The following is a 72089-nucleotide window of genomic DNA, read 5'->3' on the forward strand; positions in this document are numbered from 1 at the left end:
TATATCAAAATATTCAGAAAAATAAAACTTATTCATTTCAAAATTAGAAAAATACAAATAATATATCAAAATATTCAGAAAAATAAAACTTATTCATTTCAAAATCAGAAAAATACAAATAATTTATCAAAATATTCAGAAAAATAAAAATAATTAATTTCCCGCCTCTGTCTTCACCGCCTCCTGCCTTCCCGCCATTCCGCCAATTCTTCCCACCATTGCTTCGCGCCTCTGTTCCCCCCGTCTCTTGTCTTCCCTCCTTGTCTCTCCCTGCTTCCCGCCATTTCTTACCGCCTCTGTCTTCCCGCCTCCTGTCTTCCTGCCCCCTCGCTTTCCGTCATTTCTTCCCGCCTCTATCTTCCCGCCTCCTGTCTTCCCGCCCCCATTTTTTCCGCCATTTCTCACTATATATATGTAGCCCGGCTTGGCCAGCATTATCATATCTCTACAATCTCTCATCATTCTATCATTGCTTCCACTATACCCACTCTAACTTACCAGCTGGTGGAGGAGCTTTGCGCCTCGAACTACCTACCGCGTCCCCGCCGGCTGGAGCCGAAGTACCGGAGGCGTGCCGGTCCCTCCCGTCCCTCAGGGTACTGCGCGCTGGGCGGCCATCACGAACCACTACTACCTCGACCTCACATCGGAGCAGCGGATGAATCCCCGCTGGCATCCCGACAACCAGCTGACTTGGGACGCCTTCTTCATTAATCGGCTAGGTATGAGGAGGATGGTCTGCCTCCTGGGAACTTCCACGAGGCCGACCATCGGCTATAGTGGGGCGGCCGGACTCTACAGAGCGTCATGAACTACATCACGGCCGGAGCGCCGCTCGACGACAGTGACAACGACAGCGACAACGACGGCGGCTACTTAGAAGGCGACGACTACTAGTACAACGGCGGCGACTACGAAGACTACGAGTATGCATATTATAGGCCTAGGCAGGAGTATGACTAAATCACTCCAACATTCCAAGATGTACTCCTAGGCCTAGGCATGTCCTTCACATCATTGGTTGTAGTTCAAATTTCATATATCATCAGTGGTATCTCGAACCAATAGAATCATTCGAAAATGGACACCAAACACATCACAGATAATATAATTCATACAAAGTTTGGAACAAATTTTCCTCAAAAAAATTTGGTACAATAAATTATTATAGATCATTTCTTCCCTTGTGTCCCTTGCTTAAGATTGTGCCATAACCATGAAGCATCCTCATCATTTAACCTAATGCTTGGGTCAGTGTTCACTTTCAAGGGCGGAATTTCACCAAACATATTATAATCTTCTGACATGTTTGTCTTTTCCTCCACTCCCACGATGTTTCTTTTCCCTGAAAGAACTATGTGGCGCTTTGGATCATCGCATGATGTACTCATTTTCTTATCTTTCGTTTTCCTCGGTTTGCTACTCATGTCCTTCACATAGAAAACCTGAGCGACATCTTTGGCTAGGACGAATGGTTCGTCAAGGTAACCAAGATTTTTGAAATCCACCATTGTCATTCCGTATTGCTTGTCCACATTTACCCCACCTCCTGTTAGCTTGAACCATTTGCACCGGAACAAAGGGACCTTGAAGGAGGGTCCATAGTCATGTTCCCATATCTCCTCTATGTAACCATAATATGTGACCTTTTGCCCATTCTCGGTTGCTGCATCAAAGCGGACACCACTGTTTTGGTTGGTGCTCTTTTTATCTTGGGCGATCGTGTAAAATGTATTCCCATTTATCTCGTACCCTTGAAAAGTTGATATAGTCGACGATGGTGACTTGGCCAACATGTACAGCTGATCTCCAACATCATTGTCATTCATTAAATGTTTTCGCAACCAACCGCCGAAAGTCTCCTTGTGGGCCTTTGTAATCCAGGATTCAGGCTTCCCCGGGTTGTTCGAGCGTAAAATATGCTTGTGTTCCTCAAAGTACGGTGCCACCAAGCTGGAATTTTGTAGAACCGTGTGGTGTGCTTCAGCCATAGAATGGCCGTCCATACATATCGTTGATTTCCTTCCGACCGTGCCTTTCCACTTAATCTCCCCTCGTGCCGCAATTGAGGAAGACCAATCGGCTTAAGGTCAGGAACATAGTCAACACAAAACTCAATTACCTCCTCATTTCCATAGCCCTTGGCGATGCTTCCTTCTGGCCTAGCACGGTTACGAACATATTTCTTTAATACTCCCATGAAACTCTCAAAGGGTAACATATTGTGTAGAAATACAGGACCGAGAATGGAAATCTCTTCGACTAGGTGTAATAGGAGGTGCGTCATAATATTGAAGAAGGATGGTGCGAAGACCAACTCGAAATTGATAAGACATTGGACCACATCGTTCTGTAACCGTGGTAGATCTTCTGGATTGATTACCTTCTGAGAGATTGCATTGAGGAATGCACATAGCTTCATAATGGCTACTCGAACATTTTCCGGTAGGAGCCCCCTCAAAGCAATCGGAAGCAATTGCATCATAATCACGTGGCAGTCGTGAGACTTTAGGTTTTGGAACTTTTTCTCCACCATATTTATTATTCCCTTTATATTTGACGAGAAGCCAGACAGGACCTTCATACTGCTAAGGCATTCAAATAAGATGACCTTCTCTTCTTTGGTAAGAGCGTAGCTGGCACGACCTTGAAACCGTTTCGAATGCCGGTCTTCTAGGTCTTTCAAACGTTGCTGGTCCTACCGTGCTTCCTTTGTATCATTTGTCTTCCCATACACGCCCAAGAAGCTTAGCAGGTTCACGCAAATATTCTTCGTAACATGCATCACGTTGATTGTAGAGCGAACATGTAGGACTTTCCAATATTCTAGCTCCCAAAATATAGATTTCTTCTTCCACATGGGTGCGTGCCCGTCAACTCCGTGCGGAACTGATTGTTCGCCAGGACACTTTCCAAAGATGACTTTCAAATCCTTGACCATATCAAATACATCAGCACCAGTACGTTCCGCGGGCTTCAGCCGGTGATCTGCCTTGCCGTTGAAATGCTTGCCTTTCTTTCTTAAGTTATGATGTCGGGGAAGAAATCGATGATGGTACACATTCTTCTTAAAATTACCCAAATATATACTTTCAGTCTCATGTAAGCAGTGTGTGCATGCATTTTATCCCTTATTTGTCTATCCCGAAAGGTTACTAAGAGTGGACCAATCATTGATGGTTACGAAAAGCAACACTCGTAGGTCAAATTCCTCTTCTTTGTGATCATCCCACACACATACTGTAACAGACCAACTTTGTTAATCAAATAATGTTGCTAAGTTGCCATGTGCATGCATGCATTTGCATTTAAATTTCAGAACTTTTTCACAAAATGTCATGAAACAATGTTGCAAATAGTTGTAGTTTTGCTCTAATAAAATTTGTGCAAAAATCCCCTCAAAATTTGGGTCAAAATACCCCAAAAAAATCATCAAAATCCTCCTATTTTAAAAGTTCCTGAGAAAACCCTGAAGACCAGGGGGTTTTCTGCAAAACCCCCATGTCTTCTTCCACGCAGGCAGGCAGGTGCCTGGCGCGCCCCTCGCCGTCGATGGCGCCGGCGGCCTGGATGGCCCCGCCGCCCCCTGGCCGCATATAAAGGTCGCCGCCGCCGTGGAGAACCCCCATTTCGCCTCCTTCTTCCCCCTCTCCTCTTCTCTGCGTCGAGCGGGCCGAAACCCTAGCTCCGGCCTCCACCGCTCGCCGCCGTTCGGTGCCTCCCCACGCTGGGCCGCCACCGCCAGGAGCTCCGCCTCGACCCCCTCTTCCTCCTCAGCTAAGCGGCAGCCTCCGGGGAGCTCTCTAGGGCGCCAATCGGACGACGCCCGAGCCGCCGGCCACCGCCTATCGTCGCCGATTCCGGCCTCCCCTCGCCTCGCCGTCGACGCTGGAAGCTTCGCGGTGAGCTGCTGATGCTCCTGGTGCTCCTCCCCTCCCCGATTGCGTCCTGTAGCATCCCGGCGACGTGAGCCTGCCCTGGCCTCCGCGCGAGTTCGCCGCCGGCCGTCTCCGGCGACCTTTGGCGGGCGGCGCCGCTCCCAGGAGGTTCGCCAGCCTCGCGCGCATCCAACGCGCGCAGCAGCGCGTCCTCCCGGCCGCTCAATCGCCCAGGCCGTGCCCGACCTGGCCGTCCAGGCCATGGCTGACGCCATGCTGGCGTCATAATGACGTCAGCGGCCCCTTTTCTTTTTCTGTAATTTCCTTTTTCTATTTTATTTTAGTTATATGACATGTGGGGTCTGCCTGTCACGATTTTAATCATTTCTAAAATATTAAAATGCTAACAGTGGGTCCAACTTGTGATACTTTTATTATTTTTCCAGAATTTCAGAAAATGGTTAAATCTTGTTTAATTCATAACTAATTCATGTTAATTCAGAAAAAGACGTATAATATACCGAAATGTTCAGAAAAACATTCTCTACAAGTTTAGGAGTAATTCATACATCATTACAACCTTTGAACTTGCAAATGTAGTGAAACCATTAACCCCTCTCATATGGCGGTGTCCGATGCCGGAACCCCTTTATTTCGACGATGTACCTAGGGTTACTCAATTCCATTCACATGACATGTCATTCATATTGTATGCGCATTGCATTATGCCATGTCGTGATTGTTTATTTCCCTTTCCGGTGTTTGGTTCTTCGTGATAGGATCTGAGCCGGAGTCCGACGTCAACGCCACTGAAGAACAGTACTCATCCGTTGAGGGACAAGGCAAGCCCTAACCTGGTTCATCTATGATTTCGAAATGCTTTTATCTGTGGTTCCTACATATCGCATACGATTCAACTGTCTTTTATCGATAGATAGAGTTACCCTATCTGTTGCATGTCCGACCTTTGTAGCCTCGATACCCTGATCCACTTCTCCTAGCATAACTAGGTTTGGCATGTGTGCGTCGCGAGAGCCTTTATCTCTTATGCTTAGCCATGCTTAGTTTGTTACGCTACTACTCCGGTCTTCGGACTGGAGCCTTACAATGAAATGAATCTAGCATGACAGGTTGACGTGGTAAGTATAGAGATGATGATGATAAACATGATTAAAGGCTCAGACGAGAGGCCACATTGGGATGTGGTGGGTTGTTTCGTTTCTGCCGACCCTAGGAACCGAGTTCTCGCCTCTTGAACCAAGACCGAGCGTACAACCACACGAGGCCCTATTATGGTACCCTCTCGACTCACTAACTTGCCTAGTAGATTCCATGAGTCACATAGTTTGTGCGTTACCTGGTCATATGCATTGCATTTTGCTTGGGGGTAAAGGTACATAACAGGTAGGTAAGCGTGGCCGTGGTGGCCGGGGGTTGCGGCCTCTGGGGAAACCCACCTCGCCTCACATCGTTAAGGACCAACTTCGGGACTTGACCCGTTACGGCGGAACAATCCTTAGCGCGTGACTCATGGTCTCGGCGACAGCAAGGTAAAAGTCGTGGTCGACCACCCTCTGCCGGCTCTCCAAGGAAGAGAGCTAATATATATTGGCAATAAGAGTCGGTTGGCGCGTGTGGGTAAAGTTGTGCACCCCTGCAGGGTTATGAATCTTTTCGAAAAGCCGTGTCCACGGTTATGGACGACTTGGGAACGGACGTGGAGATCATAGAGAACATGAACCTAATCGTAAAACTTGGCAACCAATGTGTGCTTACGGACACCTTCTTCGGGTGTTGAGGGGGTGATCCGAGGATAGTGGTTAGAGATGATGAAGATTGGTGGATACAATATGATGATCAATAGAGATAGAGATGTCGCTCTCTTATCCCCTTTCAAAGGTTCTGAGTAGTCGAGCTTCTCTTCTCTCTTATCTTACAAAGGAAAACTGGCTTTACGCAAAAGAAGATCTACCAGAAAGCCCGCATACCCGCTTTGCTAAAAGGTTGTACTAAGTCTTGCTGAGTCCCTGTACTCAGCTTTGCATGCTTTTGTTTCAGATGAAGTCGCTACCGCCGAAGGTGGTTTCTACGTTAACATCGATGGTTAGTTTGGAGTTCCCAGGCAGCAGCCTGCGACTTATGGGCTGGGACGTCGCTTTATGTTATGGCTTCTTAAGCCCTTTGCTATCTTGTTATTTAGAATAACATAATTTGCTTCCGTTGCTTGTTGAATGTTGGGTCAGTGACCTCTGCGTGTAATAATTTGGATCTTACTCTTTTAAGAGTTGTAATATATTCTTTTGAGTCGTAGAGTCACTGTTGTGCTACCGATTCTCTCACTGTAGTCTCTCGAGCTCAAGGTTAGGCTTATGTCGGACGAAGATCTGGTATTTGTCTAACCCTGATCCCGGGGGTGCCACAGGTTTTGGTATCAGAGCAGGACTGCCTGTAGGAAACCCTTGTTCACTGGTCGATGTTGAGTCTAGTTGTTGCGAAAACTATTTGGAAGCTAAAGTTTATTTGCAAAACTCTGAATAGGATTCTTTTTACTCCTTACCTGGTGTCACTCTATGCTGAGTCATCTTATCTGGTTTTTATTGGAAAAAGGTTTCTCTTCTTTCCTATCAATTCAATATCTAGGATACACGGGTTTGGGTTATTTTTCTCCAGTACTCCGTATCTGGTTGCTTGTCTCAGAGTTTCCAGAATGCCTCAGTTAATCTGAAGCATTGTTGCTTTATTCTTGCTTCGGGTGCTTAGCATCCAATTGTTTGCCTTTATGTGACATGGTGATGGTATGTCATCTTTGCATTCCATCTTCATGGTTTGTGAGTCGGTTAGTAGTGTGTACATTTTGTATGCTTGTTTAACTACTATGATCGATACGATGATATATCTTCATATCACATGTTTTGACTTCTCAGCATGCTCATTGCATTTGGTATATGCTATCCTTCTGCTGAATCCTTCCGGTGAATCCGTGTCTTATGGTTTTTGTCTTCTCCTCAGGATGTCAGGCGGTACTAGAAGTGGTGCTGGCCGTGGTCGTGGTCGTGGTCATGGCCGTGGCAATGGCCGTGGAGATGGCCACAAGGAGAATGCTGACCTTCCTCCTCCTCCTTCTATGGTCCAACTTATGGCCATGTATGAAGCCAATCGCGCAGACAACATTAGGCTCCTTGAAAGGGTTGAGCGTAACACAGCTCAGCGTCATGAGGAACAAGTGGGGATCCGAAGCTTCATCCGCCTCACCCCACCAGTGTTCAGTTATTCAACCGAGCCACTTGATGCTGACTACTGGCTCCGCACCATCGAGCGCAAGCTTGAGGTTGCCCACGCTGCTCAAGCATATTGGGTGAACTTCGCCACCTACCATCTTGAAGGAGCTGCTGGTTCATGGTGGGAAAACTTCCTGTTGATGCAGCCTGCTGGTCATGTCGTAACTTGGCCAGAATTCAAAGCTGCTTTTCGTGCATATCATATCCCAGAGGGTCTGATGGACGAGAAAAGAGAAGAGTTTCTGAAGCTGACGCAGGGCAGTGGTTCTATCTGTGATTACCAAGGTAATTTCTATCGTCTTGCCTGCTATGCTCCTGAAGAAACTTCCACTGATGCCAAGAAGCAAGCCTTGTTCCGCAAGGGACTGGATCCTGATCTTCGTCGAGATCTTCATCTCCTGGACTTCCCAACCTGCGAAGATCTTGTCAACAAGGCTATGAAGGCAGAAAGAGGAAAGGTGGAGTATGAGGAAACTCGCAAGCGTCCTCGAGATACTTCTCAGTCTTCTGGATCAGGCAATCAGCGCCGTCGTGTTTTCATTCCATACAGTGCTGTGCCTCGTGCTCCTAATGCACCGAAGTCTTCTGGTTATGCTCCTCGCCCACAAGCTCCAAACAATGCCGGTGGAACAAACTATCGTCCCGCTATGGGTACTCCAGGCAGTGGTGCGTGCTTCACTTGTGGTCAACCTGGTCACTACATGAAAGAGTGCCCCCACGATATTTCTGTTCGTGGTGCTCCACCACCAAAGAAGTTTACTAAGCCTCCAGTTGCTGGTCATGGTCGTCTGACCCATGTTACTGCTGAAGAAGCTGAAGCAGATCCAAGCGTCATAATGGGTACGCTTCGAATCAACTCCGTTATAGCTACAGTTCTGTTTGATTCTGGAGCATCGCATTCATTCATATCCCAAGAGTTTGCTCAGTTGCATGGGATAACCTTTGTGAAGTTGCCTACTACTCTAATGGTTCAGTCTCCGGGTTCCACTTGGCGAACCAATATGGTTAGTCATGGGAATAAAATCGAGATTGGATATCTTCTTTTTCCAATTCCCCTCATTGCCCTCAAGTCAACCGACATTGATATCATTTTGGGCATGGATTGGCTAGCTAAATATCAGGCTGTCATTGATTGTGCAGCCAGGTCTCTTACTCTGACCGATCTTTCCGGAAGCTCCATTCTGTATTGGTCTCCGTCCGCAACACCTCCATCAGCAGTACATATTCCTGATGCTGAGTTGTATGCCCTTGATGTCTTACCTCCGCTTGAAATTTCTGATGTTCCGGTGGTTTGTGACTTCCCTGATGTCTTTCCGGAAGAATTACCTGGCATGCCACCTGATCGAAGTGTGGAGTTTGTCATCGAGCTGGTTCCTGGAACTGCTCCTGTTTCTCGACGTCCTTATCGTATGCCTCGAGAAGAGTTGGTTGAACTGAAGAAGCAGTTAGAAGAGTTGGAAGGGAAAAGATACATCCAACCTAGTACTTCATCTTGGGGATGTCCCGCACTCTTTGTCAAGAAGAGGGATACCAACGTTCCGCGTCTGGTTGTTGATTACCGGCCGCTCAACGCAGTAACCATCAAGAACAAGTATCCTCTACCTCGAATCAATGATCTTTTTGATCAATTGAGTGGTGCCACAGTCTTTTCCAAGATGGATTTGAGATCAGGCTACCATCAAATCAAAATCCGCACGGAGGACATTCCAAAAACGGCGTTCATGACTCGTTATGGTCTTTACGAGTACACCGTCATGTCCTTTGGCCTCACAAATGCTCCAGCCACTTTTATGCGGCTCATGAACTCAGTGTTTATGGAGTATCTTGACAAATTTGTCATTATCTACATTGATGATATTCTGGTCTACTCCAAAACCGAAGAAGAACACACTGAACACTTGCGTTTGGTGCTGACAAAGCTTCGTGAACATCGCCTCTATGCCAAGTTCTCTAAATGTGAGTTCTGGTTACAAGAGCTCATCTTTCTTGGCCATGTCGTCTCTGCAAAAGGTGTTGCAGTTATTCCAGATAAAGTTCAATCCGTTCTTGACTGGAAGACTCCTAAGTCAGCCAAAGAAATTCGGAGTTTTCTTGGATTAGCGGGTTATTACCGTCGATACATCGAGAATTTCTCCAAGATTGCCAAACCAATGACTGATCTTCTGAAGAAAGATAAGAAGTTTGAGTGGTCAGAAAAGGCTGAAGAAAGTTTCCAGACACTGAAAATAAAGCTGACTACCGCCCCGGTACTTGTCCTTCCAGACACAAGCAAAGATTTTGTCATCTTCTGTGATGCCTCTCTTCAAGGGCTTGGATGTGTGTTGATGCAAGATGGCCATGTAGTGGCTTATGCCTCTCGACAGTTGAAGCCACATGAGCTCAATTATCCAACCCATGATTTAGAGCTTGCAGCTGTTGTCCATGCTCTTAAGCAATGGCGACCTTACCTTTACGGTAATCGTTGCGAGTTATACTCGGATCATCAAAGCCTGAAGTATCTCTTTACCCAACCAGATCTGAATCTCAGGCAGACAAGATGGTTGGAACTCATCAAGGACTATGATTTGGGTCTTAACTATCAGCCCGGCAAGGCCAACGTCGTTGCTGACGCCCTAAGTCAGAAGTCATATTGCAACAATCTGATGCTCAAGCAATGTCAACCTGCCCTCCATGAGGAATTTGCAAGACTCAATCTTGAAGTTGTTCCTCGGGGATTCCTTGCTAACTTAGAGGTAAAACCCTCTCTTGAAGACCAGATCAAATCCGCTCAGAAGCGTGATTTGGGTATCACTAAGATCAAAGAGAACATTGCTAGCGGAGATGCTAAATGTTTCTCCGTCAACGATCAAGGTGTTGTCTACTTTGGTAACCGCTTGGTGGTGCCGAAGAAAAAGAACCTGAGAGAGCTTATCCTTCGAGAAGCTCATGAGTCTCCTCTATCTATTCATCCTGGAAGTACAAAGATGTATCAGGATCTTCGCCAAAGGTTCTGGTGGACCCGGATGAAAAGAGAAATCGCTCGCTTCGTAGCTGAATGCGACGTTTGCCATCGTGTAAAAGCTGAGCATCAAAGACCAGCTGGTACTCTTCAACCTCTATCTACTCCTGCATGGAAATGGGATGAAATTGGCATGGATTTCATTACCGGACTTCCCAAAACTCCAAAGGGAAATGATTCCATATGGGTCGTGCTGGATCGTCTATCCAAGGTTGCTCACTTTCTTCCTGTTCGGGAAAGTATCCGAGCTAGTCAACTAGCGGATCTCTATATATCCCGGATAGTCTCTCTTCATGGTGTTCCGAAGAAGATCATCTCCGATCGTGGAAGCTTGTTTACCTCAAAATTCTGGGAAAGTCTTCAAAACTCCATGGGGACAAATCTTTCCTTCAGCACGGCCTATCATCCTCAAACCGGTGGTCAAACCGAAAGGGTGAATCAAATCCTTGAAGACATGCTCAGAGCCTGTGTTATATCCTTCGGCAAGAAATGGGAAAAGTGCCTTCCATTTGCTGAATTCTCCTATAACAACAGTTTCCAGTCTAGTCTGGGCATGGCACCTTTTGAAGCTCTTTATGGAAGGAAATGTCGAACCCCTCTGAATTGGTCAGAAACTAGTGAAAGACAGTTCTTTGGACCAGACATGATCAAGGAAGCAGAAGATCAAGTTGGCATTATCCGAGAGCGTTTGAAAGCTGCTCAGTCTCGTCAAAAGAGCAATTATGATCGTCATCATCAAGAAGTTCGCTATGAAGTTGGCGAGCAAGCTTATCTTCGAGTCACTCCTTTAAGAGGTGTCCATCGTTTCGGTATAAAAGGAAAACTAGCTCCTCGCTATGTTGGTCCTTTCCGCATCCTTGCTAAACGAGGTGCACTTGCTTACAAGTTGGAACTCCCTCCAACTTTTCCTGAAGTTCATGATGTCTTCCATGTCTCCCAACTCAAACGTTGCTTCAAAGATCCCATTCGTGGTGTTGACCACGAAACACTTGATCTCCAAGAGGATCTGACCTATCGAGAGTATCCTGTTCGTATCCTTGATGAAGCTGAGCGTAAAACTCGGCGTCAAACCATCAAATTCCTGAAAGTTCAGCGGTCTCATCACTCTGAGTTAGAAGCAACCTGGGAACGAGAAGATCATCTTCGATCTGAGTACCCTACCTTCTTTTCTAAAACTTAGGAATCTCGGGGACGAGATTCTCGTAAGGGGGGTAGAGTTGTAACAGACCAACTTTGTTAATCAAATAATGTTGCTAAGTTGCCATGTGCATGCATGCATTTGCATTTAAATTTGAGAACTTTTTCACAAAATGTCATGAAACAATGTTGCAAATAGTTGTAGTTTTGCTCTAATAAAATTTGTGCAAAAATCCCCTCAAAATTTGGGTCAAAATACCCCAAAAAAATCATCAAAATCCTCCTATTTTAAAAGTTCCTGAGAAAACCCTGAAGACCAGGGGGTTTTCTGCAAAACCCCCATGTCTTCTTCCACGCAGGCAGGCAGGTGCCTGGCGCGCCCCTCGCCGTCGATGGCGCCGGCGGCCTGGATGGCCCCGCCGCCCCCTGGCCGCATATAAAGGTCGCCACCGCCGTGGAGAACCCCCATTTCGCCTCCTTCTTCCCCCTCTCCTCTTCTCTACGTCGAGCGGGCCGAAGCCCTAGCTCCGGCCTCCACCGCTCGCCGCCGTTCCGCGCCTCCCCACGCTGGGCCGCCACCGCCAGGAGCTCCGCCTCGACCCCCTCTTCCTCCTCAGCTAAGCGGCAGCCTCCGGGGAGCTCTCTAGGGCGCCAATCGGACGACGCCCGAGCCGCCGGCCACCGCCTATCGTCGCCGATTCCGGCCTCCCCTCGCCTCGCCGTCGACGCTGGAAGCTTCGCGGTAAGCTGCTGATGCTCCTGGTGCTCCTCCCCTCCCCGATTGCATCCTGTAGCATCCCGGCGACGTGAGCCTGCCCCGGCCTCCGCGCGAGTTCGCCGCCGGCCGTCTCCGGCGACCTTTGGCGGGCGGCGCCGCTCCCAGGAGGTTCGCCAGCCTCGCGCGCATCCAACGCGCGCAGCAGCGCGTCCTCCCGGCCGCTCAATCGCCCAGGCCGTGCCCGACCTGGCCGGCCAGGCCATGGCTGACGCCATGCTGGCGTCATAATGACGTCAGCGGCCCCTTTTCTTTTTCTGTAATTTCCTTTTTCTATTTTATTTTAGTTATATGACATGTGGGGTCTGCCTGTCAGGATTTTAATCTATATCTATACCTAATAATAAAGGGAGAAGCGTTTCCGCGGTTTGGTCCGTTTGGTTTTGTTCGTCCGTTGGTTTGTTTCGTCCGTCCTAAGCGTTTAGTTTCCATCGCTAATTTCCGCGTATGTTTGTCGTACGAAACGAGTCCATCACAAAATCTGTTCGTGCTCGGAAGGAAACCGATCAGGCCCGGTCTCCCACGTACCAGGCAGGTATTCAGGTCTGGTCTCCAACCTCCGGCCTCGTTCCGGAAAAGAGTCCAGGTTCGACATACGGCTTTGTAAACGCTCATATATATACCAATGTTCGACCAAGCCTCCACAAATCGATCGATCTTGACGACGGGCGGCGGCGCGTCTCGCATGAACAAGGAGGAGTCGACGCCGAGTACTAAAGCGCTGGAGCATGAATAGCCAGCGACGATGTACCAGTTCATCTCGTTCTCGAAGGTGGAGATCATGAACCGCTTGGCCCAGCGAGAAGCCGCTCCGGACGTGCTGGACGTCTATCCGCGCGCCGGGTTGCTGGTCTTCTTCCAGGCTTTCTTGATGGCTGCGCCGTTGTTGGAATCCTACTCCTCCCTTATATGTCCACCATCGTGTCCGCGTGCTTGAAGAAGCTGCCCAGGAGCGCCGGATATGATCTCCCACGATCAGTGCAACGGCCTTCTCGGGCTCAATGGCACGACGCTGCCTCCGACTGGGACGACGACAATGATAACCAAAGCTTGCCGATCTGTACGACAGACTTAATCGGCACGGCGGCGCACACGTCCAAGATCTTCTCGGGGTAGAGTTCAATCAGGCGAGGGAGGCCAGGCCCGGCCCACGAAGTCGTTTAGGCGAGGCTGGAGGTTGCACATGCTGCTCGCACGTGGGTTGGTTCATTCCACGAGGCATAGAACTGCTAGGCTAAATAAGGCCAAGAAATAGCTTCTATAACTATGAAGAAGATTTGGATCCAGATGAGATAGTCAGGTCTTTCTTCTACCCATGATAATTCATTTAGTGTTTCTTACGTCCCCTCGCGTCGCCCTCCTCTGGCGGCCGAGGGGCGAACCCTAGCCGCCGCCGCCTCGCCCCCCACCTCCTCCCTTGCCTCGCCGCCGCCCGAGGGGGGCCGGCAAAGCCGCGCGCTCCCCGAGGAAGGTGGCGGCGGGGCGTTTCTTCCCCTCCCGCGTCCCTGGCGAGGAGGAGCTCGCTCGGGCGCGGCCGGGCGGCCGGCGCGATAGCGTGCGGTGGTGCGCGGCGGATCGCTGCGGGCGAGGCTGCTAGGCGGGCGCGGTGGCTCTTCTTGCCGCCGGCGGCGCGTGGAGCTCCGTCGGTCGTGGGCGGCCGGGCCGATCTGGGTTGGGCTGGCGCTTGCGGCGCGGCTGGCCGGCGCAGGGCCCCCTGGTCGTGGAGGTGCGCGGCTTGCTGCAGCAGCTGGGTGGTGGAGTGCCGGGGCGGTGCCCTCTGGCAGCGGCGGCGGCCATGGCGAGGGCCCTGGCCCGGGAGGGCTGCGTGGTGGCGGCTTCGGGTTGGCCACGAGGTTGCTGCGAGAGGTCTGCGGTGGTTGCGTGCTGGGGCCGTGCGGCGCGGTGGTGGCGTGCCGTCGCCGGCATGTGGAGGCCAGGGCGGGCGCGGCATGTCCCTGGGAGGAGGAGCTCGGTGAGGGGCGCGATGGGACGGCGGCCTCGGTTTCCTCGGCGGTGAGGCAGCTGCGGTGGCCGCGTGGGTGGCGTGGCGGTCGGATCTGGGAGATCTTGTCTGCGGGCTTCGGTGTTCGTCTTCGGGCCTCGTATTGGTGTTGGTCGGCGTCCCCTCTATGTGGCGTTCCGGCGGCGCCCACGGTGTTCTTCGGCGATGCTCCGTTGGCTACAGGCACGTTGCTCCGGGGTTCGCGATCTGGTGGATGCAGGTGGTGGTCTGTGCCGGTCCTCTTTTGGGCGGGCGCGAGTTTCTTGGGACTCTTCGCTGGGCGAATGCTTTGTCTTGGCGGCCGGCCAGGACCGACGACGGTGACGCCCGTGGGTGCCGCTTCCTTCTTGAAGGCGTCGTCGAAGCGGGTGTCTCTTGATCTCCGCCCGGGCTCTCCGGGGGAAACCCTAGATCCCTCACGGGATCGGGCGAGGGCGGCGCTCTTGTGTCGCTTTGCCTCTTGGGGCCTCGCTTTGGACGTCCACTGATCAGAGGGGTTTGTGGAGCGTTTTGGCGGTTCGGTGGAGGCGGGTTCGTCTTCGGCCAGGTGGGACGCGGCCTTGGGGTCGGTGTGGTAGTTGGAGCGGTGGCTCCGGTCTTTTCGCCTCCGCCTGTTGCGTTGAGGTGTGGTGTCGACCTGGTCGACCCGTTTGGAGCGCAGCCTCGGGGCTGGCGTGTGGTGTTGTGTTGTAATGGTTTTTCGGCCAGTTTTCCTCATAAACGGGCCAACTCTTTTCTCCTATATCAATGAAAGGCAAAGCTTTTGCCTCGTTTCAAAAAAAATAATTCATTTAGTGCTAACAATGCATACGGAGAGGAAAGCGGAGTAGTTAGGCAGGAAAAATCGAGAAGGACCAAAGCAGCAATGGAACAGAGAGCCACACTGCATGCTATATATGCGATCGATTCCAATCCCTAAAATCCTCGCGCCATTGGTTGTGGTCTCACGTTCACCAACATGGACTCGGTGGAAGCACTGCAGCTGGCTAATCGATTCCACCAAATCGATCGATCGTTCTGGCATCGGTGATCGCATTGGTTACATCTTCAAGGGGAGCGGCCCGCCTCAAATCAGTACACTTCGTCTGTCCACGCCGGCATCCGGCGATGGCTACTGGGATGTGGATGGAGTTCGTTTCGTCCGTTGTGCCCCTTCATCCCGATTGATTTTTTCATCCGTCGCCCAACCAAGCTGTACGTGCGGCAGTGGCGGTGCTCAACCCGTTGCTGACAAAGCAGCTCTAGATTCTATTGTCGTGGCACACTCAGGCTTGTGTTCTCTTGCTGGGCATCAGCGGCAGTCCAATCTTGATGAAGTCTCCCGTTTGGATTTGGCCTAATTGGATCTACCATGCTGCTGGTATTACTCGTGTCGGCTGAAAAAACGTTCATGTCAAGATGCAGATGACCACGAACGAAGCAAGCTCAACCAAAGAGATACCAAGCACACACGTAAGCACAATCTATGTGCAGATATGCACTAAGTTTGTAATTGGTGCAATGGTGCTTCTCTTCGGTGGCAGTTTTAATTGAAGTTGTAGTCACATGCGTTCCTATAGGGCTAGATAGCATTACATTGCTGCATCTATGTGTGAGGATAGCTATCTGATAACCGATTAATCACATAATGTGTGAAAAAAATCAGCTGATCATTGGCTCCGAGTACTTGGTCTAATGTTTTCTATTGTTCCAACTCTATCTCTCTCGCACTTAAACAACATGTACTTAAAATCATTGTTCTCTTAATTAAATTGAATGGTACGAATGGTTAGTGAAATTTGATTGTATCTACACAACCTTATTAATTAGCTACCGCAAGATTTATGTTTAGTAAAAAAATATAAACTTGAGTTCCCTGGATAGGTTACAGTAGTACAAGATTAGACCAATTGGAACTATTCAAAAATGATTTATAGAATTTAAATTATCGTCAAATTACTGATTTGTACAGATTTTACTAAAGCAAGTTTGTGCACGAATCAAAGTTGTACAACTCCTATACTAAGTTGAAGCACATGATCTGAGGATTCCAGAAAGTACAAAAACATAAGATTTGGCCCAGTAGATTATTTGATATGATTTTAATAGTGAAAAAGGATTAATTAAATCATTTGAATTATGATTCGAAAACTAATACATAACAGATACAGTATTCTTGCATATTTGGATTCTACATGTTATAAGCTTTCCAACGATATAAAGTTTGTAAATTTTGGACCTCTGGATGATTTTATAATGAATTTCTAAGTTAGACACATAATCTGATATTTAAAATTTACATTAAAATGAGTTTGACCGAGTTTGACTGAGACGCTGACTGTACTGTATAGTTGACTGCTGACTGTACTGCTGACTGTACTGCTGACCGTACCGCTGACCGTACCGCTGACTGCAGTTTGACTTTGACCTGACTGAGTTGACTATGCTGATGTCATGATGATGTCATAAAGTTGACAGAAAAATTTGCTCAGATGGAAAAACTTTCTACATCAAAGTTGTATAGAGTTAATAGATCTATCTAACGCACAAATTACTTTTCACAACGGATTAATGTGTTTGACAAGATCTGGGTTATACCTTATAAGATCTGAATCTTGTAACACGATTTTCTCCTTGCTCGGTGAACGAAACAAGGTGAAACTTGTGGCAATGGAAAGATCTTGACGAGAGGAACAACTTCGTGTTGAAGTCGTGACGATTCGAGATCGTTTTGAAACTCGATTTGGCTCCGGTTGACTCGAAATAGATCTGTAGATGAGTGACAAATTGGTACTTCAAATCGAAAAACTTTCAACATGAAAGTTGTAGAGGATGATCAGATCTACATACTCACCAAAGGAATTTAGATTTCGTGGAACGAGCACGAACTAATTGAAGATTCCCTTTGTCAGGTCTGACACCTTGCGATGCGAAATTATCCGTGTATGGTGGATGAAAAGAGATGAGATTGGCCTGAATTGAAAGATCTCGACGAGATCTACAACTTTCGTGTAGATCCCGAAACGATTTGAAGTGGTTTAGGGGGTCAAAGCAATGAGTTAAGATTCGTTGATCTAGGATTTCGAGAGGAGGAAAGGGAAAACGAAACTGCGACGTGGTGGTGGCTTTATATAGGCCATAGGTCGGTGGAAAAGGTGGGGCTCGAAGTTAGGAACGCGTAGAAACAAACGGATCTAAAATCGGAGTTGTGTAGCTCAAGAAAAGTTGATTTAAGTGCAGATAAGTTTTGTTAAAACGAAAATAGTTTCGTGCCAGGCATGAACGTGAGCTCGTTTGATCGCTCTGACCTGGCCGGTCGGTCCGGCTGGGCTTGCCTGCCTGCTGGGCCGGTCGGTCCGGCTGGCTGGCCCGTTTGTTTTTTTTTCTCTATTATTTCTTTTATAAAATGAGTTTCGTAACTCCGATTTGAGTGAAATGAAATTCTACGAGTTTGTAAAACTATTTTGCTCAGCATAGGACAATAAAAGGATTCAGATTTTATAAATTTTTATTTTATATTATTTTATTACTATTATGCCATTATGACTATGTGTGAATAGTTTTAACATACGCATACCAAATAAGTTTATAAAAATTTGTAAAAATCAAAATAGTGTTTTAGGACAACCAAGAACCTATTTAAAATCCATTTGTGAAAATAAATAATAATTACATGCACTTGGCCTAATTGCTACTTTGGCAATATTTTCCAAATATAGTTTTCAATAGTTTGATTTTCTTAAATAGAAACCCATTAAGGATCTGAAAACTTTGAAAGCAAGGATATGTTTGATTTTGAAAATACTTTAAAATCAAAAGTCTTTAAAAATACTATTTTAGAATTAATTTGTAAATAACATATGAAAAGTTTTAATTCTTTGTGAATTTTCAATCAATTTCAAACAATCAAGCATCAAATTTATTTTTATTTCACATTCCAAAATTTAGAAAATTTCGGGATGTGACAGACTACCACCCTTAAAAGAAATCTCGTCCTCGAGATTTGTGAAAGGCTAGAAAGTTTTGGGGTTTCAGATGGGCATGGGTGCTACCACCCTTAAAAGAAACTTTTGTAGGTAGTATTAAGTCTTGGGTTGAGGCTAAGATCATTCGGTATAAGTTGGCTCATCCGAGGATAAGACTTGACAATAGGTCATATTTGGAAAACATCTATGGCTTAGGCTTCTGAGTTAATATCCAATAGGCGAATATCTATTCACATATAGTGAACCACATATCTCTCCAAGGTGATTCGAATAGGTTTCCTTCATAGTAACGCTTCTAATCCAAATGGTTGGTTGTTGAACTACTTCTGACACTGATGGTCACTCTTTGGGTCAATCAAGAGACCAAGATGTGTAAACTTCATGTCATCTTTCATCTTTTCCTTCTTGGTGTCTTCGACATCCTTCCACCACTCTTCATCTAGTGGCTAGTTCTTCAAACTAAACGTAGTCCTACGCTTGGCAGCACTTTCCTACTATAATGGTATAATATTTATCCACCTTAAGGTTTTGGCTTATGCGCCGACATCTCTTTTTTTTTAGGTATGTCCCTCTAGATTTACCATTCCTCATACAAGAGTAAACAATAGGAGTAGTCGTCATGGGGGCCAATCCATGTCGCACCCAATCATTTTCTTGTTTTCAGTTTGGTGTATCTCGTATTCTAACTCTTGGTCAACCTCACAATTTTGACAAAAACTTCCATGGAGAATCGAATCAATGTTTCAATCCCCATTATTGAATTTTTGAAAACATTTCTATCGATTCCTAGCTAGGGTTTTGCGTATCTCACATCCAATACTTCTTCATCTGATAGGAAACATCTAGGGTTGATTTCACTACTATTGTCTTTAGGGCAAGTTGCCGAGAAAACATTCTCTGGGTTGGGTATTGATGAGAATAGATAGAAAGATTCTAAAGAAGATTTCCTACCCAAACACATCAGATCAAGGCAAATCATTTTACAAACAACATCTAACAAGCATCAAGCAATATGGTTAAACACAAACAAACTAGCATGGTCATACCTCAATTTGGTATGATCAATACTTTGTTACTTTATCGTTAGTTCGCCAAAAAAGAAGTAATGGTGGTGTAGTCTATTTATATCTCGCGTGCTTCAAGTTTCACTTCTACTCCTTAGTTGTATCTTTGGGTCTTGTGCAAATTGTTTCGGAGTCTTTCTTCAAATCTTCGTTGGTCTTCTGTGAAACACTTCTTGCGGAGTCGAAGAATGTCACATGAAGCAGCAGTCCTTCACTCGAGGCACAAGGTCATCATCGGTCCTTGTTGATAGTTTTGATAAGGTGGTGATCTAAAGTGAGAGGAAAACAATTTTGAAGATGAAGTAGATGAGAATATAAGAGGTTCTAAATCCAAACATCCTTTTAATTGAAATAGGATTAGATAAAAAAAATTTATCCTAGGGTCTTTCTATTTCCAATCCAAACCTAGGGTCTCGATCCTACAGGCAACACTATGCTCTGATACCATTCTGTAGCACCTTACCTTTTAATAAAGGCAAGATACCTGTGTATAGTGCTATTCCCGGGATCACTGATAGCACACACATTACAAAATATAGTAATCATTGCAATAGTATCAAATTACTACATCTTTGATCCAAAGGGTAAAGTAAAACCTTACAATTTGCATAGTCACATAGACTAGCTCAACAATATTCAGACCATACACAGCGGAAAGTAAGTCATCAATGAGCCTTCATCTTCTTCATGTGCCACAGGCAGTCATTTTGGAATGTAGACTCGAGATCCTACCACGTACTTCTCTTCAGAAAATCCTGCACGTTTGAATATGCAGCCCCACGAATGGAGGTCAGTACAATGATGTACTGGCAAATGACACTTATATGGTGGCAGTTTTGGGCATGACTATCTACATGATATTTGGCAGGTGGAGTTTAGGCAATTTGCATGAAGCCAACTTTATCCTATATTTTATTTTAAAACAAAACATTTCGAAAGTCTTTGAATGTCATTATGAAATCACACCATGGTTAAACCCTCCATGGGTTTTAGAATAATCACATGGTTACATCTCCCATGAGTTTTCCAAGGTTAATCAAATTTTTAAATACATTCAGAAAAGGTGATGAGATTCTTCCGTACATTCCTTGCCTAGAAGCTCAAATTGTCCGTAAGCGGGGACACGGCTAAGATCTTAGGTTTAACTCTCGAGAGGTTGTGCACTTTCACCTTACGACCCACGCTTCCCAAGAGAAGAAATGATACAAGATCTTTCAGAAGAAGGTTTCAACCATACTGGCTAGACCCGTTCCCTTGGCCGTCGCCTCCACCCGCTGTCTAGCCGACAAGTTGGACCTCACAACTTACTTAATCCCGGCAGAGCCCATAATACCATAAGGCTGCACTGGAAGCTAACTAAAACATGGACGACATAGTAATCTCTTTAATCCTGGGTGGTCATCCACAAGTGAAACTCACAGGCTTAGAACCATTACAAATAATAAACCCCCGCACGATCCCCTGGTGAAACCAGAGGTGCAGTCTAGAGCAACCACTATTCAACTGCGCACTCTCAGGCACCTACCTGCCACTGGTTACTCCAGGGTCGGAGCCCTGAGCAGCTGCCCACCACTCAAACAATCCACCCAGGTGATTCATTAAGGTTGTTAATTTTCACTTTTCAAACCATCACAATCGAAACAATGAAATAACATTTGGCATTTGATGTTGCAGAGCAAAAATAAAGTATCCTATCAACAGGTTCAGGAGTAGCTACACACTACTAGGGTTTGCTAAGCATAGCATAATACTTTACTTTGAAAACAAAATCCTACCATGCATGCTAGTTTCAAAACACTAATGCATAATTAAAATAATTAGGATTTGAGTGTCACTTGCCTTTTTGGTAGTCGAAGCGCGTTCACTTCTCTTAATCAAAATACGTGCCTCTCCGTACGAACTATAATATAAAATATAGCACAACATAAACACACCATTCAACAACAATAAAACCAAACCAAGCAAACAATCATGTAGTTAATCAATGTGTTTTAATCATCGGTTAAAGAAGATATGGCATGAGGTTTGGCTTGCAAGATATGAATTGGAGATATTGATTGGATGGATCAAATACTTGAAAAAGGAAATGATTATCTAAGTCAAGTGCTTAGAAGAAAAATGGTTGATAAGAACCTATGGTCAATTGTTGTTTGCTACTCAAGGATGGGAAAATGATATGATCCATGTGATAAAATCACATGAGTCTCAAATGACGCAACTCAAAATATTATTTAGTAAAGTGTGACAACACTTACTAAGTTAGTATGAGTTACACATAGGCTTGGGTATAAACAAATGATACATGGCATTACTCAAATTACTCATTTGTAAGTTGAATAGTTTTAAACTAGTCAAAGGAGTGAATGAAAATGCATTTGGATAGACACGATATTAGTTCAAGGTAAAGTGTCTAGTGGTATTGGCGTGTTCTCTGATATGTGCAACAATAATAAAGTTTCCTGGATATTTAATTTGGTTTAGAAAACATTAATTGAGTATCTACTTAACATACACAACCTTATTAATTAGCTACCGCAAGATTTATGTTTAGTAAAAAAATATAAACTTGAGTTCCCTGGATAGGTTACAGTAGTACAAGATTAGACCAATTGGAACTATTCAAAAATGATTTATAGAATTTAAATTATCGTCAAATTACTGATTTGTACAGATTTTACTAAAGCAAGTTTGTGCACGTATCAAAGTTGTACAACTCCTATACTAAGTTGAAGCACATGATCTGAGGATTCCAGAAAGTACAAAAACATAAGATTTGGCCCAGTAGATTATTTGATATGGTTTTTATAGTGAAAAAGGATTAATTAAATCATTTGAATTATGATTTGAAAACTAATACATAACAGATACAGTATTCTTGCATATTTGGATTCTACATGTTATAAGCTTTCCAACGATATAAAGTTTGTAAATTTTGGACCTCTGGATGATTTTATAATGAATTTCTAAGTTAGACACATAATCTGATATTTAAAATTTACATTAAAATGAGTTTGACCGAGTTTGACTGAGACGCTGACTGTACTGTATAGTTGACTGCTGACTGTACAGTTGACTGCTGACTGTACTGCTGACTGTACTGCTGACCGTACCGCTGACCGTACCGCTGACTGCAGTTTGACTTTGACCTGACTGAGTTGACTATGCTGATGTCATGATGATGTCATAAAGTTGACAGAAAAATTTGCTCAGATGGAAAAACTTTTTACATCAAACTTGTATAGAATTAATAGATCTATCTAACGCACAAATTACTTTTCACAACGGATTAATGTGTTTGACAAGATCCGGGTTATACCTTATAAGATCTGAATCTTGTAACACAATTTTCTCCTTGCTCGGTGAACGAAACAAGGTGAAACTTGTGGCAATGGAAAGATCTTGACGAGAGGAACAACTTCGTGTTGAAGTCGTGACGATTCGAGATCGTTTAGAAACTCGATTTGGCTCCGGTTGACTCGAAATAGATCTGTAGATGAGTGACAAATTGGTACTTCAAATCGAAAAACTTTCAACATGAAAGTTGTAGAGGATGATCAGATCTACATACTCACCAAAGGAATTTGGATTTCGTGGAACGAGCACGAACTAATTGAAGATTCCCTTTGTCAGGTCTGACACCTTGCGATGCGAAATTATCCGTGTATCGTGGATGAAAAGAGATGAGATTGGTCGGGATTGAAAGATCTCAACGAGAACTACAACTTTCGTGTAGAGCCCGAAACGATTTGAAGTGGTTTAGGGGGTCAAAGCAATAAGTTAAGATTCGTTGATCTAGGATTTCGAGAGGAGGGAAGGGAAAACGAAACTGCGACGTGGTGGTGGCTTTATATAGGCCATTTATATAGGCCATAGGTCGGTGGAAAAGGTGGGGCTCGAAGTTAGAAACGCGTAGAAACAAACGGATCTAAAATCGGAGTTGTGTAGCTTGATTTAAGTGCAGATAAGTTTTGTCAAAACGAAAATAGTTTCGTGCCAGGGATGAACGTGAGCTCGATTGATCGCTCTGACCTGGCCGGTCGGTCCGGCTGGGCTTGCCTGCCTGCTGGGCCGGTCGGTCCGGCTGGCCGGCCCGTTTGTTTTTTTTCTCTATTATTTCTTTTATAAAATGAGTTTCGTAACTCCGATTTGAGTGAAACGAAATTCTACGAGTTTGTAAAACTATTTTGCTCAGCATAGGACAATAAAAGGATTCAGATTTTATAAATTTTTATTTTATATTATTTTATTACTATTATGCCATTATGACTATGTGTGAATAGTTTTAACATACGCATACCAAATAAGTTTATAAAAATTTGTAAAAATCAAAATAGTGTTTTAGGACAACCAAGAACCTATTTAAAATCCATTTGTGAAAATAAATAATAATTACATGCACTTGGCCTAATTGCTACTTTGGCAATATTTTCCAAATATAGTTTTCAATAGTTTGATTTTCTTAAATAGAAACCCATTAAGGATCTGAAAACTTTGAAAGCAAGGATATGTTTGATTTTGAAAATACTTTAAAATCAAAAGTCTTTAAAAATACTATTTTTGAATTAATTTGTAAATAACCTATGAAAAGTTTTAATTCTTTGTGAATTTTCAATCAATTTCAAACAATCAAGCATCAAATTTATTTTTATTTCACATTCCAAAATTTAGAAAATTTCGGGATGTGACAGAGATGTGTCATAATATTGAAGAAGGATGGTGGGAACACCAGCTCAAAACTAACGAGACATTGGACCACATCATTCTGCAACCTCGGTAGAATTTCTGGATTTATTACCTTCTGAGAAATTGCATTGAGGAATGCACATAGCTTCACAATGGGCAGTCGAACATTTTCCGGTAGAAGCCCTCTCAATGCAATCGGAAGCAACTGTGTCATTATCACGTGATGCTCATGAGACTTCGTGTTCGAATGTTTTCTTCTCCATATTTATTATTCCCTTTATATTGGAGGAGAAGCCAGACGGGACCTTGATACTGCTCAGACATTCAAAAAATATTTCCTTCTCTGCTTTTGTAAGAGCGTAGCTGGAGTAATGACGTCCTTTAACTCTCTCATACAGTTTTTTGGGGTCTTTCCTACGTTGCTGGTCCTCCTGTGCTTCTGGTGTATCTTTTGTCTTCCCGTACACGCCCAGAAAGCCTAGTAGGTTCACGCAAAGAATCTTCGTCACGTGCATCACATCGATTGAAGAGCGGACCTCTAAGACTTCCCAATTGGGTAGATCCCAAAATATAGATTTCTTCTTCCACATGGGCGCGTGTCCGGCATCGTCATTCGAATGCATCCGTGCCAGGACCCTTTCCAAATATTACATCTAGATCCTTGACCATACCAAATATATCAACACCATCACAATGGAGAGGCTTCCTCCGGTGATCAGCCTCACCGTTGTAATGCTTGCCTTTCTTTCTTACGGGATGGGTAAGCCTAAGAAATCGACGATGCCCTGTGCACACGACCTTTTACATTTTTCCAAATAATCGCCTTCGAGCTCATGTAAACAAGTGCGTGCATGCATTGTATCCCTTGTTTGACTCGTTTCCGAAATGTTACCAAGAGCAGGCCAGTCATTGATGGTTACGAAAAGCAGCGCTCTTAGGTCAAATTCCTCCTGCTTGTGCTCGTCCCACACACGTACACCTGCTAGAGACCACAGCTGTAGAAGTTCTTCAACTAATGGCTTCAGGTACACATCAATGTCGTTCTCGGGTTGCTTCGGGCCTTGTATGAGCACTGGCATCATAATGAACTTCCGCTTCATGCACAACCAAGGAGGAAGGTTATATATACAAAAAGTCACAGGCCAGGTGCTATGGTTGCAGCTCTGCTCTCCAAAAGGATTCATGTCATCTGTACTTAGACCAAACCGTAAGTTCCTTGCATCCTGTGCAAAGTTTGGGAACTCTCTATCGATTTTTCTCCATTGGGAGCCATCAGCAGGGTGCCTCAACATCACGTCTTTCTTACGGTCTTCTTTGTGCCATCGCAACAACCTAGCATGCTCTTTATTTCTGAACAAGCGTTTCAGCCGTGGTATTATAGGAGCATACCACATAACCTTGGCAGAACCCTCTTCCCGGGCGCTCGCCCTCAACATCACCAGGGTCATCTCGTCTGATCTTATACCGCAATGCAGTGCACACCGGACATGCATCCAAATTCTCGTACTCATCGCGGTAGAGGATGCAGTCATTAATGCATGCATGTATCTTTTGCATATCTAATCCTAGAGGGCATACAATCTTCTTCGCTTCAGACGCATCAAGTGGCAATTCGTTACCCCTTGGAAGCTTCCTCTTAATTATTGTCAAGAACTTTCCAAATCCTGAGTCGGTGACACCGTTCTTCCGCCTTCCATTGCAACAATTCCAAGCAGTGTCTAGCTTTTTATGGCCATCTTCGCAAGTTGGGTATAACAATTTGTTGTGATCTTCTATCATCTTGTCGAAGGCCAACCTTTCCTTTTCAGTTTCACATTCTCTCCTTGCATCGGCAATGGCCCGGCCAAGATCATCATCGTTGTGCTCATCTGGTGCCTCTTGATCTTCTACTTCATTGTCTTCATTGCCTTCTGCAGTATCATCGTATTCAGGGAAATTGGGATAATCGTCATCATCCTCTTCCTCTTCGTCATTGTCTTCCATCATAACCCCTCTTTCTCCGTGCTTGGTCCAACAATAGTAACTGGGCATGAAACCGGATCGCAGAAGGTGGCTGTGAATGAGACTCGAGTGAGCGTAATTTACGGTATTCTTGCAGTCCACACATGGACAATACATGAAGCCACCATGTTTGTTTGCCTTCGCCACGGCCATAAAATTATCCAGGCCCGCAGTGAACTCGTCAAACCGTCGGTCAATGTACATCCATTGCCGATTCATCTGCATGATATAATTAAGCTGATCAAAACCATTACAGAACATCACGATGTATATATACACATGCATTTTATCAATTGCAGATGAAAAGGATAAAGTTGTTAACCTCGATGAAGAAGAAAAAAACAAGTTAAGTGTGGCTTGATTTGTGTAAACTCAAGTGGCAAATCCTCTTAAGCATTTCATCGAACACCTCTTGTGCATGTGAAGAAGAGAGGAGAGCAATACACCCCTCTTGTGAAGAAAGTGAAAAAATGGCCAAGTGTGGCTCACACTTGGGCAGGGGCAAGGTTATATAGCCAGAGGCGGGGCCTTTGGACCCGGTTTGTATTACCAACCGGGACTAAAGGGTTCCCCACGACTGACACGGCCTGCCGTGCCCTGCGGTGGACCCTTTAGTCCCGGTTTGTAATACAAACCGGGTCCAAAGGCCACTACCGGACAGGCTCCAGCGGGTGGGGTCGTCCTGGGCCAAACGAACCGGGACCAATGCCCCCCATTGGTCCCGATTTGGTTCAGCACTGGGACTAAAGCTTGGGACCAAAGGCCTCTTCTCCACTAGTGAATGGGTGGGTCCCTTTTCTACTAGTGTGACGCACCTGGCGCAGGATCGAGAAGGATCCGAGGAGGATAGCGGGCTTCCTCGGCAACAGGAACTTCCCTTTGGACCATCCACCGCCGCCTCGTCATCGAAATGCGTCGCCCCGCTGGGAGATACCCTAAATCTAGATGTTACATGCCCCATACCCCACGTTACTTAGTGCACCAGCGAACAAGGACAGAACAACCGGTCTTTCTGTATTCATCAACCCATACGGACAAAATCAGACACCACAGCCGCGTTGGAGTTTCCCTTACGTCACACACACACACCAGGGACGTGAGTTCTGTGGTTTGTTATCGGTAGCTGTAATCCAGTTCCCTCTCTGAATCAATACATATCGGAGTAGCACACATTTTTTTGTTGAAATATATTAGTGCTGGGCTACGTGCTACGATCGATCGATATAGCTGGGTAGACTTCTCGAAGGTTATACTCGGGCAGCAGAAATCACACATGCATGCCGTGCGTGTAGCATTGATGTATCTAGACTGCGTGACTGGTTGTTCCTAAAGATCCAAGAGGATCCATAATTAAGGTCGACATAGGGCGGGAGCGCATCCAAGCAGCTGGGCAGGCCCAAGGCCAAGCGAGCCAACTAACTCCCATTCGGCCGGATTGGTTGGTAGACGTGTCGCACGCGCCACCCATCCCCTCCCTCCGCAGGCGTGGCCTTCCATCCTCCCGTCCAACTGACCTAACCCCTCACCCCGCGGCCGGCTCTCCTTCAACCACCCTTCCCGCCTATATATCTCGTCCGCGCACACATGGCACCACACCACAGCAGTACTACAACAAGGAGCAACTGTCACTCATTCATCTGTCGTCTCCTGCTTCCCTCAAGCTTAGATCGATTGCAGCCGGCCGGGGACTGTTGAGCTACCACTGCCGGTCGCTGGTACGAGCGGACGTAAGGAGAGATCCAGATGGCCGCGACGATGACCGTGGAGGAGGTGAGGAAGGCACAGCGGGCGGAGGGGCCGGCGACGGTGCTGGCCATCGGCACGGCGACGCCCGCTAACTGTGTCTACCAGGCTGACTACCCGGACTACTACTTCAAGATCACCAAGAGCGACCACCTCGCCGATCTCAAGGAGAAGTTCAAGAGGATGTGTAAGTAAATATACCTACCAGCAGTAGCTCCGATATCTCTGTCGCTTTGCTTGATCAGCAGCGCACACTCCATTCACGGGCTACAACACCAATGGATATATCCATATATGCAGATGGGCATCTGAACATTTTTCTAGCTTCTTGTAAAATACTTTGTCGATAATACAAAATACGCAATAGCTAGGGGAAAACCGGTAACTAGAAATCAACCAAGACATTTGACTAAGGATCGAAGTGGCCAATATATGTGAAGCACACACAAGAAGCATGGCCGTGAAAAAGTGCCAACGGCTTCACACGCCTAACTTATTTCCCTTCTTTTAACTGCTCCATCTTTGGTTTTGACTGCAAGTTAGGTAATTGTGAAACTATCCCTAAAAAAAGTTAAATGTGAAACTAGCTACTACTCCTCCACTCGAGCTGCATGTTTAGAGGTCACTGGTGGACATATTCCCATCCTTTAGCATTTCAATGTTATCATTAAAATATAGTACTCCCTCCGTACAGAAATATGTGTCTTACTTTTTGTCTAGATACGGGTTTATCTAGATATATTTTAGCTAGAAATACATCCATATCCAGATAAACTTGCGACATCTAATTTTATACGAATGGAGTAGTTTTCTTCAAAAAGACAGTATTCTAATTTATTTTAGAAAATGTCAACGAACAAGTACTAATTCATATTAGTTGATGCTAATATATATATATATATCTAGACACATTTTAGTTGTAGATATATCTATTTTAATATTAACTAATATGGGTCGAACGGAGTAGTAGATTATTAAGGTACACACGTGCATGAACCAACAAGTTATTTTTCTAGCTCAAAAGTGGCGCAGAATGTCACTGCCAAACACGACCATGACATATCACAATACCTAGAACTAGTCGGGCCACAATATAGAGACTACGAAGACAATTCAGAGCGAACAAATGAGCTTCAATATCTCAGATATTTAATCAACAAAACCCATTTGTAGACAGCACTTGCACACCTAATTAGCACATGAGTAATTTTCTCACGTCCCTTTTGCCGTACATAATAGCAACCTCGCTACACGCCACTATTGCCGGGATTGATGTCGGTTCGTGCTTGCAGGCGACAAGTCTCAGATCAGGAAGAGGTACATGCACCTGACGGAGGAGATCCTGGAGGAGAACCCCAACATGTGCGCGTACATGGCGCCGTCGCTGGACGCGCGCCAGGACATAGTCGTCGTCGAGGTCCCGAAGCTCGGGAAGGCGGCGGCACAGAAGGCGATCAAGGAGTGGGGCCAGCCGCGGTCCAAGATCACCCACCTCGTCTTCTGCACTACCTCTGGTGTGGACATGCCAGGCGCCGACTACCAGCTCACCAAGATGCTCGGCCTGCGCCCGTCGGTGAAGCGCCTCATGATGTACCAGCAGGGCTGCTTCGCCGGCGGCACGGTGCTCCGCCTCGCCAAGGACCTGGCTGAAAACAACCGCGGCGCGCGCGTGCTGGTGGTCTGCTCGGAGATCACGGCCGTGACCTTCCGCGGCCCGCACGAGTCACACCTCGACTCGCTGGTCGGCCAGGCGCTCTTCGGGGACGGCGCTGCCGCGGTGATAATCGGCGCCGACCCCGACGTGTCCGTCGAGCGCCCGCTGTTCCAGCTGGTGTCGGCGAGCCAGACCATCCTGCCGGACTCGGAGGGCGCCATCGACGGCCACCTCAGGGAGGTCGGCCTCACCTTCCACCTCCTCAAGGACGTGCCCGGGCTCATCTCCAAGAACATCGAGCGCGCCCTGGAGGAAGCCTTCAAGCCGCTCGGCATCGACGACTGGAACTCCGTCTTTTGGGTGGCGCACCCGGGCGGGCCGGCGATCCTCGACATGGTGGAGGCAAAGGTAAACCTCAACAAGGAGCGGATGCGTGCCACCAGGCACGTCCTCTCCGAGTACGGCAACATGTCCAGCGCATGCGTCCTCTTCATCATGGACGAGATGCGCAAGCGCTCTGCCGAGGATGGTCACACCACCACCGGCGAGGGAATGGATTGGGGCGTCCTCTTTGGCTTCGGGCCCGGCCTCACCGTCGAGACCGTTGTCCTCCACAGCATGCCCATTGCCGCTGATGCCACCGCTTGATCGATGGTTCCATCTCCGTTTATCTGCCACATCGATGGATACCTACTACTACTACCGCCGCCGCCGCTGCTATCCAAAGTAATTTGTATTGTATTCATGCATACCTGGTTTGTATTTGTTGGTAGGATTCGTTCCGCTATTATGTCGCTTGTGTCGCGTACACTATTGTATCCTAGTAATAGTAATCAAACGGAGTACGGTTTATGTACGTGTCATAATATGGGCTGTGAGGTGCATTTACCTGTGTACGAGAAGATTGGTTGTTTAATTTCAAGCTTGGTGGGAAAACAAGTGGTCAAAATTTTCCGACCTGCCTGTGGAAGGCTGGAAAATTCTAAATTTAAACAAATTTAAATATTCATATACACTAGAAAAATCGAGCGCGTTTTGTTCTACAGGCCCAACTAGCAGAAATGCCCGTGCATTGCAACAGGTGTAAAATTAATTAATTATTTTATGTTCTAAGTGTACCCTAATTTTGGTTGTATCATTTTTTAAAAGTTTAGGCGCTGGACTCTAAAGTGAATTGTTTGTTGACACGGACAAAGTAAGGGAAAACCTCTGAAAGAATTTCCATATTGACCTTGGACATATAAGAGTTCCGAATCGAATCTCTTTAGAAAGAGGATCTTTTGTCTCATGGTAGCCTGCTCCAGTCCTCTTACGAAACTTTCGTTATTAGGTTAGCCATACACTTCACATGTTTCTAGCGATTCACATGGCATCATCAAATGATACAAGTCTTGGATAAGAATCTACAACGCACTAGAACACCCTTGCTGATGATTCTTTACTGCGACAGCATCTAGGGTTCCTCGAATAATGCGATATCTCACACCGGGTAAATCCTTAACCCTTCCTCCTCTTACTAATACTACAGAATGTTCTTGTAAATTATGGCCAATACCAGGTATATAAGCAGTGATTTCAAATCCAGAGGTTTATCGTACTCTGGCAACTTTACGTAAGGCAGAGTTGGGTTTTTTGGGGTTGATAGTGGAAAAGTCGACAGATAAGTCATCCTTACTGTCCCTTTACAGAACCGTACATGAGATTTTCACATCATCGATGGCTGAAAAACTAGCTAGCAGGAATGTGCACAACGACATGGATTAATTTCCTTTTTTCGAAATGGAGCTGACTCCAGCCACTGCATTAATAGATGCACATAGGCTTTATTGCATAGTTTAGTCACTCATAGGTATACATCTCATGGGCACATAAGATACCTAAAAATCAACCAACGTAATAAAATCAATACAAGTCGCCTATGCATCTTGTATTCGTCTAGAAAGCCGCATGGCATCCTGGTTGAAGTTATCCCGTGCAACCGTCTCCAGACCGGTACACCTAGTATCCATATGCACATGTTGAGCATCCGGAAGCAGGAACGATCACTCGTGGATTCAATGAGTAGCCGTACGCATAACCTGTAGAAAACAAACATTACCTTTTTTGTTAAAAATCATATCATTTCTACAATTCCAAAAAGACAACACTATAGCACAAGTTGCAACTCGAATTCACGCTTTAGTATCTTTATCTACCCTATTCATCCCATTTCCAAACATATTCGTACAATTTATTGTTGGGGAAATATTAAAAGTAAAATGTATCACTCTCAAAACAAGACGAGCAAAGTGACATTCAAAGAAATGGTTGATCGACTCCTCATGGTCACAGAAAACACATTCTTACAGCCATTTCAATTACGTTTCTACAGATTGTCTTTTGTAAGGATAAATTTTCTACGTAGGAACCACAGGAAGATTTTAATCTTTAGTGGCACCTTTAACTTCCAAATATACTTTTTAAGATGGACTGTCTCCCGTATCTAGGGACTCGTATCTAGGGACTCAGATGCGAAAGTTGCGTGAATGGTACATGCAAGCCTGTAGGGAGTCGAAGATCGTACTAACAGTGGGAATTAGAGATGAGCATTACTTCTGGGGAAACGAGGAACTAAACATTGACTTTAAGAACTATTTTAGTTATTCTTTCAAGACGCCCTCGGTAAAACTCTCATGAGTTCCTACTGTTTGTAAGTGATTTATTTATGCAGTTAAGTCTCTAGCTCACCTTGTTCATTGCACTAACAATTATCCTCACAATATTCTTTTATAAGCTATATATTATGCAGAATGAAGATGCTCGAATGCAGAAGAGGCGAACTCTATGAAATTGGGTTCATTGACCCAAACACCGTTCATGAAGTTACGGTAAACCAATTCCCCAAAGACACAGAGGATAACATGCTAATGTTTTTACAGAAGCAACAAAATAAATCGGAAATATTCTTCCCTTACAATGTCGAGTGAGTGTTATTATCTAATACATATTCGATTTCTCTTACTCGATGTTAAGAGTTAACTAATCCTCTGAGTTATGTGTGCGCATATTCCACTAAGATGGCACCTTTAAGATGGACCTTTAACTTCCAAGCATACATTGATTTTACAGAGAAATATGAGGTAGTATGTTTCCAAACAAAATTTTCTTCCTCGGAATTTAAATTGACGAACATGAGACGCTGAACCAAATGCAACTAAGTTGTCCATCTAGATTCAGAAAGTACCCATATAAACTCTATATTCAGAGGATTATTTGCTAACACATCGATTACCAAAATATTCCTTCAGCGAACGATAGTGTACACCGAGGGATATTGATCTGCCAAAGGGGTTTGACCCAACCATGTGTCTTCCCAAAACATGGTGGATTGACCATTTCCTACAACGAAAGATCCTCTTTTAAACAAATCTTTCTTAACTCTGGTAAGACCCTTCCATAACTGAGGGTCTCACCGTCACTTGTGATATCGTTTTTTTGTCAGATACTTATTTTGCAATATTTCCTTCCAAACTCCGTCCTCATTAAGAAGTTTGAAAAGCCATTTGCCTATCAAAAAAGTACTATTAATATCTAGCACCTTAATTCCCGCGCCCCCCTTGGTCTTTGGGTCGGCAAACAATATTCCACTTGCTTAATCGGTATTTTCGTTTGCGTTTGTCACTTTGCCGGAAAAAAAACAAGACCGATAGAAATCAAATATTTTCAACACCCCTTTTGGAATTTACAAGAAGGATAACATGAACATAGGTAAACTTGTGAGAACAGAATTAATAAGGACCAGCTTGTCCCCATATGAGAGTAGCTTTTCTTGCCAGCACCCTAGCTTCTTTTCAAACCGATTCTCAGCAGGGTTCCGTTCCTTATTGAGCAACCTCATTTAGTGGATCCGAATACCAAAGTATTTAAACGGCAAAGAACCAGCCTCACATCCAAAAATGTTTTTGTACAGAGCCTCTAGTTCTTTGGCCTTGCCGAAGCAAAAAATTTCACTCTTATGGAATTTTATTTTCAAACCAGATAGTTGTTCAAAGATACTTAAAATCAACTTCATGTTGACGGCCTTCTCTAGGTCCTGTTCCATGAAAAAAAATAGTATCATCGGCGTACTGCAAGATAGAAACCCCGACCTCAACTAGACGAGGAATAAGGTCTAAAATTTTCCCATCCTCTTTCGCTCTTGCGATTAAGATAGCTAGCATGTCCGCAATAATATTGAAGAGAATCGGAGAAAGGGATCACATTGGCGCAACCCCTTCTTTGTTTACAAGTACTGGTCAATGTCGTCATTAACTTTAACTCCGATAGATCCTCCTTGAACGAAATTAGTGATTAGATCGCACCACTTCTGATCACAACCTTTCAATCGAAGAGACTGTTGAAGAAAAGACCACTTCACTTTGTCGTAAGCCTTCTAAAAATCTATTTTAAATAGCACCCCATCCATCTCCTTCCCATGAAGCTCGTCGATGGTTTCATGTAGCATGACTACCCCCTCTAGGATGTGTCGGCGCAGCATGAAAGCAATTTGAGTAGGTTTAATTACTTTGTGAGCTATCTCTGTGATGCAATTCTCGTTCCTACCTTAGTGAATACTTTAAAACTCACATTAAGAAGACATATGAGTTTGTATTGTTGTATCTGAACTACATCTTCCTTTTTTTGGCAAAAGCATGATCACCCTAAAGTTTAGCTTATACAATGGAAACTCTCCTTGTTGAAATTGTATAAACATTGCCATAAGGTCATCTTTAAAGACGCTCGAAAAAGTTTAATAAAACTCAGCAGGGAACCCGTCTGGTCCCAGATCCTTGTTATCTTCCATTTGGGATATCGCCTCAAAGACCTCCTCTTCCTTGAAGGAGGCGGTGAAATCTCATTTTCAGCGGTAGAAGTATGATGATAAGGAGTTGCCCGATCTTCTCAGTAAGCACGGTGGATGGTGATGAACAGACGATGAACACAACGGAGATACACGATGAGGAAGTGGAGATAAGTTGTATGACGCCGACGAAGTCTCTCGATTGATCCCTGTCGCCAATGCAACAGCTCTCAACCCTGCAAGATATTTGCAAGTCCACACACTTGCGCATGTAGCCGCCGACCACGAAGCGGTAAACTGCAATCGTCTAATTCCCAATGGAACAGTAGATCACACAAAATTTTCAGTAGCAAAACAACAGATCGATGCGAATTGGTGAATAGATTCAATAGAGTTTCAAAGCAATCAACTATGAACTAGGGTTTATTTAAACGTGGTCTAAGGTTGTTTTGGGGCGTCCTGGGCACTTATATAGGGGTTCAGGACGACTAGAAGTCGAAAAATACGATTACAAACCGACCCAGATCGGGATCTGGTCGAGACTGATGATACGTCTCAAACATATCTATAATTTCTTATGTTCCATGCTAGTTTTATGACAATACCTACATGTTTTATTCATACTTTATATCATTTTGATGCATTTTACGGCACTAACCTATTAACAAGATGCTGAAGCGCCAGTTCCTGTTTTCTGCTGTTTTTGGTTTCAGAAATCTTACACATGAAATATTCTCGGAATTGGACGAAACAAAAGGCCATGTTCTTACTTTTCCAGGGGCTTCACGGAGTCCGAAGGAGAGACGAAGGGGGGCCACGAGGAGCCCACACCATAGGGGGGCGCGGGCCACCCCTTGGCCGCGCCACCAGGTGGGGACCCCACCTCGGGACTCCACCGACATCGCCCCTTCGCCTATATATGCTCCCAGATGTGAAAACCCTAAAACAATCGATGATATTCCACGAAGAGTTCCGTAGCCGCCGCCATCGCGAAGACAAGTTTTTGGGGGACAGAATCTCTATTCCGGCACACCGCCGGGACGGGGATTTGCCCCCGAAGTCATCTCCATCGACACCACCGCCATCTTCATCGTCATTGCTGTCTCCCATGATGAGGAGGGAGTAGTTCTCCCCCGAGGCTGAGGGCTCTACCGGTAGCTATGTGGTTCATCTCTCTCTCCCATGGTGTGATCTTTATGTGATCATGATCTTTGTATCACTATTAATCTATGTGCTACTCTAGTGATGTTATTAAAGTAGTCTATTCCTCCTCCATGATGTAAAGTTGACAGTGTGTGCATCATGTAGTACTTGGCGTAGGTTATGATTGTAATCTCTTGTAGATTATGAAGTTAACTATTAGTATGATAGTATTGATGTGATCTATTCCCCCTTTCATAGCTATTGGTGACAGTGTGTATGCTATGTTAGTACTCGGTCTAAATTGCAACGGTCTATTATGCACTCTAGAGGTTACTTTAATATGAAGTCCGGAAGTTGTGGAGCTTGTTTACTCCGGCTTGAGGTGTGCTTTTATAGCCCTACACAATGAATGGTGTTTGTTATCCAACAAGAGAGTGTTTGAAGTAGCACAAGTGAAGAGAAGTTATTTATTTATGTGATCATTGTTGAGAGTGTCCACTAGTGAAAGTATGATCCCTAGGCCTTATTTCAAAGCATTGAAACACCGTTTCCAACAAGTTCTGATACATGTTTGCTTGCAGCCATTTTATTTCAGATTGCAATTACTACTTACAATCATCCATATTACTTGTATTTCACTATCTCTTCGCCGAACTAGTGCACCTATACATCTGACAAGTGTATTAGGTGTGTTGGGGACACAAGAGACTTCTTGTATCTTAATTGCAGGGTTGCTTGAGAGGGATATCTTTGACCTCTACCTCCCTGAGTTCGATAAACCTTGGGTGATTCACTTAAGGGAAACTTGCTGCTATTCTACAAACCTCTGCTCTTGGAGGCCCAACACTGTCTACATGAATAGTAGCGTTTGTAGACATCAACTGACTCGGACACGACCGGCGTGGGAGCCGGTGGACCGGGCCAGGGGCCGGGTGGTCCGGCAGGAACCGGGCTTAGCGCCGGCGTGGCGTCCGATGTTGCCGAGCGTGGCGCCGGCCTGGACTTCTTCTTCTCCCTCCTTCGCGCATGCCTCCCTCTCCTCCCTTGCGCGTCCATGGGGTATCTCCTCGGCCAACACCATGTCCAGCTGCTTCTCTTCTCCTCGTGCGATGTTTCCTTCATCCTCGTACCTAATCATACACAAGTCAAAGGACTTAGGCGGTATAAAATTCTCATCAATCAAAGTATCGTTTAAGAACAAGTTCACCTGTTGTTTTAGTAGCTTCACACGAGCTCTTGTCATAGGTTCAATCCTAACCTCATTGGACTTGAGCTTCACAGCAACATCTTCTTCATCTTGCAATGACGGAGGTAGTAGTTCGGTAGGGATGTCCTCATCATCTCCCCCCCATCAAAATGCGTCGACCTCGACGCTCCAAGTTCTTCTCCCTTGAAACATTGAAAGAATTACTGACACCAAACTCATTAGTTGGAAGATCTATAGAGTATGCATTATCATTGATCTTGGCAAGCACTTTGTAAGGACCAGCACCACGAGGAAGCAACTTGGACTTCCGTAGCTTGGGGAACCTGTCCTTGCGGAAATGAACCCAGACCATATCACCAGGCTTGAACAACATCTCCTTGCGCTTCTTGTTCACCCTTGCAGCATTGTTCTTTCCTTTCTTCTCAATCAACTCTTTAGTCTTCTCATGTATCTTCCGTACAAAATCTGCCCTCTTTGATGCCTCCATATTGACTCTCTCGGATGGGTACATGCAACAAGTCAAGTGGAGTAATGGTTTTGAAACCATACACCACCTCAAACGGACACAACTCTGTGGTAGAATGTACCGCCCTGTTGTAAGCAAACTCCACATGCGGCAAACAATCTTCCCACTCCTTCAAGTTCTTCTTGATCATGGATCTCAACAGTTGTGACAAGGTTCTATTCACCACCTCAGTTTGACCATCAGTTTGGGATGATAAGTAGTACTAAAAAGGAGCTTTCTCCCCAGCTTTCCCCAAAGTATCTTCCAGAAGTAGCTCATGAACTTGACGTCACGATCAAACGTACAACATGTGATTCCTGCAATAAGAGCAAACACACAGACAATTCTGGAACGCATAGTTTGTTAGCTCTAAACAAGAACCCATCATGTATGTGATATTTCTCCCATGCTTTACCAATAGCACACAAGCGATATGGTTCAGCAAAATCATGATCTGTGGCATACAAATCACATATTACTTCTAATCTAGGAATTTTAACATCAAGTTGAGTTAATAGCATACTTTTCCTAGATAGAGCATCAGCAACAATATTATATTTTCCCTTCTAATGCTTAATAATGTATGGAAAAGATTCTATGAACTCAACCCACTTAGTTTGAGCTTTCAGATATTTCAAAGCTTCATGATCAGAATGTATGATAAATTCTTTTGGCCATAAATAATATTGGCAAACCTCAAGAACTCTAATTAAAGCATACAATTCTTTTTTATATATTGGATAGTTCAACTTAGCACCAGAAAGTTTCACAGAAAAATATGCAATTGGGTGACTCTCTTGCATCAACACACCACCAACTCCAATACAACTAGCATCACATTCAATCTCAAATTGCTTATTGAAATCAGGAAGTGCAAGCAACGGTGCAGAAGTTAACATATGTTTCAGCTCATCAAATGCATGATCTTGGGCTGCGCCCCACTCAAAAACAACACCTCTTTTAGTCAATTCATTCAAAGGTGCAGCAATAGTACTAAAAGTGGGCACAAATCTTCTATAAAACCCAGCAAGACCATGAAAACTTCTTACTTGACTCACATTCATGGGAGTAGGCCAATTTTAAATTGCTTTAATTTTAGATGAATCTACCTCTACTCCATGCTCAGAGACAACATAACCCAGAAATATGACCTTATCTTTGCAATATGTGCATTTCACAAGATTACCATAGAGTTTATTATCATGCAACACTTACAAAACATGTCGAATATGCATAGTATGATCAGATTCATTGCGGCTGTAGATTAATATGGCATCAAAGTACACAACCACAAACTTGCCAATAAAATCACGCAAAACATGGTTCATCAGTCTCATGAAAGTACTAGGCGCATTAGTTAAACCAAAAGGCATTACTAACCACTGATATAAACCAAATTTTGTTTTAAAGTCTGTTTTCCATTCATCACCCTCTTTCATCCTAATTTTATGATAACCACTACGTAAATCAATCTTAGAGAAACTAGCAGCACCACTCAATTCATCTAGCATATCCTCTAAACGGAGAATAGGATGACGATATCGAATAGTAATGTTGTTTATCACTCTACAATCTACACACATGCGCCATGTACCATCTTTCTTAGGAACTAGAATAACAAGAACAACACAAGGACATAGGCTTATCCGAATATAACCTTTGTTGAGTAGCGCTTGTACTTGCTTATGTATCTCCTTCGTCTCTTCGTGGTTCATCCTGTATGGCTCCCTATTGGAAAGTGAGGCGCCGGGGATCGAGTCAATTTGATGCTCAATACCCCGCAATGGTGGCAATCCTGCGGGGACCTCCTCCGATAACACATCGTTGAATTCCTGCAAAATATGAGAAACACCAAGAGAAATAGGGGTCATGTTGTTAGAAACAAAAACCCCACCCTTGTATATGAGCACAAGAGGCATGGTTGTAGGATCCTCTCAAATTCTCTCATATCCTCTCTGGTGGCTAATAGGATGTCAACACCTGGGTTTTTAATTCCAGATGCCAATTATGCCATACATCGCAATCCCCGGAAGATTATTTTTGCGAGACATAATAGTCGGTATCACAGAACATTATTCATTACAAACCATAATCGTCTTACAACAAGGGATCTCATGATCCAATATTAACACAAATGTTGATCTAAAGATCAACATACAAAACTGTAAGAGCAAAATTCATACCCCAAGTTTTGTGTGTTTGATGACGACACTTGAGTAATCTCACCGTGTGCCTTGAGTATCATTGTTAGATTTGCAAGTACACGGTTACCTCGCCGGACGCGTCAAGATCAGAAGACTGAAGCGTAGTTGATAGGTTTTCCGGTTTTGTGTGCGTTTAGCGAGGTAACAAAGTTGGAGAGAAAAAGGGAAGAAAACCAGTTTTAGCCAGGCCGGTACTACCGGTACCTGTAGCGGTAGTACCGCTACCCCTATAGGTACCGCCCTCGGTACCGCTCTGAGTTCTGAGCCGATTTTGTCCCGCAAAACGAGTTGCGGTACCCCTGCAGTACCTAGGGCGGTAGTACCGCTCACGAGCGGTAGTACCGCTCCAGGTACCGCTTGAGGTACCGTAACGCGTTACGCAAGAGCATCGCCCTGGTACCGCTCTGGTACCGCTTCGAGTCCAGTAAGGTCTGGACCCTATTGCGGTACCACGAGCGGTACCGCGGGCGGTAGTACCGCTCTGTGTCGTTTGACCAGATCTGGGGGGATTTCAAACTCAGGGCGGTAGTACCGCTTGCACCAAAGCGGTAGTACCGCTTAGGCCAAAACTGGACATAATGGTTGGATTTGGAGGAGCCTATTTAAGGGCCCCTTCTTCCCCACCCGATTTTATCTCTTCCCCTTCTCTCTCCTCCATTGTTGCTGAGCTTAATCCTTGAGGATCTCCTTCCCCCTCCAACCAATCTTGCCCTAATTTTGAGGATAGGTGGAGGAGACCCCGATCTATAGTTCTACCAAGAGAGATTTCACAAATACTAGCTATTCCTTAGTGGATCTTGGTGGTAGGGTTCCTTTGGTGGATCTTGGAGAAGAGTTCCTTTGGTGGAGCATTGGGGAGTTCCTTTGGTGGAGCCTTGGAGAGTTTCTTGGTGGAGCATTGGAGGAGTTCCTATGGTGGAGCATTGGTGATGGGTTCCTATGGTGGAGCATTGGAGATGAACAGCTATGGAGTCTAGCTTGGTGATGTACTAGCTCCATAGGGTGTTGGGAGCATCCTTGTGTGTGTGGAGCTCGCCCCAACCTTGTGAAGGAATCACCGCCTCGACCGGTGCCTTAGTGGAAGAGGGAGAGCACCTCCGTGGAGCTCTCTCGAGGAAGAGGGTGAGGCCTTCCTTCGTGGTGTGGCCGCCTAGTCTCTTGTGTGGGACTAGCACCTCCTCAACGCAGACGTACCTCCTTTAGTGGAGGGAACTGCAGGAAACAAACCTCGACTCGCCTCGCGTCCCCCCGGTTGTCTCGCTCCTCACTATGTTTATCTTGTTGATTCCTTTACTTGTTGCACATGCTCTTGCTTCATTGTAGGATCACCCCCATTGCTAAAAGTCACACCTTTACCTTCCATTGCATAAAACTTGAAAAAGACTAAAAATTGCCGTAGCGCCATTCACCCCCCCTCTTGTTCACTACGATCCGTTCAAGTGGTATCAGAGCGAGGTTTTCTTGCTCGGGCTTTACCGCCTAAGAAATGGCCGAACAAGAGACGGTTGTGAATGGGTCACCTTCCCTTGAGCCACCCGCTCCATCATCTCCCATCGATAGCACTACGGCTACATTGGATGACCTCAAGAAATTGGAGTCATCCATCGTTGCCCAAATGAAGGCGATGATGATGGAGTTGGTGGTTCAAAAACCAAACCCTCCACCAATAGCAAGTGCCGAGGTTCCGCCACCAAAAGCTAACTCCCTTCCTCTTGTTGATTTTGTCGCGGAAGCGACAAAAGATTCACAAAAGGAAGGGGTTGGGGATACCGGCACTTCATCAAAAGGGAAGGATGATGACACACCGGTAGCGGAACGCCAAGGGGGTTATCATGCGGTGCCACCACCAAATGATTACACCATTAACGTTCCGATACCGATGCCGCATATCTTGTCGCATGGTTCTCCACCGTTACTCGAGTCAAACAACTTTGAGAATTGGCAATTCTTAATGCGTTCACATGTGCGCAGCGCTTCTACCAAGCTTTGGCGTATCATTGAGGAGGGCTATTCACCACGAGATCCCAAGAAGATGACGAGAAGAGATGTGGTGGATGACCAACTCAACGCCACCGCCATCAACATGATTCATATGGCCATCTCCCCCAAGGACCGCGCTCATATCCGCTCGATCAAGACCGCCAAGGAAGCATGGGACAAACTTGAGAAGCTCTTCCTCGGCAATGCAAGCATCCAAAGCTCTTGCTTTGATGAAGTGAACAACATGGCCGACAATTTCGTCATGATTGAAGGAGAGACCCCCGAAGAGATGTATCGGCGCCTCATCGCTCTTGCCGTAAAAATGCAAGATCTTGGAGCAACGTTCGTGGATAACCATTGGGTCAAGCACAAGTTCTACAACGCTCTCCTCCCTTACGAGGAAGTGAAGTTGACGGCCATCCGCCAAAACGCCTCCTTCCGTGCTATGACATCCGATGAAGTCCTTAGCGAAGTCATTGCTTTGGACATCTCCAAGAAGAATGCGGAGGATCTTGTTGCTCGCGCCCACAACTCCCGCAAGCCCAACCTCGCATTGAAGATGAGGGTGCATGAAGCGAGTGAAAGTGATGAGGATCCCGTTGAGTGGGGTTCGGATGATCTCAAGTTCAACTACCATGAGCACACGGCTCTCGCCTCCAAGAAGTTTTGGGATGGAAACATGTCACCAAGCACAAGACCAAGAAGATCACGTGATTCTCCAAGAAGACCCTCCAAGAGCCCAAGAGAAAGGACAAGGGGAAGAACATGCTACAATTGCGGCGACAAGAATCATTTTGTCGCGGATTGTACGTTTGAGAGAAGAGAAGATCATGGTGGAAGACTTATCCCAAAGGATAGGTTCAAGCCACACTCCAAAGGATTCTCCAAGTTCTCCCTAAGGTCCGATGACGACAAGGTCTCCTCCAACAAGAAGCCTAGAGCCTTCATCATCCGTGAAGAGTACACCTCCGATGAAGATGGGGAGCATGAGGACAAGCACTCCAACAAGGAAGGAGAGGGAGTGGCCGCCATCGCCATTACCACTCCCTCTACCTCCCTCTTCGATTCTCCAAATGAGAACCTCGCCACCAACAATGCACGGTGTCTCATGGCAACAGTATCCACGGAGGTAAAATCCCCTTCCAAACCATCATCCTCTACTAATGCCTCATATATTGATGATGCCACTAGTCTCACCGTTAAAAGTGAGATTATGGGTTTGGATTCCTTGGATTCTTTTCTCACTAACATGAAGGGGGACACCAAGATTCATGTTGGGGCTCTCTTAGCCCAACTTGGTGCGGCACAAGACCTTATCGAGAAGAGGGAGAAGTTGGAGAGGGAAGCGGCCTATGAGCTTGCCAATCTCAAGGAGGAGCTTGATGATGAAAGGAACCTTCGCATGTCTCTTGAAGCTAGTGTCATTGTGCTTGAAGACAAGAATGAAGCTATTGTTTCACGTCTCACCAAGGATTGAGACCATGCTCTAGAGTTGGTTGGTGACCTCAAGAAGAAGATGCTCTTGCTCGAGGAAGACAACAAAGCTAAAGACGATGAAGACCCCGATTCTTCCCATGATGAGCTTGTGGATCAAGTTACTTCCTTGAGGAGGCACAATGCCCTCCTCTTGGAAGTCAATGCCCTTCAAGAAGAAGCCTTGGATGAGTACTATCGCTTGTTCAAGGAGAAGACCTCATGTTGCAACCATGAAGAAGAAATTGCCGCTCTTGAGATCACCAAGGCCAAGCTATTGAGTTTGAGTAGCAAGCAAGAAGAGTCGTTGGAGGAGTGTCTCCGTATGAGCAAGGAGAAGGATACATGTTGTGATCATGAGGAGCAAATTGCCGCCTTGAAGAGAAGGGAAGCCAAGCTCATGGAGATCAACTCCATGCAAGAAGAAACATTGAAGGAGTACTTTCCTTTGAGCAAGGACCGTGCATGTTGCACTCATGAAAGCGACATTGCCAAGATGGAGAATGAGAAGCGCTTGCTCATGAAGTTGAACGCTCTCCAAGAAGAAGCTTTGATGGAACACTTCCGGGTGAACAAGGCAAAGGAGGTCCAAGTGTTTGATATTTACCATCCACACCCGGAGCATGAAGATGAGGTCAATCGCTTGAAGGCCAAGGTTGATAGACTCCAAGTTCAAGCCAAGTACTTGGAAGGAATCATTGAAGCAAAAGATGGAGCCAAAGAGGGCTTGAGCAATGAAGGAGGAGTGGCTACCAAGCCAAAGAGGAAGAGGAAGAGGAGGACCAAGAAGAAGATGGACAAGAAGAACATGGAGACCAACCATGAAGGGAGCAATGCTAGCTCAAGGAGGGATGGAGTACCCAACTCCACCTCGACGGGTTTCGCCGGCTCTAACAACCCTTCTCATGTTCTTTTTGTTGATTACTATGGACATATTCGTGCTCGCTTTATTGGTCCTCAAAAGGACAATGTCGATTGGACTATTTGGGTTCCCAAGCCCCTTGTTACTAACATGCTAGGACCCATTGAAAAATGGGTACCTAAATCCAAGACTTGATTCCTTGTAGGACTATGCTTCCGGTGGCGCTAAATGGGTGGTTGATAGTGGAGCCACAAGTCATATGACCGGAAGCAAGGATATTGTTGTCGACCTTGGGCCTTCTCTCTCTACCGTTTCATATGGCGACAACACGTGCTCTAAGGTATTGGGTCTTGGCAAGGTGGTGGTAACACCCGACATCTCACTTGTAAATGTCCTCCTTGTCGAGACCCTTGGTTACAACTTACTCTCCGTTCATCAAATTGCTCGTATGGGATTATGCACATTCTTTGATGAACATATGGTGGTCCTCTTGTGGAGCAAGACACTCAATGTAGCTTTTGTTGGATATGTAGAGAACGGTTTGTATGTTGTTGATTTCTCCGGAAAGACAACGTCTTCCGCTCTTTGCCTATTCGCCAAAGGTGACAAGGGTTGGTTATGGCATCGCCGACTAGCCCATGTCAACATGAGGACTTTGCAAAGTCTCCACAAGGGTGGCCACATTTTCGGACTAAAAGAAGATGTCCCCTTTTGCAAGGATCGTGTTTGTAGGGCTTGCGTACAAGGAAATATGCATGGAGCTCCTCACAAGGCCAAGACTATTATCTCTACCACAAGATGCTTGGAGCTCCTACATGTTGATCTCTTTGGTCCACCTTCTCATGAAAGTCTTGGAGGAAAGAAGTATTGCCTCGTCATCGTTGATGACTATTCACGCTATTGTTGGGTATTCTTCTTCAAGTACAAGAGTGAGACTCAACGGACCATGATGGAGTTTGCCAACCAAGTTCAACGCAAGTACGACAACAAGATTCTCGCAATAAGGAGCGACAATGGAACGGAGTTCAAGAACTACACATTGGATGAATTCCTCGGCGAGGAAGGAATCGAACACCAATACTCCACGCCATATACTCCCCAACAAAATGGGGTCGCCGAAAGGAAGAATCGAACCTTGATCGAAGCCGCTCGAACCATGATGATGGAATACAAGTCCAACTACAATTTTTGGGCGGAAGCTATCTCTACCGCTTGCCATGCTACTAATCGCCTCTACTTCCGCAAAGGTCTTGAGAAGACACCATATGAGATCCTCATCGGCAACAAGCCTAATGTGTCATACTTCAAGGTCTTCGGATGCAAATGCTACATACTTGTCAAGGACACACGCCTATCCAAGTTTGATTTAAGAGCTCAAGAAGGAATTTTCGTTGGCTATGCTACGGACTCTCACGCCTATAGAGTCTTCAACAAGCCAAGTGGACGTGTTGTAGAATCTTGTGATGTGACGTTCGACGAAGATGATAGATCTTTGGAGGAGCGAAGTGCTTCTTGTGAGAAAGGAGATGCAATTCCCCCGGATACCATAGGAAGGATGAGTGTGGGCATTCGCCTACCTCAAACGCTACCTTCTATGAGTACCGGGAAAGGACCAAGTTCCACCCAAGTGGAGCCATCTACACCACAAGGCCAAGCTTCTTCCGTTGATCTAACAAATGCAAGCCAACCCCTACAACAACCTCAAGTTCAACCTCAACCTCAAGATCAACCTCGATATCTACAACAACAATCAAGTCCAAGTTCACCGCAACAAGCTCAAGAACAACATACACCGCAAGCTCGTCTACTTCAACACCCAACATCAAGTGACCAAGGTCAAGCTTCAAGTTCTTCTCCGAGTGGTTCGGGGACAATCTTCATGGACAATGATACTCCCTATTCCCCCGAGCCGTCCGGATCTCATGACAAGGTTGCCTCTTTCAACAACAATGGAGGTCAAGGCGAGGACCTAAACCGTGATGAAGGCCAAGAGGACTCTCAAGAACCATCTCCTCAAGCCGACACTCACCATGAAGATCCTACTACAAGACACTTGTGTCTCAAGTCTCATTCCTTGCAAAACATCATTGGTGATATAAAGAGGAACGTCACCACTCGGAGGCAACTTGCAAACTTTTGTGCACACCATGCCTTTGTCTCTAGAGTGGAACCACTCAAAGTTGATGATGCCCTCAAAGATCCCGATTGGTTGAATGCAATGCAAGAGGAACTCAACAACTTCAAGAGGAATGATGTATGGACTCTCATGAAGCGACCCGATCATTGCCGCAATGTTATCGGCACCAAGTGGATCTTCAAGAACAAGCAAGATGAAAGTGGCACGGTCATCCGCAACAAAGCAAGATTGGTGGCACAAGGCTATTCTCAAGTCGAAGGCGTGGACTTTGGTGAAACCTTTGCACCCGTTGCAAGGCTCGAGTCCATCCGTATCCTTTTGGCCTTTGCCTCACATCATGGCTTTAAGTTGCAACAAATGGATGTTAAGAGTGCTTTTCTTAATGGTCCTCTACATGAGGAAGTGTATGTGAAGCAACCCCCGGGGTTCGAGGATCCCCATTTTCCAGACCATGTCTTCAAGCTCAAAAAGGCCCTATATGGTCTCAAACAAGCTCCTACAGCTTGGTATGAGCACCTCAAGGAGTTGCTTGAAGACCGTGGTTTCCAAGTGGGGAAAATCGATCCCACTCTTTTTACTAAGAAGGTCAATGGGGAGCTTTTCGTATGCCAACTCTATGTAGATGACATCATATTTGGCTCTACTAACACAAAATTCAACGATGAGTTTGCTATGTTGATGACAAATAGGTTTGAGATGTCAATGATGGGTGAACTCAAGTACTTCCTCGGGTTCGAGATCAAGCAAATGCGACAAGGCACCTTCATCAATCAAGCAAAGTACCTCCAAGACATGCTCAAGCGCTTTGATATGAAGGACGCCAAGGGGATCGGAACTCCGATGCAACTCAAGTGTCAACTCACTCTTGACGAGGGCGGCAAGGCGGTGGATACCAAGCTCTACCGTTCGATGATAGGTTCGCTTCTCTACCTTTGTGCCTCTCGCCCGGATATCATGTTGAGCGTTGGTATGTGTGCACGGTTTCAAGCAAGTCCGAAGGAAAGCCACCTTGTGGCGGTCAAGAGGATCTTTCGATATTTAGTTGATACCCCACACTTCGGACTATGGTACCCAAGGGACACGGACTTCGCATTGGTTGGTTTCACCGACTCCGATTGGGCGGGTGACAAGATTGATAGGAAGTCTACCTCCGGAGCATGTCACTTTCTTGGAAGATCTTTGGTGTGTTGGTCCTCGAAGAAGCAAAATTGTGTCTCCGCCTCCACCGCGGAAGCCGAGTATATTGCCGCGGCGAGTAGTTGTGCTCAAATCTTATGGATGAGGCAAACCTTGCGGGACTATGGACTCGAGTATAGCAAGGTGCCTCTTTTGTGTGACAATGAGAGCGCAATCAAGATCGCATACAATCCGGTTCATCATGGCAAGACAAAGCACATCGAGATACGGAACCACTTCATCCGGGACCACGTTGCTCGCGGAGATATTGTACTATCCTATATTGGCACCAAGGAGCAATTGGCGGACATCTTCACGAAGCCCTTGGATGAAAAGCGCTTTATTGAGTTGAGGTATGAGCTAAATATCATTGATCCGTCGAACTTTGCTTGACCGTCGTGCGCACATACCAATCTTACCGTCATATCTAGTTGAAAGGCACGCATGGACATAGTGGGAGTGCGGTTTAAATCCATTGAGCTATCACTCCCCCATAATGCATAAAGAAATCCAAAACATTTGCTATTTGTCAATTAAGTGACTTATGAGCTTCATGTTGAGTTGTAGTCCGTGAGTCCTAGATACATCTACGCGACCTCACAACTACTATACTCTTACACGGTGGCTTCGGCCACCAACAACCCCTCCTTGAGGGTTTTTCGGTTCTTCGTGACCTTGTTTTGTTTTTCTTCTTTGCTTTCTTCTTTTTGTTTTTGAGAACCTCCTCCAAGCTTGTTTTCTCTTGATTTTTGCAAGCTTGGTTGTATGCTCTTTTTCTCCATCTCTCTAGTTTCGTTACCCTCCTTTTTGGTGTTCCGATGCCAAAGGGGGAGAAGTTCCTATGGTGGATGGAGACCTTTGTTGTTTGTAGCCGTTTGGTTCTAGTTGCTTATCTTGTCTCTCGGCTACATCAACAACCCCATGGAGGCATTCTATTGTGAGTTTGGGTATTCTCAAGGCTATGGTATGATAACTTCACCCAAATCTCCGTATATGATCTCATGTTGCCTCCATATTGTGCATATGCCTCTTGAACATGTCATCTATCTATGTTGCATATGCGCTTGGTTTGTAAAAACTAGGGGGAGTGTTGTCTCTATAACTTGTGTATTTGTATTCAAATACATATTCATGATATGCACATGTGTAGGGGGAGCTCCGTCTAGTTTTTGCAAATCTAATGTTCTCATCATAATATCATATATTTTTGTCAACTCTTGTGTTGTCATCAAACACCAAAAAGGGGGAGATTGTAAGAGCAAAATTCATACCCCATGTTTTGTGTGTTTGATGACGACACTTGAGTAATCTCACCGTGTGCCTTGAGTATCATTGTTAGATTTGCAAGTACACGGTGACCTCGCCGGACGCGTCAAGATCAGAAGACTGAAGCGTAGTTGATAGGTTTTCCGGTTTTGTGTGCGTTTAGCGAGGTAACAAAGTTGGAGAGAAAAAGGGAAGAAAACCAGTTTTAGCCAGGCCGGTACTACCGGTACCTGTAGCGGTAGTACCGCTACCCCTATAGGTACCGCCCTCGGTACCGCTCTGAGTTCTGAGCCGATTTTGTCCCGCAGAACGAGTTGCGGTACCCCTGCAGTACCTAGGGCGGTAGTACCGCTCACGAGCGGTAGTACCGCTCCAGGTACCGCTTGAGGTACCGTAACGCGTTACGGCAGTACCGCCCTGGTACCGCTCTGGTACCTCTTCGAGTCCAGTAAGGCCTGGACCCTATTGCGGTACCACGAGCGGTACCGCGGGCGGTAGTACCGCTCTATGTCGTTTGACCAGATCTGGGGGGATTTCAAACTCAGGGCGGTAGTACCGCTTGCACCAAAGCGGTAGTACCGCTTAGGCCAAAACTGGACATAACGGTTGGATTTGGAGGAGCCTATTTAAGGGCCCCTTCTTCCCCACCCGATTTTATCTCTTCCCCTTCTCTCTCCTCCATTGTTGCTGAGCTTAATCCTTGAGGATCTCCTTCCCCCTCCAACCAATCTTGCCCTAATTTTGAGGATAGGTGGAGGAGACCCCGATCTATAGTTCTACCAAGAGAGATTTCACAAATACTAGCTATTCCTTAGTGGATCTTGGTGGTAGGGTTCCTTTGGTGGATCTTGGAGAAGAGTTCCTTTGGTGGAGCATTGGGGAGTTCCTTTGGTGGAGCCTTGGAGAGTTTCTTGGTGGAGCATTGGAGGAGTTCCTATGGTGGAGCATTGGTGATGGGTTCCTATGGTGGAGCATTGGAGATGAGCAGCTATGGAGTATAGCTTGGTGATGTACTAGCTCCATAGGGTGTTGGGAGCATCCTTGTGTGTGTGGAGCTCGCCCCAACCTTGTGAAGGAATCACCGCCTCGACCGGTGCCTTAGTGGAAGAGGGAGAGCACCTCCGTGGAGCTCTCTCGAGGAAGAGGGTGAGGCCTTCCTTCGTGGTGTGGCCGCCTAGTCTCTTGTGTGAGACTAGCACCTCCTCAACGCAGACGTACCTCCTTTAGTGGAGGGAACTGCGGGAAACAAACCTCGACTCGCCTCGCGTCCCCCCGGTTGTCTCGCTCCTCACTATGTTTATCTTGTTGATTCCTTTACTTATTGCACATGCTCTTGCTTCATTGTAGGATCACCCCCATTGCTAAAAGTCACACATTTACCTTCCGTTGCATAAAACTTGAAAAAGACTAAAAATTGCCGTAGCACCATTCACCCCCCCTCTTGTTCGCTACGATCCGTTCAAAAACATATAGCGGAAGAAACGTAGTAGCGGTCGATCTGTTCCACATGCAACGCTTGACTTTGGGAGACGGTCCTAGTTATTGTAGACATCATGCTGTCCATCTTCCTGGTACTGGTGCTCCTCTTCATAGTCTGGCCATTTGAATAGCCAAGGACAAAGCCATGAGTACTTTATAAAGTACTCGCAAACTAGCATTAATAGAAGTACAAGTAGCTCTAATAAGGTTTCTAAGCTTCTAGGTTTATTTGCACAAAGCTAGTTTTATTTCATAAACCCTTAATGGTCAAAGACTCTTTAATTGTCTAAGATTATTCAGGTTGGAACATCAGTGTCATTCCCACAACTCTGTTGTGATCAAGTCAAAATCATCTTTCAAGTCACAAGTCATTTTTAGAAAACATCTGACAACGGAACAGTATGGCCATCCAACCGTCCATGACCGCGGACGCGGCTATTCGAATAGTTTAACACTATGCAGAGGTTGTACACTTGTGACACAACTTTTCATTACATCCGTCAGGGATAGCCCTGAATAATCATACTCAGTATGCGGATCATGAACCATTAACCTTTCACTTACATACCCTAGTATAGGCACCTCCCCTATGAGATTGCCCCCCAGTGATGGCAATCTGCCATCCTGGGAACTGCATAGGGCTTGGGTAGGACATTCATCTCTTTTTCACGTCATTTCACTTTTCACGGAGGCAGCCTCGGCATAACCCCTATGACGCTTGTTCAGAGGGAACCCATACTAAAGTACATAAACTTCCAGTTAAGCCCTACCCATTATCAGGTATTGTGGGGGTACTCTAAAGATGGAATGGTATCGCATCCGAACCCAACCATTAGTTTTTGTCAAATTCACCTTATTATTCAAAGGTCATATTCACCTTCAAAACTTTCAGTAGAATGACACATCATTCTAAGGTTTTCAAAGTCATTTGATTAACAAGTTCCCATCTAGAGTGGTCAGTTTTAGTTTTAGCACTAGCAACTAGTCATGAGGGGTGCTAACTAAATTTTAGCTATCTAGGATAAGTTTGATGCTCTTGTAGTACTCCATATTTAGAGCAAAGTTAACTATAAAAATAAGCCTTGATAACCAAAGTAAAAGATTGCAAGATAAAAACTCGGGCTTGGAAAAGAAAAATCCTTAAACACAAATAATATTGCAATGATATCTTGCACTAGTATAGCTTGCATTAGTAGAGCTTGCCTTGGTTGGTACAATGATCAAAGTGTTCCTCCTCCTCTTCGTAGAAGACCTCCTCCTCCTCGTAGCCTTCGGTAGTAGCGTCTATAAACGGATACGAGGTATACAATCACCAAACAATACTTAAGTACTAGACTTAACACTCAATTGGCTCACACAAGATGATCTAGCATCAACACCATTTTTAATATTGTGGTTGGCTTTGTTTTCTTTTTGGAAATATAATTTCCTCTCATTGAAAAACAAATGCTAAGATTTAATATTCTCAATTAATAAAATATGAGGTCATGAAGACTAATGTCAACATCTCACATTACATTACTTGGAAAAGTGATTGAAATGAGATGCTACATCTCATAATATTTAACTACTATTTATCTATTATATAATTAAAACAACAAACAATCAACAGCCTAGATTAATCAACAACTAAGGAACGGTCAGATAGCAATTTTTTTTTGATGTTTAAGGCCGCTAAGAGAAAAGAAGTCGCGCGAGCCTACCAATGCGACACGCACCACCAAATCATTAGATTCGCTTACTCCATCCTGAAAAGGAAGAACCAATCTATGGGTTCCCTCGCGCGCGACGCCTCAGCCGCCCTTGCCCTTCGGCCGGCCGACCTCCTCCAAGTGTGGGCATCGATCGAACAGCGGGTAGCCTTCCTGGCCGATTCATGCACCAAACCATGATCCATGGCGCCGCTGCAGTATTCTCTTTTGTCTTCGGCCGGCCAGCCGCCAGCCTCCTCCGCATGCGTGCGTCTGTAAGTGGCTAAGATTTTGATCTTTCTTGATGATGCATGCATTCGCGCCAGGTAGAAATCGAAAGATACGGCACAGACATCAGGCGTACGTTCGTCAGCTTCTACGTTCCTGAGCAATTGGCACTAAAAAATCAACACCTTATGCTTCGCCGGAGGATGCAATCAGGCATGCCGCCCCAGCGACGCCTATGCGGCTATGCCGCAGTGTATCACAAGCGCGCCTCAGCCTCTACCGGTAATACTTCACCCCAAACATGATTTCGTTCGACACTTCAAGGACCTACTACTATTGTGAACAGGTTGAAGTGGTCGTGCGGGCATAGGGAGGAGATAGCTGACCAATCATCGTATATACATCAATGTAGTGGCATCGAATATCTTCAGTCTAGGAGCAGCATCAAGGTATGTTTGATTAGATGGTGTTATACATGATGTACCAGTTAGCAGCTAGCCTATATATATATATATTTTGCAAAATTAGCTCGACTATATATTTCTTGCATAGAACAACTTGATTAAGAGTCAATGACTGAATAGGGTCCACACTACAGGAACATGGTTCTACGCCGACGGCCAGCTGCCCTCGGCGTAGCCACGCCTGGCCCTCAGCGTAGGCTACGCCGACGGTAGCCCTCGGCATAGCGCCTCGTCGTTCAGGTCCCTCGGCACCTGGCACCGTGCCGTCGGCGTAGGCCGGGCCGTCGTCGTACGCCGCCTATGCCGACGGTGCAACCTCACCCTCGGCGTAGCTGCCCTCGACGTTTGGCCACGGCGCGCCGTCGCCGTTAACGGTGCTCCATCAGACACCGACGGCTATGCCCTCGGCATAGTCACGCCATCTGGGCGCCGTGGGGCGACGTGGCGCGTCGCGAGGCTGCCACGTGCGGCGTCTACGCCGACGGCCAGACCCTCGGCGTCTGCATGGCCCATGCAGTGGACACGCGGCAAGCTGGGCGCGGCTGCCAGGCGGGAGTCTACGCCGACGGCAATACCGTCGGCATAGACCTGACCATATGGGTCGCAGCAAGGGTCTATGCCGACGGCATTGCCCTCGGCGTAGACCTGCTCAATTTTTTTATTGTTTTTCAGCAGTTTAATTTGCACCGTTCTAGCAGTTCAGTTTGCACAGTACAGCAGTTCACACATCCAAATTCATCCAAATTCACCATAATTCACATAAATAGCATGAAATCCACATAGTAGCATACATGGTGCACATAATAGCATACAATAGGAGAGTGCCATGTCATCCAAATACATAGTAGTAGGTAGCACATGATGGCAAGCAAGAAGCCCGGTGCCGACTAGCGAAGGAAGGACCCGGGCGGGGTGTGTCCGCCCTCATCGTTGGCGAAACGAGCAGCCCGGGGTTGCGCTCCGGTAGAAGCTGCAGAAGAACCACCTGGAGAAGGACCGGGAGTACGCCCAGGAGAAGTAGACGGAGAGGCACCGGGAGTAGTCACAGGAGTAGTTGACGGAGAGGCACCAGCAGAACGCCCAGGAGACCGACCATCTTCATGAACCGGTGTGACCTCGCGCCCACCCTGCGAGGCCTGGTTCTCGGAGCATCCCGTTCCCTACATGTTCCCTACATGTTAGCAACTTGCGATGCAAAGGGAAGTGGTAACTACGGGCTTGGCAAAGAACTTACCGGTGTGGATCCGTAGTAAGTCAGTGCAAAAGTTTCCCTCGATGGCATGATAGGCATGCCCCCCGCCATGAGAACGGGGTCCGGTGGCGGTGTACCAGTAGACAAAGCAGTCATCAGTGCCTGCAAGATAGGTTACAAGTCAGGCTTTGCAGAAATAAAGCATCAAACTGAGACTTGTCATCTACTTGCGAGAAGAAAGATTCAAACTTACTCCTATATGCGCCATGTAGGCCGTATTCTACCTATTCCACTGCGCAGCGGCCTGCTGATACGCTTCATTACAGGCTTCGAAGGCCGCCTTGAACTCAGGCTATAATTTCAGAAACAATGAATCTCGTCAACACTTAGCCATGTAGGAAGGAAAACCAAAAGGAGGATGAAAATGAGGAAAACTTACATCGTAGGCGGGTGGACGAGCAGGCCGGGGACGAGGCTGGGGGCTGTCGGCGGTGAGGGTATGCTTGAGACGCGTGTAGCTTGTGGCGTGGGTAGGCTTGACCACCTTATTCAGAAAGGGGAAACGGCCATGCGGACGCCCTTGCCCCGACAGGACCAACGACTCCTCGTCGGTCAGGATGCGCAAGGGGTCATCCACCTCCGGGTGACGAGACCTCACCATGTCGCAGTAGTCATCCTTGGCGGCCTTGGCATTGCCGTAGTACTGTGGCTGAGGCAATGCGGGATTGGGCTTCTGCTTCGTCCGCATCATGTCATATATCTCGGCATCATGAAGCACCACCCCAGGTGGTGCCTCGGCCACCTGCATCGCGAAAAGAAAAGTTATGCGTATCACAAATGAGACATGATGGGAAATGAAAGAAGGTCATTCCATGTTTATACATACCTTTTTCCCCTTGAATCGAGTGTAGTCGCGGTTTCCCGCGCAGTGTGTGCCACCGGTGCCTCGGTTCTCCATGTTACGCCTCGACACGACTGCAAACTCCTCATCCTGCCTGAGCCACCTCGCCCTAATCAGCCCCTCCCATGCCTCCCTATGCTGCTCGGCCCACTCGTGACAAACCTGAAAACGCAATACTCAACTCAAGATAATCCAATGGAAACTTAGCAGCATGCCATGTGGACACACACAAGTTTTGGGGCCATTCCCTAGATCTGATGCTCGATTTCTGACGAAACCCTAGTTCTGTTGACCGCGCGGTCTACCCTTTTGACTGCATCCCATCGGGGGTCCCCCGGTGGGCATATGCCTCCATTTGAGCTTGGTTAGGTCATAGGTACATGTGGAAACAAGGATCATCCCATATGATCTCAAGTTTCTCTCCGGTTCACCTCCGAGGGAGTTCCCCCCCTATACATGCAGAATCTGCCTAAGCGTAGGAACCCCCTGTCCGAGAAGCCGGACACACCTGAGGGGGTAGCCTTGGATATAAAACCATCTCAAATCAATTTTGTGCATGCCATGTGGACACACACAAGTTTTGGGGCCATTCCCTAGATCCGATGCTCGATTTCTGACGAAACCCTAGTTCTGTTGACCGCGCGGTCTACCCCTTTGACTGCGTCCCATCGGGGGTCCCCCGGTGGGCATATGCCTCCATTTGAGCTTGGTTAGGTCATAGGTACATGTGGAAACACGGATCATCCCATATGATCTCAAGTTTCTCTCCGGTTCACCTCCGAGGGAGTTCCCCCCTATACATGCAGAATCTGCCTAAGTGTAGGAACCCCCTGTCCGAGAAGCCGGACACACCTGGGGGGGTATCCTTGGATATAAAACCATCTCAAATCAACTTTGTGCATGCCATGTGGACACACACAAGTTTTGGGGCCATTCCCTAGATCCGATGCTCGATTTCTGACGAAACCCTAGTTCTGTTGACCGCGCGGTCTACCCCTTTGACTGCATCCCATCGGGGGTCCCCCGGTGGGCATATGCCTCCATTTGAGCTTGGTTAGGTCATAGGTACCATTTGATCTCAAGTTTCTCTCCGGTTCACCTCCGAGGGAGTTCCCCCCTTATACATGCAGAATCTGCCTAAGTGTAGGAACCCCCTGTCCGAGAAGCCGGACACACCTGGGGGGTAGCCTTGGATATAAAACCATCTCAAATCACTTGTGTGCATGCCATGTGGACACACACAAGTTTTGGGGCCATTCCCTAGATCCGATGCTCGATTTCTGACGAAACCCTAGTTCTGTTGACCGCGCGGTCTACCCCTTTGACTGCATCCCATCGGGGGTCCCCCGGTGGGCATATGCCTCCATTTGAGCTTGGTTAGGTCATAGGTACATGTGGAAACAAGGATCATCCCATATGATCTCAAGTTTCTCTCCGGTTCACCTCCGAGGGAGTTCCCCCCTATACATGCAGAATCTGCCTAAGTGTACGAACCCCCTGTCCGAGAAGCTAGACACACCTGGGGGGGGGAGCCTTGGATATAAAACCATCTCAAATCAATTTTTTGCATGCCATGTGGACACACACAAGTTTTGGGGCCATTCCCTAGATCTGATGCTCGATTTCTGACGAAACCCTAGTTCTGTTGACCGCGCGGTCTACCCCTTTGACTGCATCCCATCGGGGGTCCCCCGGTAGGCATATGCCTCCATTTGAGCTTGGTTAGGTCATAGGTACATGTGGAAACAAGGATCATCCCATATGATCTCAAGTTTCTCTCCGGTTCACTCCCGCCCTGCTACTTCTCTCCCGCCCTTTTTTCCCGCCCACCCTTTCCCGCTCATTCTCTCCCGCCAAGTTTTCCCGCCCACCCTTTCCCGCCCATTCTCTCCCGCCAAGTTTTCCCGCCGTTTCAGCCCGTCGTCGGCCTATATATAGCCATGTCTTCTCCACTAACAGCACCAGGAACATTTCTCTCCTCATCACTTCTCTCATCCAACAGCACCACAAAATCCTCTGAGCTGAGCTACCGCTGAGATGGCTCCTCGTCGCCGTAGCATCACGGGCTTCATCGGCGTTCGCCTACGGCCTGCGGGACATTTCACGGCTAAAATCACTGCCGGTGGAACGCGTGTGTGGCTCGGCACCTTCTACATGAAGGAGGCTGCTGCCCGCGCATACGATGTTGCGGCTTGGAGGTTTGGCCGGCCGCGCCATGAAATGAACTTCCCGGAGGTCAGGTCTCTGACGGAAGCTCAGAGTCTCTCTACTGAGCCGCTACTTCGCTCACAGGGTGAAGCGCGGTGGTACAGGTCTGGCCAGCGGAGGATTGATACCACCGAGGCGGACGACCAGTTCATGGCACAGTGGCGCAGAGACCATCCCGGAGAAGTCGAGGCAGAGCACGCATTCTGGAAGGAGAAGCAGACGTACATGAGAGATAGGAGGGCGGGAAAGCGGTAGAGGAAGGCCGAGGTTGAAGGAGAGTATGCCAAAGGAGAGGCGTCGACATGGGGGGAGGATGATGAACGGTGGTCGTGGAACCTCACAACCACCGCTTCAGAGGACACCCCCAGCGAGGATGAAGATTTCGACTTCTGATTAATATGTGTGTGTGTCGAGTCCGTGTGTCTAGCGGGTCATACGTCGACCCAGTGTTAAGTGCTTTGTTCGTGTGTGGGTGTAGTTCTTTAAATGTTTTGGTTTGTGTGTGGGTCTAGTTCTTTAAGTGTTTTGGTTCCTGTTTGGGTGTAGTTCTTTAAGTGTTTTGGTTCCTGTGTGTGGGTGTAGTTCTTTAAGTGTTTCGGTTCATGTGTGGGTCTAGTTCTTTAAGCGCTTTGGTATGTGTGTGGGTCTAGTTATTTAAGTGTTTTGTATCATGTTTGGGTCTTAAGTTCTTAAATGTATCACTTTTGTGCATGCCATGCCACGTGGACACACACAAGTTTTGGGGCCATTCACCCCCTCTGAGGCTCAATTTCTGACGAAACCCTAGTTATGTTGACCGCGCGGTCTACCCCTTTGACTGCATCCCACTGGGGGTCCCCCGGTGGGCATATGCCTCCATTTGAGCTTGATTAGGTCATAGGTACATGTGGTAACAAGGATCATCCCATATGATCCCAAGTTTCTCTCCGGTTCACCTCCGAGGGAGTTCCCACTATACATCCAGAATCTGCCTAAGTGTAGGAACCCCCTGTCCGAGAAGCCGGACACACCTGGGTGGTATCCTTGGATATAAAACCATCTCAAATCACTTTTGTGCATGCCATGTGGACACACACAAGTTTTCCAGCGATTCCGACGCTCCGGTGGTCTGTATCTTGGAAAACCCTAGGGCGGGGACCCCGCAGATCTACCCCTATAGCTTTCTCCGTGCGAGGGTTTACCAATGGACTTTTTTACTAGTTTTGCTTTGTTTAGGACATATGTACATGGAAACCATAGGTTGGCCATACTTTACCCTAAAATAGGCTCCGTTTGAGCCGTGGCGGAAGTTTCCACATACAGATCCTGGATTTTACCAAGTGCTAGCCCATGTATGCCGAAATCGTCAACGCCGGGTACATGCAAGGTTAGCCAAACTCTAGGGCGGGGACCCCATGATGTCTACTCACACTTCTTTTCCTGTAGACAGTGTTGGGCCTCCAAGAGAAGAGGTTTGTAGAACAGCAGCAAGTTTCCCTTAAGTGAATCACCCAAGGTTTATCGAACTCAGGGAGGAAGAGGTCAAAGATATCCCTCTCAAGCAACCCTGCAATTACGATACAAGAAGTCTCTTGTGTCCCCCAACACACCTAATACACTTGTCAGATGTATATGTGCACTAGTTCGGCGAAGAGATAGTAAAATGCAAGTGGTATGAATGTATATGAGTGGTAATAGCAATCTGAATAAAATATGGCAGCGAGTAAACATGCAATGGAACAGTAAATAAACAGTGACCTCCCCTGCAATGGCACCAGAAAATAGCTTGCTGGCTTGCAGTTGATGTGGGAGATAGGAATCTTTGTGGTGTGACTTTTCTATTCGGAAACAAGGCCTAGGGATCATACTTTCATTAGTGGACACTCTCAACATTGATCACATAACAAAACCACTCTACACTCTCTTGTTGGATGACAAACACCATTAATTGTGTAGGGCTACAAGAGCACCTCAATGCCGGAGTTAACAAGCTCCACAACATTCGATGTTCATATTTAAGTAACCTTAGAGTGCATGATAGACCAACGCAATTATACCGAGTACTAACATAGCATGCACACCGTCACCGACAGACTATGAAAGGGGGAATAGATCGCATCAATACCATCATAGTAATAGTTAACTTCATAATCTACAAGAGATCACAATCATAGCTTATACCAAGTACTACATGATGCACACACTGTCAACATTACATCATGGAGGAGGAATAGACTACTTTCATATCATCACTAGAGTAGCACATAGATGATATTCAACTAGATCACAAAGAGAGAAATGAACCACATAGCTACGGTAGAGCCCTCAGCCCCAGGGGAGAATTACTCCCTCCTCATCATGGAGACAGCGATGGCGGTGAAGATGGCGGTGGAGATGGCTTCCGGGGGCAATTCCCCGTCCCGGCAGGGTGCCGGAACAGAGACTTATGTCCCCTGAATTGGAGTTTCGCGATGGCGGCGGCTCTGGAAGGTTTTCTGGTGTTTCATCAATCCGTGTCGATGTTTTAGGTCAGGGAGGCTTAAATAGGCGAAGAGGCGGAGTCGGAGGGGCCACGGGGCCTCCTCACACTAGGGTGGCGCCCCCCCCTTGGGCCGCGCCGCCACCACGTGTGGGCCCCCCTGGTCTCCCCTCTGGTCCCTCTCTGACTCTCTGGAAGCTTCCGGGAAAAATAAGATATTGGGCATTGATTTCGTCCGATTCCGAGAATATTTCCTTTGTAGGATTTCTGAAACCAAAAATAGCAGAAAACAACAACTGACACTTCGGCATCTCGTCAATAGGTTAGTTCCGGAAAACACATAAAATCATCATAAAGTGTGAACAAAACATGTAGGTATTGTCGTAAAACAAGCATGGAACATCTGAAATTATAGATACGTTGGAGACGTATCAGCATCCCCAAGCTTAGTTCCTACTCGTCCTCGAGTAGGTAAACGATAAAAGAATAATTTCTGAAGTGACATGCTACCAACATAATCTTGATCATACTATTGTAAAGCATATGAGATGAATTGAAGTGATTCAAAGCAATGGTAAAGACAATGATTAAACAACTGAATCATATAGCAAAGACTTTTCATGAATAGTACTTTCAAGACAAGCATCAATAAGTCTTGCATAAGAGTTAACTCATAAAGCAATAGATTCAAAGTAAAGGCATTGAAGCAACACAAAGGAAGATTAAAGTTTCAGCAGTTGCTTTCAACTTTCAACATACATATCTCATGGATAATTGTCAACATAAAGTAATATGATGAATGCAAATATGCAAGTATGTAAGGACCAATGCATAGTTAACACAAGTGTTTGCTTCTAAGACGGAAGGAAATGGGTAAACTGACTCAACATAAAAGTAAAAGAATGGCCCTTCGCAGAGGGAAGCATGGATTGCTATATTTGTGCTAGAGCTTTTATTTTGAAAACAATAAACAATTTTGTCAACGGTAGTAATAAAGCATATGTGTTATGTATATTATATCCTACAAGTTGCAAGCCTCATGCATAGTATACCAATAGTGCCCGCACCTTGTCCTAATTAGCTTGGATTTATATGGATTATCATTGCATAGCATATGTTTTAAACAAGTGTCACAAAGGGGTACCTCTATGCCGCCTGTACAAAGGTCTAAGGAGAAAGCTCGCATTGGATTTCTCGCTTTTGATTATTCTCAACTTAGACATCCATACCGGGACAACATATATAGACAACAGATAATGGACTCCTCTTTAATGCATAAGCATTCAACAACAAATAATATTCTCATAAGAGATTGAGGATTGTTGTCCAAAACTGAAACTTCCACCATGGATCATGGCTTTAGTTAGCGGCCCAATGTTCTTCTCTAACAATATGCATGCTCAAACCATTCAACTCATGATAAATCACCCTTACTTCAGACAAGACGAACATGCATAGCAACTCACATGATATTCAACAAAGTGTTGATGGCATCCCCAGGAACATGGTTATCGCTCAACAAGCAACTTAACAAGAAATAAGATACATAAGTACATATTCAATACCACAATAGTTTTTAGGCTATTTGTCCCATGAGCTATATATTGCAAAGACAAAGAATAGAAATTTAAAGGTAGCACTCAAGCAATTTACTTTGGAATGGCGGAGAAATACCATGTAGTAGGTAGGTATGGTGGACACAAGTGGCATAGTTTTTGGCTCAAGGATTTGGATGCACGAGAATTAATCCCTCTCAATACAAGGCTTAGGCTAGCAAGGTTGTTTGAAGCAAACACAAGTATGAACCGGTACAACAAAACACACATAAGAACATATTGCAAGCATTATAAGACTCTACACCGTCTTCCTTGTTAATGTTCAAACCCTTACTAGAAAATATCTAGACCTTAGAGAGACCAATCATGCGAACCAAATTTTAGCAAGCTCTATGTATTTCTTCACTAATAGGTGCAAAGTATATGATGCAAGAGCTTAAACATGAGCACAACAATTGCCAAGTATCACATTATTCAAGACATTATACCAATTACCACATGTAGCATTTCCCGTTTCCAACCATATAACAATTAACGAAGCAGTTTCAACCTTCGCCATGAACATTATGAGTACAGCTAAGGACATATTTGTCCATATGCAACAGCGGAGCGTGTCTCTCTCCCACACAATGAATGCTAGGATCCACTTTATTCAAACAAAACAAAAACAAAAACAAACAGACGCTCCAAGTAAAGCACATAAGATGTGACGGAATAAAAAAATAGTTTAACTAGAGGAACCTGATAATGTTGTCGATGAAGAAGGGGATGCCTTGGGCATCCCCAAGCTTAGATGCTTGAGTCTTCTTGAAATATGCAGGGATGAACCAGCGGGGCATCCCCAAGCTTAGATCTTTCACTCTCCTTGATCATATTGTATCATCCTCCTCTCTTGATCCTTGAAAATTTCCTCCACACCAAACTCAAAACAACTCATTAGAGGGTTAGTGTATAATCAAAATTCACATGTTCAGAGGTGACATAATCATTCTTAACACTTCTGGACATTGCCCAAAGCTACTGGAAGTTAATGAAACAAAGAAATCCATCCAACACAGCAAAAGAGGCAATGCGAAATAAAAGGCAGAATCTGTCAAATCAGAACAGTCCGTAAAGACGAATTTTTTAGAGGCACCAGACTTGCTCAGATGAAAATGCTCAAATTGAATGAAAGTTGCGTACATATCTGAGAATCACTCATGTAAATTGGCAGATTTTTCTGAGTTACTTACAGAGAATACTACTCAAATTCGTGACAGACGGAAATCTGTTTCTGTGCAGTAATCCAAATCTAGTATCAACCTTCCTATCAAAGACTTTACTTGGCACAACAATGCAATAAAATAAAGATAAGGAGAGGTTGCTACAGTAGTAACAACTTCCAAGACTCAAATATAAAACAAAATTGCTGTAGTAAAATAAACACATGGGTTATCTCCCAAGAAGTGCTTTCTTTATAGCCATTAAGATGGGCTCAGCAATTTTAATGATGCACTCGCAAGAAATAAGAGTTGAAGCAAAAGAGAGCATCAAAAAGCAAATTCAAAACACATTTAAGTCTAACCCACTTCCTATGAAAAGGAATCTTGTAAATAAAGAAAATTATGAATCATAATGCAACAAGCATAGAAAGATAAAACAAGTGTAACTTCAAAAATTTCAGCACATAGAGAGGTGTTTTAGTAACTTTTCTACAACCGTATTTTCCTCTGTCATAAATATTTTCAGTAGCATCATGAACAAACTCAACAATATAACTATCAATTGAAACATTCTTATCATGAGTATCATGCATAAAATTATTACTACTCCCAACATAATCATAATCAATTTTATTAGTAATAGTGGGAGCAAATTCATCACAATAATCATCAAATATAGGAGGCATAGTGTAATCATAATTAAATTTATCCTCCATAGTAGGCGGAACCAAAATACCACTATCATTATAATCATCATAAATAGGAGGCAAAGTATCATCAAAGAAAATTTTCTCCTCAATGCTTGGGGGACTAAAAATATCATGCTCATCAAAACCAGCTTCCCCAAGCTTAGAATTTTCCATATCATTAGCAACGATGGTGTTCAAAGCATTCATACTAATAACATTGCCATTAGCATGCAAATAAGGTTCCATAGGTTTTTCAATTTTTGCAACACACCATTTATGTCTTAACTCAGGAAATAGATTAAAAAGCTCACAGTTGTTTTCCATTATGCCTTACTAGTGTTTAACAAGAAACAAAAAGATGCAATTGCAGGATCTAAAGGAAATAGCTTCGAGCACTCACCCAGAAAATAGCTTAGTTGCCGACATCCGGAGTGTGAGTACCTTTTACCTTTCTTCCCCGGCAACGACGCCAGAAAATAGCTTGATGTCTACTCACACTTCTTTTCCTGTAGACAGTGTTGGGCCTCCAAGAGCAGAGGTTTGTAGAACAGCAGCAAGTTTCACTTAAGTGAATCACCCAAGGTTTATGAACTCAGGGAGGAAGAGGTCAAAGATATCCCTCTCAAGCAACCCTTCAATTACGATACAAGAAGTCTCTTGTGTCCCCAACACACCTAATACACTTGTCAGATGTATAGGTGCACTAGTTCGGCAAAGAGATAGTAAAATGCAAGTGGTATGAATGTATATGAGTGGTAATAGCAATCTGAATAAAATATGGCAGCGAGTAAACATGCAATGGAACAGTAAATAAACAGTGACCTCCCCTGCAATGGCACCAGAAAATAGCTTGCTGGCGTGCAGTTGATGTGGGAGATAGGAATCTTTGTGGTGTGACTTTTCTATTCAGAAACAAGGCCTAGGGATCATACTTTCACTAGTGGACACTCTCAACATTGATCACATAACAAAACCACTCTACACTCTCTTGTTGGATGACAAACACCATTAATTGTGTAGGGCTACAAGAGCACCTCAATGCCGGAGTTAACAAGCTCCACAACATTCGATGTTCATATTTAAGTAACCTTAGAGTGCATGATAGACCAACGCAATTATACCGAGTACTAACATAGCATGCACACCGTCACCGACAGACTATGAAAGGGGGAATAGATCGCATCAATACCATCATAGTAATAGTTAACTTCATAATCTACAAGAGATCACAATCATAGCTTATACCAAGTACTACATGATGCACACACTGTCAACATTACATCATGGAGGAGGAACAGACTACTTTAATAACATCACTAGAGTAGCACATAGATGATATTCAACTAGATCACAAAGAGAGAGATGAACTACATAGCTACGGTAGAGCCCTCAGCCCCAGGGGAGAATTACTCCCTCCTCATCATGGAGACAGCGATGATGGTGAAGATGGCGGTGGAGATGGCTTCCGGGGGCAATTCCCCGTCCCGGCAGGGTGCCGGAACAGAGACTTATGTCCCCCGAATTGGAGTTTCGCGATGGCAGCGGCTCTGGAAGGTTTTCTGGTGTTTCGTCAATCCGTGTCGATGTTTTAGGTCAGGGAGGCTTAAATAGGCGAAGAGGCAGAGTCGGAGGGGCCACGGGGCCTCCTCACACTAGGGTGGCGCGCCCCCCTTGGGCCGCGCCGCCACCACGTGTGGGCCCCCCTGGTCTCCCCTCTGGTCCCTCTCTGACTCTCTGGAAGCTTCCGGGAAAAATAAGATGTTGGGCATTGATTTCGTCCGATTCCGAGAATATTTCCTTTGTAGGATTTCGGAAACCAAAAACAGCAGAAAACAACAACTGACACTTCGGCATCTCGTCAATAGGTTAGTTCCGGAAAACACATAAAATCGTCATAAAGTGTGAACAAAACATGTAGTTATTGTCGTAAAACAAACATGGAACATCAGAAATTATAGATACGTTGGAGACGTATCACCCCGCAGATCTACCCCTAGGGTTAGGGTTAGATATAGTATCCGGGTGAGGTTTAGGGTTACCAAAATATTCGCAAAATAGAAAGTTGGCCCGCAGAAGCGGGAAATCCTAGGGCGGGAATGGCCTCGGTTAGGGTTAGGGTTGGAGTTAGGGTTAGCAATGAAATTTTTCCTAAATGTTTAAGGGCATATGTACATCGATAGCAGAAGTTGGGCCTAGTGGCTCCGGTTGACCCGTCTGCGAAGAGCGTCACCCGTGGGACCTACATATATGCCATCTACGAATTCTTAAAAAAAAGAACCTTTTTTACATAATTCATGCTAGTAAATAAATAATAGAAACATAATATAAAGTAATATGAGAGAGAGAAAAAAGAAAAAACCTATATGCCGAGGGTGGCCGTCGGCATAGGGGGGCCATGCCCTATGCCGAGGGTAGCCCTCGGCGTCTGTGTGACGCCGTGAGCGGGCAGTGACGGCGCGGGTGCGAGGGCAGGAGATGCCGGTGCTACGCCGAGGGCTAGGTTGACGCCAACGGCTGCCCTCGGCGTATCAACCTCTACGCCGACGGTATGTCCACGCCGACGGCTGGCGTTCCGAGCTGCCCCGGCGAGGCCGTACGCCGACGGCCCCGATAAAAAGCCCTCGGCGTAGGGTTTGGCTGTCTCTATTCCTGTAGTGCCACCTGTGGCTAATTTGGGTTTATTTACATCTTTAATGATAAACCTCAACACATAGATTCAATTCTCGAACCAGGGGGTTTAATCATACTATTGAGATTCTCCTACAATCTTCTTGAAAAGAATGTAACTTTAAATTTTGTTGGGGCTATGCATCTTTACTTCTTAGTTGGACACATAATGCAACTGATTTTAAACAAAAAGATTGAAACGGACTGCCGAATTTCAGAATACAAGGTAGGAATTATTTAACAAGCTTACTACGAAAAAGAAATGCAAAATAAACTACAAATAGCTTGAAAGCATGTGTCATAATAACAGTATCAACACATTATGTTGCTAGGATGTGCATGCTTGGGATTGATCTATCTATCTATTATATAATTAAAACAACAAACAACTAATGACTAAGATTAAGCAACAACAAATGAACCATTGAGATTAATGTATAAAATATAAAAAAACGATTCGCATCTGAGACACGCTAGGTCAAAATCGATTAGTAGGACAAGATGATTTTCCATGGCCGCCCAACCTACGGCTGCTGGCTTCAAGGTTTTGCTTCGCGGTTCCTTGCGCGATGGACAAGGCCCTGCAGCAAGGACGACATCGCTGACTCTACATGGCGGTCACCACCGGCGCATGTTGTCCCGTATGCCGCCGCACCGATGGCACTTAATTAGGCCGCTGTCTTGTCAGCTAGATTCACCACCGGCGTTTACAACCCAAATTTGATTTACTACTATGCTTCTACAAGATCTACGCTTGGTGGCATACGGAGGAATACAACAAGAAACACATGGTGCGATTAGTAGCTGCAGCCAGGTATGTCTGCTTAAAAGCATGTTATGGTCGTATCAGCTGGCAGCTAGCATATGTATATTTGTATATGAGATATATGCATGATGTTTAATTACGTAGATGGAATATGTGATCAAGCATACATATTTCTTGAACAACGTGTTGAACTTTACCTTATAAATCCACTTGATTAGGAATCGATGACTAGATTTTGTTCAGGTGCAAATATGAAAACCCAACGCCTATAGTCAGTTGATAATAATGGTTCACTAGAATTTCTATAATAAATAGAGATTTAGTAACTCAGAGCATCAACACGATACAAACAAAGGAGGGTTCCTATGTTTTTCAATGCAGGGGGAGATTTTATAAGCTCAGAATTTGTAGCAATGTGATGTACATACTTAAGTGTTTACAGATGACCTCTGTATAAGGCTTCACTAGCTAGATCGATGGCTCATATGTGCTTACGTACATCCATGTTTAAAACAAAACCGCATTGATTCAGGTCTCTATGGTCTTTAGTGTTGCTTTATATTTTTGTTCCGTCGAGGTTGCAATACATATATTTTGGAACAAACTCTATGTGAAATACATAAGATACCAAAATTCAGAATAGTTCATATAGAAACTAATAGTTGCATTTATATAACAGAAAACTGACCGTGAATATAAAAATACTCCATCCGTTTATAAACGTAAAAAACTTTTGGTACTTCAAATTGAACCGACAAATTTTTTTATATATGCGAACAAAGTTAGTACTACCTCTGCCCATAAAAATATATCGCGAGTTTGTTCAAATTAGGAAAAACTAGCTACGTGACCCGCGCAATTGCGCGCCTAGCACCAATATATCTTGAACATATCTAATTATTATTTTCTTGGTAATACGTTTTGTGGAACAGTTTAAGAGATATAAGAAGTTAAAATATATTTTAAAATTATAACACAAAGTTGGCAAAGCTCCCCTACCGCTCCAGTTTCTTTTAAAATGCAGAACTTTAGAAACGTGAAAAGTCAAACCACAATCAACATCATTTTCTAGGCTCCCGAGTTCTACTATGCATTGGCGGAATCTACAATTAAACTTTCACAGCCAATTGCACTTCAACATGTATAACTGACACATGTCTAGTCTAGATGTTAAAACAGAAGATTTTAAAAAGTATTTGAAATAAACATGCACAGTTTGAGAAATATTGTACCCATGCACCACACATTGTTTTGAAATGTGAGGATTTTAGAATGGTTATTTTTATAAATAGTGCACCCCTCCTGCTTAATTTGTGATGAAATGTCCTGGTATTTTCTCCCTATGATCCGATCACATGTTTACATGACACTTTAGTACTAACAAACATATATATTATATTGTTTAAGTAAATATCCACGAACACATGACCTACCGTCTTGAGCAAACAGAAAAGGCAAGAAGCAACTACCGTATGTCCTTCCAAAATATTCTACTTATATTTTATTGTAATTATTTCATAACACATTATCCCAAAGGATCCAAACTTGCAAAAATGTTGAACGGATTAAAATATGAGTTAGGGACGTAAGCTTCACTTGTTTCAGCCATACAGGGCAATCATAAGTAGCAGGCATCTATCTATGATGAATGAGCAACCTGCAAGCAAGGAAATTATCTGTGAAACATACCAAGCAAAAGTATTATTGTTTGGAATCCAATAGAAATATTAGTGCACATTGATTTGATATTTTATTTGTGTAGCATTCCGATCTTGGAAAACCAATAAAATCATCTAAAATATCAAATTAATACCACTACAATATTTGCAATATACCAAGCAAAAGTATTATTTCAAGCGCCCGTCTCAACTTTGTCTAAATTTGGCATTCTTTTTAGGACAGAGGGAGTACATAAATTTGACACTCTTGACAAACGAAGCAATAAGTGAAGACATACCTCCAGCTAAGATTTAACCTCGAACGATCAGATTGCTTTCATAGTAGGAGCAAAGTTTGGGTGACTTAGTTTGCACACATCCACTCTCACGTCTCTTCATGGTGGAACAAAGGTTAAGTCAGCGATTAGTCCTGCTAGGTGTTGTTGTCCCTGTTGAATTTTCATTAGCATTTACGTGCTTTTCCTCCATGGCGTCCGTTGCTGCAAAATTCGCAAAAGAAACTGTAATCTTGAACTTCAATGTCCAAGAAAGAAACATTGCATATAAGATTTATACATCTGAATTAATTAACGCATGGTGCTCCCGATCGGCAGAACTAACCCCACATGCTAGTAGAGCAACCGGACTGCATGAAGCAGGTCTGGCATGGAGCACAGCGGTAGAGCCGAACACGACACAGAGTTCGGACGTGCATTCCACATTGTGCATCAGTCTTTTTTCTGAAATAAAAAATTGCCGTCAGAAATCAAGATTACTCTAGCCAATTTACTTACACATGCAATGCACTCCTAAACCAAATCTATCATGATAAAATGGTGCAGATAACATCAACAACATTACTGGTATTAGAGATAATAAAATGTACTACAACTATAAATAATTATTAGCCATGGTGCAAAAATTAACCATAATTAACCTGAAAATAACTTCAAGAGAAAAACTCAAAAATCAATATAGGCTTCTTACCTGGAAACCTATTAACGTGTTGTCCTACCCAGTCTCATACCTTCATGATCAAGCTATTTTTTGTCCAGCTTTTTGTGGCAAGGATGATGAGAGACACATGCACAAATTAAAAATAGCATAATATATAGAAAGAGAGGATAAATGCACCCATCTTAGCCAACCACATAATCCATCAGACATGACAGTCTTTTGCAAGGAGAATAGTTTCATTTGTTCCGTAGTTTTTTCCCATTAACTCAAAGCAACCAAACCAAATATTCCGTCCCCTACATTAACCATATTTTTTAAATAATGAATCAAATAAAATTCAGGATTTTGGAAAGAACTTCAGAAGAAAAAACGAATATTTAGATCTAATTCTTATCAGAAAACCATAAGAAACCGGTTCGCTAGAAACATCACCTTCATAGTCAAGCGACTTTTAGGTTCAGTTTTTATGTAAAGCATGATAAGAGGTATGCACATATTAACAACATATAATATATGGCTAGAGAGATGATAATGTACATCTTAGACAACCAACACATATTTCATCAGTCATCAGTCTTCTTCCATGGATCCCATCCCATCAATATATGCATGCCTACACGAATACACTTTCATGGTAACTAATCTAATGGACGTACGTGCATGCGTACATGCGGACCCACGAAGCTTGGCGTACTGCTGCTGCTGCTGTGTGCGATCTACGTCGACGTCAAACTATGGCGAACGACTGAATGTGTCCGGCTTCCGATGTACGTCGGCGTCGGCGATCGACCGAATACACTGCTGCCGCTGCGTGGGACGCATCTATCGTAGATGTATTGATCCCAAACAGGAAAATTAAAGACAATACGATTACGAATAGTTCTGAACTGAAAACTGCACCTCCAGCTGGTCGATTATTAAACAGCTAGCTGCAAATCGAAAGAAACATAGCAATAGAAAAACTGTATATAGAACGGATCGATCTGATACCCTGAAGCGTGGTCGTTGGTCATGTATCCCCGAAGCCTGCACGGACAACAATACACAGATCTGTGGTATAAGCTCGACCCATAGCAGTATCATCAACTTGGAAGGTCGGGAGAATTTGTAGAGAAAGAAGATTAAGGCAAGCCAAGCAAAGTCTGGACCAAAGCATTGATACCGGGGACTTAGGGAAGAGCCAAGTGCGGATCAATTGGATCGTACCTTTTTTAGATCCCTTGCAGATCAAACAATGAAGCAGATGACAGCACGGAGAATTGACACGGCGAGGGGGGCGATAAGGAAGGACCATGATGGCGTGGAGCATTGATGCGGCCATGAGGGTGATAAGGAAGAGCGGCGGTAGAGTTAGTCGACGGCTCGAGGAAGCGCTGGTTGCGGCGGCGAAGCATGCTTCATGCGCAAGAGTTAAATCATGCAGGAGAGATTTTTTCTTGTGGTTCCTTCCATCATGATTAGATGGCATTGTGTACGTGCTTGGACGTGGCTTTCCGATCTGATGTACTTGTTTGGAAATTGGCTAAATGGTGTTGATAAAATATCTAAAGGACAAATCCGAACGGGTATTTGTGCCTTGATGTGGGCTATATGGAATTGTCGCAATGATATTGTCTTTAACAGAAGATCACATGCTAATTTCTTACAGGTTATCCGTATGGTTACGCACTGGATCCACGAATGGTCATACCTACTACCGGAGGCTCAGCGTGCGCATATGGATTCTGGATGCAGCCGTCTGGAGACGGTTGCTCGGGATATCTACAACCAGGGTTGCTGGCAGCCTACTAAGAGATTGCAACATGCATAAGAGTCTTTTCCTTTTTTTTCCGCTGGTTCATATTTGTGTACACTTTGTGTGATCCTTGAGTTGTATAACCTTTGAATGTTAAACTATGCAATAAAACGGCTGTGTGCATCAATTGATGCAGAGGCCGGGGCGAAGCTCCCATTTCGAAAAAAACTTGTTAAATCTACACCGCTTATACATCTAAGTTTTAGAGCGATAAATCTTCACCGTTGGTTGTTTGTTGTTTTAATAATATAATAGATTAATCTCCAACATATTTTTATGAACGGGGGAGTACATCATAAGTGAGTAAAATTAGTTTTTATTTAACTTTGAGAATCAACATCAAAATAACATTATCAACATGCATAAGTTGCTTACACGTGCATGAAGTCGACTATATAACAACCCACGTTAACACAAATAGAGCATAAACGGATGGCCCATATGGGCTTATGTACATCTATGCTAAAAAGAAAACCGATAGGTCGTATGAATGTATGAAACCTAGCTTCTAACCCTCCGGCTTGATTCCACCATAGGTCGCCGATCGAGCCCTTCATCGTCCTTTGTGCAGCACTAAGAACCACGAGCACGGGCAACCTTTGTTAACTTCAGAACATACCTAACTTTCCTTGGATCATTTATGTCAGTTCTTTCAGATTAAACAAGATGATTTCGCAAGTTTGTTGGCTTTGAATTATAAATTGCATTTTGTTTTTCCGGGATTCAACCGCACACAGTGGAGTGCAATCAGTTGACATCGACATCTTTCTCTTGCAGGTGAAACATCGTTTGTTTCATGATGCTCACTATGCACGGAAAGTTAGAAATACAGTGGATTGGTTAGTATCTCTAACCTGCATGCATATTTGATCTTTCTTGAAGGATTTCAGTTTGATTAAAGTTTCTCTATCTAAGACGAGTTAATTGATCCTCTAACTACAATATGAGTACAAACTACATAGATTTCTTCAAAAGGGCCAGGCAGCCCAGACTCTGCATCATAGTCTCACAGACTACATAGAGTAGATTATTAAAAATTTATTAGTTTTTTTTGACAGATTATATTTAAATTAATTGGATATTTAGCAACATTATGCGCATATATTGTATGAATGAATGATGATGCCTAGAGGTGAGAACCCATATCTGATTAGTTAGGTTTGTATGAGTAGACAACATATATTACTTGAAGTTTATCATGCATAATTTAGGAAAATACGTGGGTTTCCAAATAAATATGTTAAGCTGACACATATAGTTTAAAATAGACACTTCTGCACACAAAAATCAACCAATTAATGTAGCAGTTTATTTAAATTATAATTCTGAATTAGACAATTGGCAAAAAGTTGAAAATTAAGAAAGCACAAAAGTTTCATGTCTACCGTGAGTAACATTTATATAAAATAAGAAATATAGCAAACCTAGGCGCGCAAATGCGCGAGCCAGCAAGCTAGTTTTTAAGTAATTTAAATGAGCTAGAGATGACTACATAGTCATTATTTAACTCTAGCCCATGATCATGGTAAACAAAATGTCATATTTTTACATATTCAGGTAGAGTGTTTGAAATGTGAATTTTGAGAGGTGGAATCAACTCAAAATAATTTATGATTGATTTTAAATAAATGTTTGAAGTTGGCAAAGGTACTGCCTTATTATTTTTATTGCAAGTGCTCTGTAATAATTCAGGGGTTGGGACTAATTGGGTTGGATATATATTTTTATCTACTTTCCCACAAAATTTGAATCATCAAATTTGGCTTAGTAGATATTTTTATATTTAATTTTGAACAGGGCATCTGCAATAGGTCTAGGCTAAAAAGAATAAAACGGATTTGAATTAACGGGCTGAGGCGGGAAAACTAAACGGGCTAGGTGAAAAAGATAACGGGCAGGCCCAGTGGCGCTTCTCGCACACGCGGGCGGCCTGACAGCGGGTCCCACCTATCAGCGGCACTTAACCCGCCCCGAAACGGTATGCAGTCTAGGCCGTTGGATTAGAACGCGATCTAACAGTCGAGAGCCGTCGTCGTCGACGACGAGCTCTAACCCTAGCTGCGGCGGACCTAGGAGGTCGGAGGCTCACCGTTCGTTGGGCGATGGTCGGGGGTGACATCGATCGGCGTTGCGGATGAAGAGGAAGCAGATGGTAGTCGCGGCAGCTCCGGGGGTGCTCTGCAACTCCCGCTCCACCTTCTCCAGCTCCGGCGGGTCTCCGACCAGCA

The 72089-nt window shown here is 45.0% G+C and overlaps 1 protein-coding gene and 1 long non-coding RNA gene across 2 annotated transcripts; one reads left to right on the forward strand and one right to left on the reverse strand.

The window, feature by feature from the left end:
* Nucleotides 1–19614: 19614 nt before the first annotated feature.
* Nucleotides 19615–22880, reverse strand: LOC127294962 (uncharacterized). Its single transcript, XR_007847281.2, has 4 exons — nucleotides 22670–22880; nucleotides 22414–22584; nucleotides 20937–20997; nucleotides 19615–19852 (listed from the first exon to the last, which is right to left on the reverse strand). It is a non-coding gene; the product is annotated as an uncharacterized lncRNA (long non-coding RNA).
* Nucleotides 22881–27380: 4500 nt separating this feature from the next.
* Nucleotides 27381–30100, forward strand: LOC127294961 (chalcone synthase 2). Its single transcript, XM_051324878.2, has 2 exons — nucleotides 27381–27711; nucleotides 28817–30100. The coding sequence occupies exons 1-2, from the start codon at nucleotides 27525–27527 to the stop codon at nucleotides 29824–29826; spliced, it is 1197 nt and encodes a 398-aa protein (XP_051180838.1). The 5' UTR covers nucleotides 27381–27524; the 3' UTR covers nucleotides 29827–30100.
* The last annotated feature ends 41989 nt before the right edge of the window (nucleotides 30101–72089 follow it).

Source organism: Lolium perenne, chromosome 4 (genome assembly GCF_019359855.2).
Source record: "Lolium perenne isolate Kyuss_39 chromosome 4, Kyuss_2.0, whole genome shotgun sequence".
Taxonomy (NCBI): domain Eukaryota; kingdom Viridiplantae; phylum Streptophyta; class Magnoliopsida; order Poales; family Poaceae; genus Lolium; species Lolium perenne.

Coding starts and splice junctions, on each gene's coding strand:
- LOC127294961 (XM_051324878.2), top strand. CDS start 27,525: ATGGCCGCGACGATGACCGTGGAGGAGGTGAGGAAGGCACAGCGGGCG. Junction 27,712..28,816: donor GGAGAAGTTCAAGAGGATGT/GTAAGTAAATAT, acceptor TCGTGCTTGCAG/GCGACAAGTCTCAGATCAGG.